This window comes from Theropithecus gelada, chromosome 1, assembly GCF_003255815.1.
Source record: "Theropithecus gelada isolate Dixy chromosome 1, Tgel_1.0, whole genome shotgun sequence".
Classification (NCBI taxonomy): Eukaryota; Metazoa; Chordata; class Mammalia; order Primates; family Cercopithecidae; genus Theropithecus; species Theropithecus gelada.
Genome location: NC_037668.1, coordinates 195,052,781 through 195,124,869, shown reverse-complemented (window position 1 = coordinate 195,124,869; position 72,089 = coordinate 195,052,781). Strand labels below are relative to the sequence as shown.

General features: G+C 36.9%; 1 long non-coding RNA gene across 1 annotated transcript; it reads right to left on the bottom strand.

Annotated features, from left to right (window-relative positions):
* Nucleotides 1–17,802: 17,802 nt before the first annotated feature.
* LOC112614104 lies at nt 17,803–46,998 on the bottom strand. The gene is made up of 2 exons (XR_003117042.1): nt 46,741–46,998; nt 17,803–18,914 (listed from the first exon to the last, which is right to left on the bottom strand). It is a non-coding gene; the product is annotated as an uncharacterized LOC112614104 (long non-coding RNA).
* Nucleotides 46,999–72,089: the final 25,091 nt, after the last annotated feature.

Here is a 72,089-nt window from a genome sequence, read left to right as displayed (position 1 = left end):
TAAATATTTGCTTTCTGTCCCCTATTTCTCCCAGAAACTTACCTTTTGCTTAAAATTCTAAAAAAAAGAATGACTCCAGCTCACAAAGATCTCAGGGATGTTACCAGTGCCACTTAACTGTTGATTAAGAGTATTTCCAACTCTCAGTTTTATGTTTCACTAACTTTGCATATCAAGCTAAGCAAAGAACTATAAGTTGATTATTACAGAAATTATCATAGATATATATCTTCCTGGGGCATAAAAGCCACCAAATTACACTCATTTTTCGCGGAAGACAAAAACTTTCTGTATATTATTTCCATTCACCCATTATTCATTAATTCAAACAAGAGATAATTATTGAATGCCTACTACATGCTAGGCACTATGATATTGTTGAGTGCCTGCTACATACTAGATAGGTACTATGCTCAGTATTTAGTCCTTAAAACTCTGGTGTGTAGGTATTTATTATTACCAATTTATAGATTAGCAAAGTGAGAATCATAAAGGTTAAACACATGCCAAATTTTATGCTACCTAGGACACAGGAAATCTTGGAATAGTGATTTTTTTAACAAAAAATATATAATTAAAAAATCTCTTCCTCCTAGTCATCCACAGGTCTTTCTCTGGTTCTCTGGTTTCATAGAGATGAGTATTTGTCAATTACATATTCACACACACACACACACACTCTCTCTCTCTCAGAGTTTTTTAAGGCATTTGAAGTATTTTTAGTTTTGTTACTTTATTCCCATTCACCAGGACTATTTTCATTCATTTGAGACTCTGTAGTTTTAAGGTTGTGTCTAGCTTCCAACCTTCCCTGTGAAGTGAAGGTCCCAAAAACATAAAGGAGCTTGGTTAGCAAGTGTGAATAATGTACTTAAAAGGAATTGGGATATAAAAGGAAATTGAAAGCTGTTATTCTTCCTGTAATAGAAGAATTGATTGAAATATTGAATTTTCATTAGAACCTTTCTTGGTAAAATGGGTTACTGCCAAAGGGTCTAAACAACTAGTGGTTTAGTGTATGGTAAATAACACTAAACACTAACATAACACCTGAACAGCACGAGGTGGAGGTATTTTTCAAAGTGAAATAAGATTGGAAGCAAAGGGGTCAAGCACCTTGTAGTAAGGTGAGACATCAGTTTTGCCTCATGGGCTGTTCAAAGGGACACAGCAGCTGTGAAGAAGGGGAAGCTGGACTGAAGCCACATAATATATGCCCTAATTTCATTCATGGAACAGACTGAGCACAGAGCAGATGGCCCTTTACTTTGATGAATGATCAGAAAGGAAGTCCATGGATGCCATAGAAAACAGGAATATACAAAATGTTTTTAGGGGACCATGTGTCAACAAGAATTCTAGATAAGACGAGATGGTTAATTCCTTCTTCTCACCCTTAAATCAAAATTCATCAAGACATTGCAATTGGAATGAGTGGTCAGTAAAGAGACAAATAAACAATGTTAATGGTATGGAGTGAATGTCCTCTTCTTCATCAGCTTTCCTTCCTTGGCACCTAAACCTACATTCTCTCTTTTTAGAGCGTTTGTCCCTACAATTTCTACTCTCTGAAAGCCTGTTCCTGCTTCTTCTACACAATCTGAGCTTACCTGTCCTTCAGGACTCTGCTCAAATTCCATATTTCTTTGGTTTTCTTAGCCTGTAACGATTGTCCCTTCTTTATTCCCAATTTACTCATAGTTTCTATCAACCATTGTTTTTTAACTAATAATAAATGCAGTAAGTGATGTTATTTTTGTGTATTGCTAGCAATCAGTAACTTGAAGTCTGAGCTATCATTACTAAACACAATAAAGTTATCCTGCCTCACACAGTAGTTAGAATACAGCAGATGTGTGACTGTCTTCTTTGTGCCAATTAAGGACATAATGTAGATATCTTGTCATATTTGAGACTTTTTTAAAAAAAAAAAAACAGGAAATCCTTAACCCCAGAGAACACACTGAAGTTTGAGAAGCACAGCTCTCAGAGAAAAGCTTTATGGTATGCCCCAGCTATTTGGAAATTACCACAAAATTGATGCCAGGTATTGAATATCCAGTTACCAAAGGCATACAGAAGGAGGCCGTTTGGATTCAATGGTGGAAATGAATACAGCAGTACCCCCTTATCCACTGTGGCCCTTTTCACAGTTTCAGTACCCATGGTCAACTGAGGTCTGAACATAGTGAAGGGAAAATTCCAGAAATAAACAATTCATAAGGTTTAAATCACATGTCATTCTGTGTAACATGATGAAATCTCAAATTGTTCCACTTTGTCCCACTCAGGATGTGAATCATCCTTTTGCTCAGCATATCCACACCTACCCACCCGTTAGTCACTTAGTAACCATCTCGGTCAGCAGATGGAAAAAACAGTATCTACAATTAGCCCTGCATATCCACAGGTTCTGCATCCGTGGATTTAACCAACAGCAGATTGAAAATACATTTTTAAATAAAGCAATAAAAAGTACAGTATGACAACTATTTATATAGCATTTACATTGTATCAGGTATTACAAGTAATCTAGAGAGGATTTAAAGTACATGGGAGGATGAGCATAGGCTATATGCAAACACTACACCATTTTACATAAGAAACTTGAGCATCTGTGGATTTTGTTATCCACAGGGGTCCTGAAACCAATACCCTGCAGATACTGAGGGATGACCGTACAGGGTTTGGTACCATCCCTGGCTTCAGACACCCATTGGAGTTCTTGGAATATCCTCCACAGAGTAGAAGGCACTACTGTATCTCCAAACTAGAAGCAACTGACTTTTTGGCTTTCCTATTATTCTTGATAATGTTCTTTTATTCATTAGGACTTTCTTCAGTTGCTAGCAACAGAAATAAACTCTAACTGGCTTGTGGAAAATGAAAATTCTTTCATTCACAAAGCTCTGGAGCATACATGAGCAATTCACACAACTGAAATGAGAGATACAAGCATCAGAGCCTCAGGACCTTTAGCCAGAGACTCAAAGCCACAAGATTTCTTCTGTCTCTGTCTGACAATTGTCTCCAGTTGGCTTCACTCTGCAAGCAAATTCTCTCCACACTTCTGCTAGCAGCCCCATGTTCCTATCCTCCTGTCTTGGAAATCTTAAAGAATACATTTAGTTCCAGGGAAGGATTACGAGTGATTTTTCTTGGGTCACGTACCCATCCTACATCCATTCACTGTAACTAATGAAATGGAATACTATAGGTAGACCTGAGCTACCCACCTTTCCACCCTTTAGCCAGGGAACAATATTTGTAACAGGAAAGGAGGAAAATAAAGTTTATTATTCCAAGAAAAATAATAATTTTCATGGTTCACTGTGAGTGTGGCATGCATTGTTGGATGATAGGTAAGAGAGTTCAAATTGAGAGGGATTTGTGAAATTGTTGAAATGAAGGAAGCACTTTTACTTATACAAGCCTTTATCAAAATGTTCTCCTTTGAGCCAGGCTGGGGACATTGCACTGCTGTCTTCCTGGATGTCACCTCCATGTGGAGGACAATAAAATTTCCCAAGATTCTGTGAGCGATGTGAGTATCTAAGTTATCCTGAAACCCCTAGAATCCAAACCTGTTAAGGAACAAGGTGAAGTAATTTTGTTAGTGATGCCTGACGACAGCTTATCAGGATGATCCCAGAAAGAAATGTGTGTCACTACCTTGAAGGTGCTGTAAGTCCTACAGAACTGACACACAGGTCACATGAAGAGCACTAAGGAAACAAGTATCATGGGGCACCATTCCCTTTGATTTGACACACTGATTTCATATCTACTGAAGAAAGTATAAAGGTAAATCCAGGGAACAGTCTTATTTTTCTTTGTTCTCATTTCCTGTAAAACTTGTTGCCACCATCGCATTAAAAGATGGCAGAAATTCTAGAGAAAGTATAAATTTCTTCACAAAATACTAAGATACTTCTGTTTTTCAAATTTCTTTTTGCAAAGATAAAAATCATTCCAACTGATTGAATATCATTGCTGAGAACATTAACACATCTGTAGGTACATCACCGTAATTTGTATCTGAAAAATGGGCATTTGATTATGTTTGTTTATAAGTATATACAAGAAAAAACAACTAGGAAATTCTGTCTTGCATTTCATTGGGGACCAACTCTCTGCTTTGAAGAAGCACCTTAACTATACTATAGAGCCCCTGTATTGTCTGTTACTCTGCTTCTTGGTTTCCTGGATAGAATCTGTAGCTCACGCTAAACTATTACATTTTTAACTGTGCTATAAGCATCAGTTTGTCAGTTGAGATAGTTTTCCAGCCTCTAGACACATGTTCAAAGTAAACACAGGCTGGGGGGAATTATCTGTTATGGGTTTACTCTTACCTGAATGGGTCTCCCAGGAATGGATTACTTTGCTGTTTAGCATTCCTCTTTGGGGTCTATTTTCAGAGGGTTCTCAATCTGGCTCCCTTTATTCTCTCAGTAACCCAGAGTTTTCCAAGGTTTCTATACAGAGATTTCAACTTTGTTAGTTTCTAAGAAAGTTTAATCCCTACCCACCACCTGCATCTTTTCCCGCTGGGTCTTTGCACCAGGAGACAGATGCAGTGTTAAATAACTACTCCATATATCAAACAATGACCCATCCTTGGGACTCTCCACTGCTCTAAATCACAGACTACACTGAGCAACAGGTAAATGGCCACATTTTTCTTCATTAGCCAATATGAATAACAGGAATGTCTCATTTAGGGAAAGTATTCAAGCCTAAAAGCCTGAAGAATCAGAAGTCATGATTGGAAACTAATTCTAGAAAGATTGAAAAGGGAAATAACCCTTAGACATTGGTTTTTAAAAATCTCCAATTTCCATGGAGTAGCCTCCAAATTATTAAAAATTCCTTTAAAGGGAGTCAAGCTCAAATGAACTATTTCCAAGCTCAAATGAACTATTTCCAAACTCCTTTCTCATCTCTTCACAGGAAAAAAAGTAATTTTTCCATAATGTCAACAGAAGCCCCTTCAGAGTATTTTCCCCCTTCCTTTACTGAAGTATACATGTGCTTTCATAGATCTTCTCATAAAAAGGAAAGAAGTATACATGAATCATGATTGTACAACTGAAATGTTCTCAAAGTAAATGCATCCATGTCAATGGGGAAACTATAACAATGAGAACTCATCACAACTTCCAGAAGCTCCCTTGCAAGTCTTTCTAGTTATTATGCTATACCCCACCTCCCAACAAAGGGTAACGACAGTTCTGACCAAAGATAATTTAGGCTTGTTTTTGAAATGTGTACTTCTGTTCAATATATACCCTTTTGTGACTTGTGTCTTTCGCTCAACATTTCGTTGAGTGAGATGCATCTATGTTGATGCATGCAACTGTCGTTTGATTGTCATTGCTATTTAGTACTTCATTTTAGTACATCATTGGCACAGCCTATTTAGAAAACTGATACTATGTATAAAAGATGAACATATGTATTCCCTATGACCTAGCAATTCTGTTCTTATACATCAACAAGTGAATAACTAATTATGTATCTGTTGATATATATCTGTTTTTAAAAAGTATATCCCTATTCAATATGTACCATTTTGTGTCTTGCTTCTTTTACTCAACATTACATTGAGTGATTTTTATCCATGGTGATTCATCTAACTGCAGTTTGATTATTGTCATTGTCATTTAGTACTCCATTATATATGTGAAGGACTATTTATTTATTCATTCTGTTATTATGAACATTTGGCTTATTTTTTGTTAGACTGTTAAGTGTTGTCACAACAAAGGATTCATCTGAACTCAGTGGCGGCTCTGAAACCAAATGTTCCTTCAGAGTTTTACAAGTTGGAGCTAAGAGCAGGGCTTTTATAACCTCCATTCATTAGACAAAGGCTTCCTTGGAAAGGTGGTGTGACATCAGTGGAGGAATTCCAAGAGAAGGCAGACAAATAAATGCTTTTATCTAGCAGCACTCCTAGCAGCTAGAGAAATAATTATCCTTTCCACCTCAAAGCAGGGTGTGAAAGTGAAGGCTGGCCACGTAGCACGGTATGCACTAAAAATCCTTTCCACACGCACAAAGATTTCCAAGAAAATTCTTAAGTCAACATTTGCCAAAATTATGAGGTCACATGTCTCCATCATATTATGGTGAAAAAAAACTTATCAAAGGGACGACTAGAAACCTTTACAGAACAAGTTTCTAATTGTAACCCAAATGATAGTAGGCATAAATGAAGTCACGGACATTTAAAAACTCAATTTTTGACTGGGCGAGCTGGCTCATGCCTGTAATCCCAGCACTTTGGGAGGCCGAGGTGGGCAGATCACCTGAAGTCAGCAGTTTGAGACCAGCCTGGCCAACATAGCGAGACCTCATCTCTACTAAAAATACAAAAATTAGCCGGACATGGAGGTGAGTGCCCATAATCCCAGCTACTCGGGAGGCTGAGATAGGAGAATCACTTGAACCCGGAAGGTGGAGGTTTCAGTGAGCCGAGATCACGCCATTGCACTCCAGCCTGGGCAACAAGAGTGAAACTCCATCTCAAAAAATAAACACACACACACACTCAATTTTTAAAGAACTTTTCTTTTTCTGCTCCTGGATACTTTAAACCTCACAATTTCTCTCAGTGATTTCTGCAAGATCCCAAGAGAGGTTTTTCTGTGTGTGAGAAATCAGTAGGCTCATCCATCTCTTTGACAGTCTCCTTGTCAAGGCACTCCACATTTGCGTGTTCTGACAGTGCTCTGCCCTGCCGGGAAAAGCAGTCGGTGCTGATGGACATTTTGCCCCTCAGACTGCTAGACCTGCATTGTAGTATGAAGCACAGAGGGCTTCTTTCCTATTCTACGCTGCATTTTGTCACTGGGCCTCACAGCAGCTCTGCTTGTGTGCAGATTCCTCTAAAGCCTTTCTTGGAAATAGATCCTAAAGTTTCGTCTATAGTATCTCTCTACAAAAAGGCTAAAAACAGTTAATTAGACCAGATGGGAAAAAAATAATAATGCCATTGTCCTGGCCATTGTTGTTTACCCTGATTTTTGCTCTCACTCCTAACTCTTCTCTCTGCCTCCTACACAAAAGCCTATACATATGGGCCCTCCATATTCATGGGTTCTGCATACCTGGATTCAAATAACTGCAGATAAAATATATTGAGGAAAAACAATAAAAAATAACTACAATAATAAAAATAATACAAATTTTAAAATATAGTATGACAACTTTTATATAGCACTTACCTTTTATTGGGTATAAGTAATCTAGAAATGATTTAAAGTATAGAAGAGGATGTGCATAGGCTATATGTAAATACTATTCCATTTTATATAAGGGACTTGAGCATCTATGATTTTGGTATCTATAAGGGGTCCTGGAACCAATTCCCCACAAATACTGAGGGACGACTATACTCATATCAGTTCATGCAAACAGTTACTTGCAGAGATCACAGGTCTATCACCTCCACAGACCACCAGACTATGAGTCTTAGCTTGCACTCACCAGAGAGCCCTGCCACACTATTAGCAGAATCTTTCAAAATGCTTATTGTTGAAACATTTGAGACATATATTTTTTAATTCCTCTATTTTAAAAATTTTATTTGTATAAATATGTAGTGGACAAGAATAATTCTTTTACATGGATATATATTGTGTAGTGGTGAAGTCAGAGCTCTTGTGTGTCTATCACCCGGTTAATGCACATTGTATCCATTAAGTAATTTCTCATCATCCAACCTGCTTCTATTCCCTACCCTTCCAGGTCTGCAGTGTCTGTCATTCTACTCGACACCCATGTGTACACATAATTTAGATCCCACTTATAAAATTGGTAAATGCATAGAATCATAAAAATCACACTTTTACATGGTTATAGGCAGAATTGTGCCCTGCCTCCTCCCACCCCCAAATTCACATGTTGAAGTCCTGATCCCCAGTACCTCAGAATATGATTATTTAGAGACACAAGTCTTTAAGAAATAATTATGTTAAAAGGAGGCCATGAGGGTGGGTCCTAATTCAATATAACTAGTGTTCTTAGAATATAGACACACATAGAAGGAAGAGGACATGGAGACACAAGAAGGAGCAGATAGCCACTACAAATTAAGACAGAAGCTTAAAAAAAAAAAAAAAAAAAAAAAGACAAACCTTGCTGAAACTTTGATCTGGAACTTCTAGTCTCCAGAATTCTGAGAAAATAAATTTCTGTTGTTCAAGCTTCCAGGTCTGTGATACTTTGGTATAACAGTACTAGCAAACTAATACATACTTTTTTATTTTTTGTTGTTGTTATTTTTCTTTTTTTAATGGAAGTACGTGTATTTTAGAGAGCTCTATATTGCTTGATAAATAACTTGTATTTAAATATGGGGTTTGATCATATTTCTTTAAAAGGCAGGCATTAGTGGGAGGCTGAGGCAGGACAATCACTTGAACCCGGGAGGTGGAGGTTGCAGTGAGCCGAGATCGTGCCACTGCACTCCAACATGGGCAAAAAGAGTGAAACTCCATCTCAAAAAAAAACATCAACAACAAAAATGGGCATTATGACCTTGATCAATATTGTAACCCATCTTTTTCTTTTTCTTTTCTTTTTTTTTTTGCTTTTTACACTTTAAATTCTGAGATACATGTGCAGAATGTGCAGCTTTGTTACATAGGTATACACGTGCCATGGTGGTTTGCTACACCCATCAACCTGTCATATACATTAAGTATTTCTTCTAATGCTATCCTTCCCCTAGCCCCCCCACCCCCAACAGGCCCCAGTGTGTGATGCTCCCTTCCCTGTGTCCATATGTTCTCATTGTTCACCTCCCACTTATGAGTGAGAACATATGGTGTTTGGTTCTCTCTTCCTGTGTTAGTTTGCTGAGAATTATGGTTTCCAGCTTCATCCATGTCCCTGCAAAGGACATGAACTCATACTTTTATATGGCTGCATAGTATTCCATGGTGTATATGTGTCACATTTTCTTTATCCAGTCTATCATTGATGGGTATTTGGTTGGTTCTAAGTCTTTGCTATTGTGAACAGTGCTGCAATAAATATATGTGTGCTTGTGTCTTCATAGTAGAATGATTTATAATCCTTTGGGTATATACCCAGAAAAGGGATTACTGGGTCAAATGAAATTTCTAGTTCTAGATCCTTGAGGAATCACCACACTGTCTTCCACAATGGCTGAAAAAATTTACACTCCCAGCAACAGTGTAAAACTGTTCCTATTTCACCACATCCTCTCCAGCATCTGTTATTTCCTGACTTTTTAATGATCGCCATTCTAACTGGTGTAAGATGGTATCTTGCTGTGATTTTGATTTGCATTTCTCTAATGACAAGTGATGATGAGCTTTTGTTCATATGTTTGTTGGCTGCATGAATGTCTTCTTTTGAGAAGTGTCTGTTCATATCCTTTGCACACTTTTTCATGGGGTTGCTTTTTTCTTGTAAATTTGTTGAAGTTCCTTGTAGATTCTGGATGTTAGCCCTTTGTCAGGTGGATAGATTGCAAACATTTTCTCCTATTCTGTAGGTTGCCTATTCACTCTGATGATAGTTTCTTTTGCTGTGCAGAAGGCCTTTAATTTAATTAGATCCCATTTGTCAATTTTGGCTTTTGTTGCCATTGCTTTAGCTGTTTCAGTCATGAAGTCCTTGCCTATGCCTATGTCCTGAATGGTGTTGCCAAGGTTTTCTTCTAGGGTTTTTATGGTTTTAGGTCTTACGTTTAAGTATTTAATCCATCTTGAGTTAATTTTTGTATAAGGTGTAAGGAAGGGGTCCAGATTCAGTTTTCTGCACATGACTAGCCAGTTTTCCCAACACCATTTATTAAATAGGGAATCCTTTCCCTATGGCTTGTTTTGTTCAGGTTTTTCAAAGATCAGATGGTTGTAGATGTTTAGTGTTATTTCTGAGGCCTCTGTTCTGTTCCGTTGGTCTATATATCTGTTTTGGTACCAGTACCATGCTGTTTTGGTTACTGTAGCCATGTAGTATAGTTTGAAGTTAAGTAGTGTGATGCCTCCATCTTTGTTCTTTTTGTTTAGGATTATCTTGGCTATATGAGCTCTTTTTTGATTCCATATGAAATTTAAGGTAGTTTTCTTCTAATTCTGTGAAGAAAGTCAATAGTAGCTTGATGTGAATAGCATTGAATCTATAAATTACATTGGGCTGCAGTATGGCCATCTTCACGACATTGATTCTTCCTATCCATGAGCATGGAATGCTTTTCCATTTGTTTATGTCCTCTCTTATTTCCTTGAGCAGTGGTTTGTAGTTCTCCTTGAAGAGGACTTTCACATCCTTTGTAAGTCGTATTCCTAGATATTTTCTTTTTGTAGCAATTGTGAATGGGAGTTCATACATGATTTGGCTCTCTATTATTGGTGTATGCCTGTGGTTTTTGCACATCAATTTTGTATCTTGAGACTTTGCTGAAGTTGCTTATCAACTTAAGGAGATTTTGGGCTGAAACGATGGAGTTTTCTAAATACACAGTCATGTCATCTGCAAACAGAGACAATTTGATTTTCTCTCTTCCTATAGGAATACCCTTTATTTATTTCTCTTTCCTGATTGTCCAGGCCAGAACTTCCAATACTATGTTGAATAGGAGTGGTGAGAGAGAGCATCCTTGTCTTGTGCCAATTTTCAAAGGGAATGCTTCCAGCTTTTGCCCATTCAGTATGATGTTGGCTGTGGGTTTGTCATAAATAGCGCTTATTATTTTGAGATACATTTTATCAATACCTAGTTTATCGAGATTTTTTAGCATGAAGGGATGTTGAATTTTGTCAAAGGCCTTTTCTGCATTTATTGAGATAATTATGTGGTTTTTGTCATTGGTTCTGCTTATGTGATGAATTACATTTATTGATTTACATATGTTGAACCAGCCTTGCATCCCAGGGATGAAGCCAACTTGATCGTGGTGGATAAGCTTTTTGATGTGCTTCTGGGTTTGGTTTGCCAGTATTATATTGAGGATTTTTGCATCGATGTTCATCAGGTGTATTGGCCTGAAATTTTCTTTTCTTGTTGTATCTCTGCCAGGTTGTGGTATCAGGATGATGCTGGCCTCATAAGATGAGTTAGGGAGGAGTCCCCTCTTTTTCTATTGTTTTGAATAGTTTTAGAAGGAATGGTACCAGCTCCTCTTTGTACCTCTGGTAGAATTCGGCTGTGAATCTCTCTGGTCTTGGGCTTTCTTTGGTTGGTAGGCTATTAATTATTGCCTCAAATTCAGAACTTATTATTAGTCTATTCATGCATTCAGCTTCTTCTTGGTTTAGTCTTCAGAGGGTGTATGTGTCCAGGAATTTATCCATTTCTTCTAGATTTTCTAGTTTATTTGCTTAGAGGTGTTTATAGTATTCTCTGATGGTAGTTTGTATTTCTGTGGGATCAGTGGCTATATCCCCTTTATCATTTTTTATTGTGTCTATTTGATTCTTCTCTCTTTTCTTCTTTATTATTTTAGCTAGCAGTCTATTTTGTTAATCTTTTCAAAAATATAGCTCCTGGATTCAATGATTTTTGAAGAGTTTTTCATGTCTCTATCTCCTTCAGTTCTGCTCTGATCTTAGTTATTTCTTGAGCAGTGGTTTGTAGTTTTTTAGTTTGTTTGCTCTTGCTTCTCTAGTTCTTTTAATGGTGATGTTAGGGTGTTGATTTTAGATTTCCCACTTTCTCCTGTGAATATTTAGTGCTATAAATTTACCTCTAAACACTGCTTTAGCTGGGTCCCAGAGATTCTGGTATGATGTGTCTTTGTTTTCATTGGTCAAAGAACTTATTTTTTTTCTGTCTTAATTTCGTTATTTACCCAGTAGTCATTCAGGAGCAAGTTGTTCAGTTTCCATGTTGTTGTGTGATTTTGAGTGAGTTTCTTAATCCTGAGTTCTAATTTGATTGCACTGTTGTCTGAGAGACTGTTTGTTATGATTTCCATTCTTTTGTATTTGCTGAGGAGTGTTTTACTTCCAGTTATGTGGTCAATTTTGGAATAAGGGCTATGTGGTGCTGAGAAGAATGTATATTCTGTTGATTTGGGGTAGAGAGTTCTGCAGATGTCTATTAGGTTTGCTTGGTCGAGAGCTATGTTCAACTCCTGAATATCCATGTTAATTTTCTCTCATTGATCTAATATTGACAGTGGGGTGTTAAAGTCTCCCATTATTATTGAGTGGGAGTCTAAGTCTCTTTGTAGGTCTCTAAGAACTTGCTTTATGAATCTGGGTGCTCCTGTATTGGGTGCATATATATTTAGGGTAGTTAACTCTTCTTGTTTCATTGGTCCCTTTACCATTATGTAATGCCCTTCTTTGTCTTTTTTGATCTTTACTGGTTTAATGTCTGTTTTATCAGAGACTAGGATTGCAACCCTGCTTTTTTTTTTTTTTTCTTTCCATTTGCTTGGTAAATATTCCTCCATCGCTTTATTTTGAGCCTATGTGTGTCTTTGCACATGAGATGGGTCTCCTGAATACAGCACACTGATGGGTCTTGACTCTTTATCCAATTTTCCAGTCTGGGTCTTTTAATTGAAGGGCATTTATCCCATTTACATTTAAGGTTAATATTGTTATGTGTGAATTTTATCCTGTCATTATCATGCTGGCTGGTTATTTTGCCCATTAGTTGATGCAGTTTCTTCATAGTGTCAATGGTCTTTCTAATTTGGTATGTTTTTGCAGTGGCTGGTACCAGATTTTCCTCTCCATAGTTTGTGCTTCCTGCAGGAGCTCTTGTAAGTCAGGCATGACTGTTACAAAATCTCTCAGCATTTGCTTGTTTGTAAAGGATTTTATTTCTCCTTTGCTTATGAAGCTTAGTTTGGATGGATATGAAATTCTGGGTTGAAAATTCTTTTCTTTAAGAATGTTGAATATTGGCCCCCACTCTCTTCTGGCTTGTAGGGTTTCTGCTGAGAGATCTGCTGTTAGTCAGACCACAGTGCAATCAAATTAAAACTCGGGATTAAGAAACTCACTCATTTTTTTCCTTCATTTGAACCTTGGTGAATCTGATGATTATGTGTCCTGTGGTTGCTCTTCTCAAGGAGTATCTTAGTGGTGTTCTTTGTATTTCCTAAATTTGGATGTTGGTCTGTCTTGCTAGGTTGAAGAAGTTCTCCTGAATAATATCCTGAAGGGTGTTTTCCAACTTGGTTCCATTCTCCTGATCACTTTCAGGTACAACAATCATATGTAGGTTTGGTCTTTTTACATAACCCCATATTTCCTGGAGGCTTTGTTCATTCCTTTTCATTCTTTTTTCTCTGATCTTGTCTTCGTGCTTTATTTCATTAAGTTGATCTTCAATCTCTGATATTCTTTCTTCTGTTTGATCAATTCAGCTGTTGATACTTGTGTATGCTTCACGAAGTTCTCATGCTGAGTTTTTCAGCTCCATCAGGTCATTTATGTTCTTCTCTAAACTGGTTATTCTAGTTAACAATTCCTCTAACCTTTTTTCAAAGTCCTTAGCTTCCTTGCATTTAGTTAGAACATGCTTCTTTAGCTTGGAGGAGTTTGTTATTACCCACCTTCTGAAGCCCACTTCTGTCAGTTCGTCAAACTCATTCTCCATCCAGCTTTGTTCTCTTGCTGGCGAGGAGTTGTGATCCTTTGGAGGAGAAGAGGCATTCTGGTTTTTGGAATTTTCAACCTTTTTACACTGGTTTTTCTTCATCTTTGTGGATTTATCTAGCTTTGGTCTTTGATGTTGGTGACCTTCGGATGGGGTTTTTGTGTGGATGTCCTTTTTGTTGATGTTCATGCTATTCCTTTCTGTTTGTTGGTTTTCCTTCTAACAGTCAGGCCCCTCTGCTGCAGGTCTGCTGGAGTTTGCTGGAGGTCCACTCCATACCCTGTTTGCATGGGTATCGCCAGCAGAGGCTGCAGAACAGCAAAGACTGCTGCCTGTTCCTTCCTCTGGAAACTTCATCCCAGAAGGGCACCTGCCAGATGCCAGCCAGAGCTCTCCTGTATGAGATGTCCATTGACCCCTGCTGGGAGGTGTCTCCCAGTTAGGAGGCATGGGGATCAGGGTCCCACTTAAGGAGGCAGTCTGTCTTTTAGCAGAGCTTGAGCACTGTGCTATGAAATCCGCTGCTCTCTCCAGAGCTTGCAGGCAGGAATGTTTAAGTCTGCTGAAGCTGTGCCCACAGCTGCCCCTTCCCCTAGGTGCTCTGTCCCAGGGAGATGGGAGTTTAACTGTAAGCCCCTGAGTGGGGCTGCTGCCTTTCTTTCAGAGATGCTCTGTCCAGAGAGGAGGAATCTAGAGAGGCAGTCTGGCTATAGCAGCTTTGACGAGCTGCTGAAATTTATTCAGCATTTCAAGTTGTTTGCAGTTATAACTTCCAGGCAGCTTTGTTTACACTGTGAGGGGTAAACCGCCTACTCAAGCCTCAGTAATGTCAGCCACCCCTTCCCCCACCAAGCTTGAGCATCCCAGGTCTACTTCGGACTGCTGTGCTGGCAGTAAGAATTTCAAGCCAGTGGATCTTAGCTTGTTGGGCTCCATTGGGGTGGGATCCACTGAGCTAGACCACCCATCTCCCTGGCTTCATCCTCCTTTCCAGGGGAGTGTACAGTTCTGTCTTGCTGCTGTTCCAGGCACCAGTGGGGCATGAAAAAACAAAAAACAAAACAAACAAACAAAAAACTCTTGCAGCTAGCTCGGTGTCTGCCCAAACAGCTGCACAGTTTTGTGCTTGAAACCCAGAGCCCTGGTAGCATAAGCACCCGAGGGAATCTCCTGGTCTGCTGGTAACAAAGACCATGGGAAAGCATAGTATCTGGGCCATAGTGCACCGTTCCTCATGGCACAGTCCCTCAGGGCTCCCTTGGCTAGGGGAGGGAGTTCCCCACTGTCTAACCAGTACTAATGAGATAAGCTGGGTGCCTCAGTTGGAAATGCAGAAATCACCTACCTTCTGCGTTTATCTCGCTGGGGGCTGCAGACTGGAGCTGTTCCTATTCGGCCATCTTGCCAGCCACACTCTCTCTTTGTTTTTTAGGAGCTTTATTATGATGTTCCTTTATTATGGTGTGGTTTACTTCATAGTTTTCTATGTGGAATTCACAACTCTTCTTGAATCTATGTCTTGATGTTTTTCAGCAGTTTTGGAAAATTATCAGCCATGTCTCTTCCAATATTGCTTCTTCCCCATTGTCTCTTTTTTTCTTCTTCTAAGATTGTGATTACACATTTGATTGATAGATATTTTCATCATTTCTTACATGTCTGTTATCCTCTGTGCTTTCCTTTGCTTTGTTTCTCTATACTTTTTTCTGAATATTTTCACTGACTCATCTTATAATTTACTAATTCTATTTTTGGCTATGTCTAATTGGCTCTTAAACCCACACATTGATTTTTAAATTGACTTTTAAATTCATTTATTGCATTTCTACCCTAGAATTCCAATTTCATTATTTTTCTAGATTCCAGTTCTATACCAATTCTCTTTACATTGTCCTTTTAGTTAGAATATTTATCATAGTTACTTAAAGGTCCATGTCTGATAATTCTAATAAATGTCTCTCCTATAGGTCTGTTTTATCTTATTTTTTCCTTTTTTTTTTTTTTTTTTTTTTCTTCTCTTCAGTTTTTATCATTTGCCATTGCCTCTTGGAAGGTGTGGTAATATTTTATTAAATGCTAACATTGTATATGAAATATTTAAGCAATACCTTTATGCTTTTGATGATGTTATCTCCCTCCATATAGTATTTATTTTGCTTTCAGTGTACTATTAGCCTAGGAAAACTGCTTTAATATAACAAGGGATCCAACTGACATGACAGTTTGTTTCAGTAACTGGAAGGACCTATTGTGTTCATTATTGATTTCAATTTGTATCCCTTTAGGGATTCCAACTGAAAGCCTGGTTGTTTACCAGGTCCCTGACAAATTCACAGATTCTAATAAATAATTTTTGTCCCCCCGGTCCCATGGAACTGCCAAAAGCAGCCCTCAGTTTCTCAATTTTGTTGACCTGGATAGGAAAGGCAGCACCAAATTTCAGGCTCCTCTCCTGGTTCTTTTATCATCTTGACAATCTTGAACTCTCAATTTTTGACTGGCTTATAGCTCTCCAATGTCATCAAAATGATTTTTAAAATTTATTCAGCATTTCAAGTTGTATTTCCTGAGTAGACTTCTAAAAGCATAATTTCTTGGTCAAAGTTACAAACATTTTAAAACTCTAAAACATTTTTGCCCTATTGCCTCCAGAAATATTTGGCTATCTATAGTCTAATAATTAGGCTTGGTTTTAAGTGACTATCAATAACTTTACTTCTTTAATTTGAGAAAAACATGAAAATATTTTTATCCTGGAAAATATTTTTCTCCATCCATCCAGCCATAAAATTTTATTAATGAAATTTTTACTTTATTCTTCACACACAGCAAAAGATCTCTTTGGGCCTAATTCAAAATATATTAAACTTCACTCATAAAGATATTTTATTCCTAGGAACATGTTTCCATTTATATCAAACAGGGAGTTCCCATGAAATTCATGTTGTAAACTTAAATGCAATGGCTTCAATAATTGCTGAAATAAAGGTCTGGTGGGCAAAGCCTAGGAAGCAGAAAAGTAACTTAAAGTTTTGCACATGGTCCGACATTTCAAACATATATGGGTGGCATGACACTTTCCATGCATCTTCTGTTGCCACCCATTAGGAATACACCTAATTGAACATGTTAATAAGAGTCCGTACGTGGCTTGATTCAGCTCAGGAGAGGTAGAAAAACTCAAGTTCTGAGCTTTGTAATGACAGAAACAAATGCTGTATGGCCTCTTAAGAAAGCTACAAGAATATGAGGTGGTTTAGGGTACCTCAACCAGAGAGGCTAACTTCAAATTACCAGACACATCTATTATGAAGTGTTGAAAGGAAAAAGAAAAACAAATAATAAAGTTACAAAATAAAGTTTATTTTATCAAAATTAAAACGGCTTCCTTCCCTCCACTTCAGAGTAACCTTGAGATGGAACAGTCTGAGGATTACATTGCTATAATCCCTTAGCAGTTAGTTCCACAGCAGGAGGTGCCTGCTACAGACAAAATTATAGGGTTAGGAATGTTCACAATTCAGTGACCCGATTGGCTGACTATTCCTTAGAGCTTTAGAATCAAATATTTATACATCTAAATGGGAGCAAAGAAAGGAAAATGGTTCATAAAGAGAGTCCCAGAGCATGTATTATTGAAATAACAGATGGAAATATTATATTTTTGAAACATTCTTTCTATAAAGAAGTCTTTTGAAGTGTGTTTTGGTAGGATAAGCTGAGCCAAAAGTGGAGCAGAGTGAGAGAAAAAAATAAGGTTTTATATTCAAATGTTTGGTGTCAGCAGAGTATAAAGTTAGCACTTCCCAAAAAAGGCACGTCCCAAAAAGCACTGCAGCACAATGTGTTTGCTCTACTTCACATAACAGTCCCAGAGGAGAAATATTTCAAAATACATTTTACCATCACTGCTCAGTTTGTGTGTGGACTCTCCCAAAACTTGACCTCTGACATCTTTGCAGAGGGTGTATGATCTCCCACCACTGAATTTTTTATGTTTCCTAAAATGACTGAAACCTAAGCTAAGACTCAGTCATTATCTTGAAAAAGCTGTTGGCTACCTCATACTTGCTGAGAGTTGGGTAAGAAGTATATTTAAATTGTAGGTTTTATGCCACATGGACAATAGTGATTGGTCATCTAGGCAGGGCTTACAGACTAAAAATGGAGACATGCAGAAAGCAAGAAAGTAGGCAGAAGGCCAGATGAAAAATTCATCACACTTTCTTTATTTTCCTGTACATGGGAGCTGTACCCATGACAGAACCAACAATTCAGAATTATTCTGTTGTCTTTCCAGGAAAAATATCCCATTACTAAGCAATCAATTTGAAGTGCTCCATGGCCAGTCCAATTTCTCCATCATTTAGCTCTGAGGACATGGTTCACTTATCCTGCTAGTCTCAGCTATTAGCTGGATCTGCCATATGATGATGTGATTTATTTCATGGCAACTGGTAGTCACTCTGGTTGAAAAAAGAAAAAGAATCCACAGGAACACAATGATTTTGATCTTGTATCCAGACAAGATTTATATCTGTGACAGAGATCTGAATGCAATTCCTACTTGAGTCATTCTTAGGGGAAACAAAAGGAAGACTAGCCTGGGAGAAGGGCTACTGGCTGGGATGTAAGAAATGAAGGAATTGCTGGTTCTCTTTCCTTCAGTACCCTGTTAAGTCCAGGGTATTGATAGATTCACGTCAGGTGATCTAGGTATTGATAAGAGTTTGGGGATGTGGTGTTTGTATACAGGCCCTCAGCACCAAACAATAGTCAGTTGGCAAAGGGCATAAATCCAGTAACCTATGGCCTCTGAAAATTCAGAATTGAGTAACCATATGGCAACTTCTAACTTCTGCCAAAAGAAAGAAACAAGAAAGAGAAAAAGAGACAGTAACTCACTTGCACCCACCAGTGAGGCCACCTCAGAGCAAAGCAAAAAAATGCTTTAGTGATGGCTTCTTGGGTGACAGCATCTGTTCAGGGAGTTGACTCAGAGAGCCTCAGAAGCTCAGGGTTCCAGCCAGGAGCAGAAAGGACTCTTGGCAGAGCTATTTCCTGTACCTCTTTTGATCATAAAGCTCAGTTTTGGAAAGGTTCTCACCAGTCTTGTGGTTTCCTGGTCGTGCGTCAGTACATTCTGGCTGAAACACTTCCCTTCCTTCAGGCCAGCCCCTCCGCCAATGGCTCCCAGTTCTATGGTTCACTCTCTTCAGCTTTGAACTAGACTCCAAGGACACTGCTGGCTGCAACATAAACCTTGAATGAGAGTTTGCAGCTGGGATGGTAGCCCTCCCCTCCTTGTGTTGGGGATCCTAAAAAGAAAAAAATAAGGGTAAAACCAAAAGTCCATAGAAGCATAGAATTTTAGAATCAATGAGTAGTTAGCATATAATCTCTTTTCCAATATAGTATGCAATAGAGTCACCTGGGCAACTGGTTAAAATACAGAGATTCTTACTCCAACCTCAGACCTTCTAAATGAGAATCTTTAAGTAGAAAGTGGGAATCTGTGTTTTCAAGAATCTCCTTGGCAATTCTTACGTAGTCACTGTATAGTATAATTTACCAAGTTTTGTAAATTAGGAAACCTAGGTACAGAAACATTAATTAACTTTGTCATGGTAAAACAGGTGGCCTAAATCTCACGTTGTGCTCTTTCTATTGTACCACATTGTTCTCTACTCTTCTTTCTTGTGATTCTGTAATCGGGCTTGGGTCTCGTGGTTCTTAATCATGCACTCTTCCTGTGATGTATTTCTCTAAAAAATAACTCAGTCTGTTTATATAAGGTCACTTTCAAATCCCACTACCCTCAAACACAGGCTGTATTAGACAAATGTGTAAGCTCAGAACAGCTATTAGAAATGGTAATGTTCTTATTCATCTGTTCCTAGTGAGAAGGTATATATGATGTGACCAGGGACACTGGCAGTTTGGATAACTCACATATGCCCTCCCCCACAAACCAAAATAAAAAGGAATTCTTCAGACACTTTAGTAAGTGATAATTATATACAGTCATTCAAAGTTTTCAGGGTTATTTATAGAACAAAGTTTCTGCTGGATGGCTTGGGTATGCTACAAAGTAGAAATGGTTAAGCGGAAGACCAAAAGATTCTCCAGTGAAAATGGGTTATTTTTCTCTAGAAACTTAATGGTATTAGAAACTGTAAATTTTGCAATGGATCAGAACCATCATAAGCTGAAAGGAGCCCTAAGGATGATATATGTTTCATCATTCCCATGCTTATAGACCAGAGTGTGAACTGTGCCAGGACTCACAGACTAGCTCAGAGAAGTCATAATACCATGTGATTAAGTACTTCATGGTATATGCATAGAGGAAACTTTTAAAATAATGCAAGAATAAAATTGTGGTTGACACTGCAACTTTTGGAGTCAGATAGATCTGAATCAAAATCCCAGATCTACTACTCACCAGCTGTGTAGACTTGAGGAAGTTTTTAAATTTCTTTAAGTCTTAATTTCGTCCTCTATAAAATGAAACCTGAGAGGGCTCTCAAGAACATTAAAGCATGAGAGTGGGAAGAATGTATTGGGGAGGGGGTGATGGGTTTTGGAAGAAAACAACAGACAAAGCGAGAAATATAGGTAAACCAAAGTTATCCAAGGAGAAATACAAAGTTATCCAAGGAATAACAAACTAAAAATATTTGTATGATAATTAACCTAAAATATCAATGTGAGTTTTGACACCAAATCCCATGAGTCCTGTGCCCACATTAGGATATGTAAAGATTGTCAAATATGGATAACATACACGTATTGTATAAGCCCCATGAAATTAGGGAGTTTTAGATGTTTGTTCACTCCCATGCTTTCTGCTCAGTTATGGAATGAATGAATAGGTTGGTAGGATCTAAAAAGAGCCAAAGTCTTGATACCTCAACAAGAGAGGAGGTCAATTAATATGTAATGAATATATAAATACCTCTGAGCCTTCTGGGTGACTGCCTATCCTGTGTGCAGTTATGTGTGCCAAGTCTCTGCCATACAGCCAAGAAATGAACGTTAGGTTCTGTTGTAAGAACAAAGTAGATTCCCTGTTGTGATGCTAAAATGTCTTAAACTCTGCTTCAATACCAATGAACTTCAGGAACACCTGCTTAGATAAAAGTTCTAATATTAGTAACAAATTGCTTATAACTTGATATTATCTCAAATCAGATGCCACATCAAGAAAGCCATAAGTTTTCCTGAACATTTCCAAAACATTGCTACAAAATAATGGAGACTTGGTGAAAAGCTGTTGGAAGTAAACCATAATTTAATAAATCCTTCTTGTATTACAGATGAAGTCCAAAGCCATTAAACTGGCAGAAAAAAAGTGAGGAGAGAAGAAGGGGGAGGTTAGTAGAAAGAAGGAAGGAATGAAAGAAGGAAAAAGGAAGGTAGACCAGCAAAGAGAGTATAGGATCATATACTTAAACAAAAATATAAGTAAACTAAAACTTGCAGTTATTTTTTAATGTATATTCTCTTAACATATCATTACCTTAAGTTAAATTAGTCACTATAAAATGAGTCAAAGTGTTGCGAAGAACAAGAGTAGTTCCCTCTTCACAGCTCATTGATATGTACCTAGTGCCTTGGTAGTGGAAGTGGTGCAGCATGCTGGTTATGAGCTCAAACTTGGGGTCATGGAGATGAAGATTGGCTCTGCTTCTCACTAGTTCTGTGACTTCAAAGAAGCCACTTATGCTGACTGAGCCTCAGTTGTTTTTGTTTTTTTGTATAAGGCATATAAGAATATATACCTCACAGATTTGTATAAAGACAGTTTTGATAATAAATCCCAAAACATGGTACACAAGGCTCAACAAATGGTAACTACCATTTTCATCATCATCACTAATATTCTTGACATCTTGAAACATCTCAATATCTGAGATCCTGAAATCTCTGTTTTATTATTTAAAAATGTATTATGTGTGTTGGTATGGAAAATGGGGCTGCGAAATGTATTTATTGCTGGAGCTCTTGGGAGAAGGATCTAAAACGCTGTACCCCTGTGGCAGTTGAGATGACTATACTTAGCTTTTATATGTATCCTGTGCTCACTAACTGCATGCAAGTTTTTCTATCCTTTGTATTCGACCTTCTGGTTACACACAATAGATTTTACCTTTTGCTGATGAAGCAACTAAAGCAAAGAAAAATGAAATACTTGGCCTGGGATCATAAGATGAGCCATAATTATCTTAATTCCCCAAATCCCAGTCCTGCATTTAGCCAAACAAACTGGAGTTACCATGGGGTAAAACAATGAGTCAACCACAGAGATATTTGGGACAATTTTAAGACAATCCAAATACACTTTGCATTTCTTAGTTTGTATTATACAAAAAAAAAAAGTAAACTGAAACAGAGGAATGGAGAATACAAGGCTGTGTAGTAAAAATAGTAAGGAGTCTTTTAGGTTCTACTGTAAAAACAAAGTAGATTTGATTCATGAGCTACAGGAAGATTATTCTGCCAAAAGAGAACCAAAAGAATGAGGTAAGTTTTAGAGAAAAAATGATTAACATAGTCTGTGTGGTTACTAAGGTTGTTGCATGGAGACTTAAAATATTTAAATGAAATAAGAAATTCTGAGAGGCCAGAGAGTAGAATAGAAGAACACAGAAATAAGAGTAAGGAGGCCTGGCTCTGTTCATCATGAATTGAACTGCTTTTTGGAGATCACATATTTGCTAAAATGGGGATATCTATCCTAACCCTAAAGAATGGTTATGAAGATATAAAAACAAAATACTAGTTTTTTAAAAACTAAAAATAATATGCACACTAGGTATTATTGAAACTTACTTATTAGGAAACATTGCTTATTTCATATGACCACCCCTGTCTCCACCAGAAGAAACCCTGGAAAAAAATGTAGCCTTGAATCCCATTCTCCTTTACCCATAAGTAGACATGTATTAAATACTAATTCTGGATATTGTAAAGGATTCAAAGACCTACAAAACATGAATTCTGCCCTTCAAAAATTTAGTTGGAGTATAAAACATAAAAGGTATATAATTACAGAAAGATAAATTATTTGATAAAGATAAATCATAGTTTGATAAATTGCTAAAGTATTTCCACAAAAGACTACCATAAAAATTTTTTCATGTTGATGAAAACTAAAATGGTTAAAGGGAGAAAAATAAAAGGAAGTTGAGTTTGTGATAAGACACGGAGGAATTAAATTGTTAAAATGAAAGTGTGTTTTTTTAATATCATAATGAAAAGTTAAACATTCATCCGATAGAAATTGAGGAAAGTCTAAAAAATATTTTAGTAAGAATGAATCTTTTGGAAGACTCATCTAGCACTGGTGGTTTGGATAAGGAATAAAAGCAAGGAGGCTCATTAGGAGACATTTGTGATCATTCGAATACAGGAACAAGTGCCTGAAATACAGTTATGGCTGTAGGAATTAAAATGAAACAAATATATGAGAAATTTTTAGAGAGATTTCTTACAGAAACAGTCTACAAAATCTGACATTTGATTCAGTGAATAAAGTAAAAATCAGGATACAAATCAGACAAAAGAGACTATGGTTTTAAGCCTCAGTTCAGAAAAACATGGTCCTACCTATAGATATAGAATGTCACAAGGAGAATGTTTTGCTATTATAACATTTAAGAATCAAATTTTCAGCACAATACTTGGGGAGTAGTAATAGCTCTAAAAATTACTACTGTCAGATATACTTAGAGATGTCTCAGTAAATCAAGGGTAGGTTAGAGAAAATCAGAGACCTGGAAACACAAATTCCAATAGTCTGCAAATATGCTATCTACCTTGTGGACTGGGCATTATCCACTGTGACATAAGCAGACATATCAAGTTTACATGGCCTTAGAAAAGTAAATAGTTAAATTTGCTTAGGTGTTATCAAAGCCTAAGTGTTGTAGTGTCTTTCAGAGCATGTGGGATGTGTATCAATAGATTATCTCTTCTTACAGTACATTCTAAGAATGATGATGTATTCTCCCAATAATTCACGACAAAAACTTGAATAATTGTGGTCAGCAGAGTAATAGTTCCCCAAAGATGTCTATTTCCTAACCCCTGGGACCTTGAATATGCTACTTTACATCGTAAAAGGGTCTGCAAAGATGATAAATGTAAGGATCTTGTGATGGAAGATGACACTGGATTATCCAGTTGAGCTTACTATAATCACAGGTCCTTTTAAGTGAAAGAAGACAAGAAAGTCAGAGTTAGAGAGAGATTTGAAAATGCTATGCCTCTTAATTTGATGATTAAAAAAGTGGCTATGAGCCAAGGAACGCAGGCAACCTGTAAAAGCAAATAAACAGATTCTCTCTCCCTAGAACCCCTAAAAGATAGGCAGCCCTTTCAACACCTTAATATGAGTCCAGTAGGACTTTGCAGGACTTCTGACCTACAGAATTCTAAGGTAATAAATTTGTATTCTTCAAAGCCTCACTTGCTACAGAAAAAATAGGAAATTCACACAATAATATTACGTATATTTGTTGAATAATACATGTTAATTGTTGAAAATTAAAAGTCTATAAAAATAATATTTTTAACAATACGATGACCAAATTTACTTATCTGGCACTGACAGAATAACATGTACCTGATTTGTCTTCTTATAAACAACTAGAAACTCGACAAAATGTGAGAAACAACTCTTTTCAGATATATGACTATATTCTCTACAAGAGAGTAGGAAAATGAAGTGAGCTCTACAATCCCCCAGCTGTCTCCCTGAAAACACTTTTGAGACCACATTTGAAATTCCAGCCATCCAGAGGGAAGAGACTTTTTAGAACATCTGTACCATACAACAGAGACTCAAGAAATATTGTACCTTAGTTGCAGGACTAAACTAGCTCCAGAAGACAGGCAACTCTAGACCTGCACTGAGAAAGTTTAAAAATAAGCCTGAAAAAATTAAATGAAATCTCAATTTATCTAGCTGGCACTCAAAACAAGAGTTAACACTCTTCAAATGGAAGGAAACAAAATACACAGACTCTTCAATGTCATATTCACAGTGTTTCAGCAACCAATCAAAAAATACTAAATATGCAATAGGCCAGGAATTATGACCATAACCAAAATAAAAATGAATGATAGAAACAGATGCAGAAATGATAGAGATGGTAGAATCAGTATACAAGGATATTCAAACATCTATAATAAATAGGGTCATGAAGTTAGTAAAGCACGAACATAAGAACAAGAGAAATCAAAACTAAAGAGTGAAATTGAACTTCTAAAACTGAAGTTCATGTCAACTTCACTAGACGGGAATAGCAGCCAATTAGACATTACAGAAGAAAAGATCAATGAATTTGAAGACATAGCAAGAGAAACTATCCAAACTATAGCACACAGAGGAAAAAAAAGGTAAAGAAAAAGATAAGACTCAGTGACTGTGGAGCAATATCACATAGTTTAACATACATGTAAATGGATGCCCAGGAGAAAAACTATTTGAAGACGTAAAATCAGAAGTTTCCCAATTTGATAAAAACTATAACCCATGTATCCAAAATGCGCATGCATTCAAGAAGCAAAATAAAAGCAAAAAGAACCATAGGAAGTCCTATCATTATTAAATTACTGAAAATCTGTAATAAAAAGAAAATACTGAAAGCAGCCAGAAATAAAAAGACACATTAAATTCAGGGAAACAAATATAAGAATGATTAGGCTGGGCGCGGTGGCTCAAGCCTGTAATCCCAGCACTTTGGGAGGCCGAGACGGGCGGATCACGAGGTCAGGAGATCGAGACCATCCTGGCTAACACGGTGAAACCCTGTCTCTACTAAAAAATACAAAAAACTAGCCGGGGGAGGTGGCGGGCGCCTGTAGTCCCAGCTACCAGGGAGGCTGAGGCAGGAGAATGGCGTAAACCCGGGAGGCGGAGCTTGCAGTGAGCTGAGATCCGGCCACTGCACTCCAGCCTGGGCGACAGAGCGAGATTCCGTCTCAAAACAAAAAACAAACAAACAAACAAAAAGAATGATTAATGACTTCTCAGAAATAAAAAAGCAAGAATACAATGAAATAGCGCCTTTAAAGTGCTGGATACAAAAAGTGTCAACCTAGAAGCTAATATACAGAAAAAATAACCTTCAAACATGGAGATGACCTAAAAGTATTTAAATACAAACAAGAACTGAGATAATCTGTCACTAGAAAACATGCATTAAGAGAAATGTCATGGAAGTTCTTCAGGGCCAAAGGAATATCAGATGGAAACTTGGATTTATAACAAAAATGAAAAGCCCTGAAAATGGCATATGTGGATAAATAGGATAAATTTTTATTTAACTGTAATTTACTTTACTTTTAAAAATCTACTGTTTAGAACAGTAACAACAATGTATTGAAGGCTAATTTGTGTAAAATATAATCTATGACAATATTAGCACAATTATGACATAATTTTATGCAAATAAAATTATATGGTAGTAAGAGTCTTACATTTTACATGAAGTAGTATATTATTTGAAGGCAGACTTAAGGTAAAGGTGCTTATTATAAAACTTGAGTAGTCACTACAAAAAAAGACCACATTGACAATAAACAAAAAAAGGAAATAGAATATTTAAATATACTCTATTAAGACCAAAAAAGCCATGAAAATGGTAAACATATATAAGCAGGAAAAATGAAGAAATATTTAGGATAGTAAACAAACATGATGAAAGGATTAAACTTAACTGTACTGATAATTACACTCAATGTAGATGACCTAAACATCTCAATTAAAAAGCAGAGATTGTCACATTGGATAAAAAAGCAAAACATAACTCTATGTTGTCTAAAAGAAATACACTTTAAACCTAAGAACATACAGAGGTTAAAAGTGAAAGAATAGAAAAAGATACCACAGAAACACTAAAGAGAAATCTTATATGGCTATATTAACATTGGGCAAAATATAGTTCAGAACAAGGAATACTATCAGGAATAACAAGGCCATTTCATAATGATAAAAGAGCCAATTCATCAAAAAGATGTAACAATCCTAAATGTGTATGCACTTTATAATACAGCTTCAAAAATACATAAAATAAAAACTAATAAAAATGAAAGGAGAAACAGAAAAGCCCACAATTATAGTTGGATGTAAAAACACATCTCTCCTAGTAATAAAACAGGTTGACAGAAAATCAGTCTAGAAAACTTGAACACTATCAACCAATGTGACACCTAACTGACATATACCAACAATGGCAGGATAGACTTTTTCACATGCAAATTGGACATTTACCAGGATAGATCATATGCTGAGACATAAAACAAGTCTAAATAAGTTGAATGGATTGAAATAATATGTCGTATGCCCTCTGACCTCAACAAATTTAAATAAGAAACTAATAACACAAAGATGTATGAAAAATCTCCATATTCTTAGAAATTAAACATACTTCTCAATAACCCATGAATGAAAGAAAAACATTTAAAGGCAAATAAGATAATTCAAGTTGTTTGAAAATGAAAACACAACATATCAAAATTTATGGGATACAGCTAAGTGATTGCCTGAAGATATGTACAGTTTTAATGCTTATGTTAGAAAATAATATGTAATGTCAGTGATCTAAGTTTTCCTTCAATGAAGCTAGAAATCAATTAGACTATTAAGCATAAAATAGAAAAAAGAAAATAATAAAGGCAAGAGCAAAACTCAATGGAATAGAGAAGAAAAAAAGGAGAGAAAAACCAAGTATCTAAAAGATACTTATTTTTAAAAGATCAATAAAATATAGACATCTGGCTAGATTGACCAAGAAGACAAACTTTTTAAACCATAACAGAGAAAAAACAATACATCTGACTTTATCAAAAAAAATTTTTTAAACTCGCCAAAAGAGAAAATTAGGATATTAAAATGCAATCCATAGACAGGGATGTGGAGGGATATCTGTAATATATACATTTGATAAAAGGCTTGTATCCAAAATATATACATATAAAATTTTTGCAACTCTTTAATGAGAAAAGAAGCAACCCAATTTTTTGAAAATGGGCAAAAGATTTGACCAATTTCTTGCAAAAGAAAATGTATAAATGGTAAATTAATGGGCGGAAAGATGATCCACATAATCTGCAATCAAGGAAATACAAAAAGCAAGTCCACAGTGAGATATTACTAGACAGGCATTTAGAATGGCTAAAAATACTTAAACTGTCAATATTCATTGTTGTTATGAATAAAAAGTAAGGGAAATTTTTATATATTGATAATGAAAGTGTAAAAGGTATACACCATTTTGGAAAAGAGTTTAGCAATTTGTGTCACAATACGCTTACTGTTTGGCTCAGTGATTTCATTTATTGGTATTTACCCATGAAAACTGAAAACATATATTCACAAAAAAAATCTGTATACAAATGCTCATAACGGCTTTGTTCATGATGGTCCCAAACTGGAAACAACCTAAAGTTCCATTAACAGATAAATGGCTAAACAAATTACAAATGCTGCTTAGCCAAATGAAACAAACAAACAAACAAAACAAAACAAAACAAAAGAGAAAGAAAGAAAGCAATGAACTGCTGACATATGCAACAGCAAAGATAAGTTTCAACAATATTAGGTTGACTGAAGAAAGTTAAAAACAAAACAGTACATACTGTTTTATTGTATGTGCATTCCATTATACTGTTACACATTGCATTATATGACATCTAGAATAGGCAAGACTGATACAGTGACAGAAAGAAGGTCAGTAGGTACTTTGCTGAGTAAAGGGAGGGATGCTGACAGCAAATGGGCATAAGGGAAATTTTGGGGGTGATGAAAATATTCTATATCAATTCAAGTGATTGTTATATGAGTTTATATGTTTGCCAATACTTATTAATTGTTCACCTAATATATATGCATTTTATTGTAGGTAATTTATATTTCAATAATGTTGATTTTAAAGAAAAATCTATTTAAAAATCTATAAATCTGTCATCCAATTTTGTTATAATTATTTCTAATTTTTTCAAACTTCATATTCAAGATTCTATTCTATGTACCATTTGATACCTGTTTCTCTACCTGTACCATTTATAAGCACTTCATGCATATCATCCATAATTATTTACAGACATTTGCTAACTTAATGATCCCTATGATCCTTTATTATTTTAATAAAAATTTGTCTTATAGTTTGGTATTTAGATATTCAGTTTCTCCTTTTTAGAAATAATACTCCAGTCATCACCTCTACACATAAAGCTTTGTCCACATTTCTATCAGTTCCTTGTGAAAGATTTCTAGAAAAGCAATACTGGCTTAGGTTGAAGGATCCAGGAAGAAGATATTTATATGTGGCCCCTACTTTTCTGGAATTTTACTTATAAAAATTCTGCTTACAAGGTGAACCACAATGACAAACCAAGACTATGATTCTTATTTCAAGATGATTTGCTTGGAAGATACATTTTAATTAATTAGCCCATTAAAAATTGGGGCAAGATGGCTGGGCACAGTGGCTCACACCTGTAATCCAAGCACTTTGCATCACTGTCAGATGCAAAGTTTGCAAACATTTTCTACTATTCTGTAGGCTGTCTGTTTAGTCTGTTGATAGTATCTTTTGCTATACAGAAACTCTTTAGCTTAGTTAGGTCCCACTGTCAATTTTTGTTTTTGTTATAATTGTTTTTGTAGTTTTCATCATGAAATCTCTGCCAGGGCCTGTGTCCAGAATAGTATTTCCTACATTTTCTTCCAGGGATTATGGGTTTTAGGTTTTACTTTTAAGTCTTTAATTTATCTTGAGTGAGTTCTGTACTTAGTAAAAGAAGGGTGTCCAGTTTCAATCTCCTGCATATGGCTAGCCAGTTATCCCAACACCCATAATTGAATGAGGAGTCCTTTCCCATTTCTTGTTATTGTCACCTTTGTCAAAGATCAGATGACTGTATTATAGATGTGCAGCTTTATTTCTGGGTTCTCTAAGCTGTTCCACTTGTCTATGTGTCTGTTTTTGTACCAGTACCATGCTGTTTTGGTTACCATAGTCTTGCAGTTTAGTTTGAAGTCAGGCAATGTGATGCCTCCAGCTTTATTCTTTTCACTTAGGGTTGCTTTGGCTATTCAGGCTTCATTTTGATTCCATATGAATTTTTGAATAGTTTTTTCTAATTCTGTGGCAAATGTTTTTGGTAGCTGGATAAGAATAGCATTAAATGTGTAGATTGCTTTGGGCAGTATGCCCATTTTAACATTATTGACTCTTCCTATCCATGAGCATGGAATGTTTTTCCATTTGTTTGCGTCATCTCTGATTTCTTTCAGCAGGTTTTTTGTTTGTTTGTTTTTTGTTTTTTTTTTGAGACGGAGTCACACTCTATCACCCAGGCTGGAGTGCAGTGATGCCATTTCGGCTCACTGCAAGCTCTGCCTCCCAGGGTCACGCCATTCTCCTGCCTCAGCCTCCTGAGTAACTGGGACTACAGGCACCCACCACCACGCCTGGCTCATTTTTTTTGTATTTTTCGTAGAGATGGGGTTTCACTGTGTGAGCCAGGATGATCTCAATCTCCTAACCTCATGATCCGCCCGCCTTGGCTTCCCAAAGTGCTGGGATTACAGGCGTGAGCCACCGTGCCCAGCCTCAGCAGTTTTTAAATTCTCATTATGGAGATCTTTCACTTCCCTTGTTAACTGTATTCCAAGGTATTTTATTACTTTTGTGGCCACTGGAATGGGATTGCATTCTTGATTTGGTTCTCAGCTTGGACACTGTTGATGTATAGAAATGCTAATGATTTTTGTACATTGATTTTGTATTCTGAAACTTTGCTAAAGTTGTTTATCAGATCTAGAAGGTTTTGGGCAGAAATTATCAAGTTTCCTAGGTATAAAATCATATCATCTGCAAAGACAGTTTGACTTCTCTTCCTGTTTGGTTGCCTTTTATTTGTATCTCTTGCCTGATTGCTCTGGTTAGGATTTCCAGAACTATGTCAAGTAAGAGTGGGCATCTTTGTCTTCTTCAGATTCTCAAAGGGAATGCTTCTAGCTTTTGCCCTATCAGTATGATGTTGGTTGTAGGCTTGTCATAGATGGCTGTTACTATTTTGACATATGTATCTTCAATGCTTAGTTTGTTGAGGGTTTTGAACATAAAGGGATGTTGAATTTTATTTAAATTCAACATTCTATTGAGATGATCATGTGGTTTTTCTTTTTAGCTGTTTATGTGATGAATCACATTTATTAATTTACATATGTTGACCCAACCTTGCATCCCAGGAATGAAGTCTACTTGATCATGGTGGATTAGCTTTTTGATATGCTGCTGGATGTGGTTTGCTAGTATTTTGTTGAGAATTTTTGCATCTATATTCATCAGGGATATGGGCCTGAAGTTTTTTTGTGTGTGTGTTGTGTCTCTGCCAGGTTGTGGTGTCAGCAGGGAGGAGTCTATCCTACTCCAATTTTTGAAATAGTTTCAGTGGGATTGGTATCAGCTCTTCTTTATACATCTAATAGAATTCATCTATGAATCTATCTGGTCAGGGACTCTTTCTGGTTGGTAGGTTTTTTATCATGATTTAATTTCTGAACTCTATTGATCTGTCCAGGGTTTCAATTTCTTCCTGGTTCAATCTTGGGAGGTTGTATGTGTCCAGGAATTTATCCGTTTCTTCTAGGTTTTCTAGTTTGTGTGCACAGAGATGTTCACAGTAGTCTCTGAGGGTTTTTTTTGTATTTCTGTAGGATCAGTGGGATTGTCCCCTTTGTCGTTTCTGATTGTGTTTCTCTGTATCTTCTTTTCTTCTCTATTTGTCTACTTAGAGATCTGTCAATCTTATTTATTCTTTCAAATAATCAGTTTTTTGTTTCATTATCTTTTGTACGTCTTCTTACATCTCAATTTTATTCAGCTCTGATTTTGGTTATTTCTTGTCTTCTGCTAGTTTGGGAGTTGGTTTGCTCTTGTTTCTCTAGTTCTCTTAGGTGTGGTGTTAGGTTGTTAACTTGAGATCTTTCCAACTTTTTGATATGGGTATTTAGTGGTATAAACTTTCCTCTTAACACTGCATTAGCTGTGTCCCAGAGATTCTAACTAATGTTGAATCTTTGTTTTTTTTTTTTTTTTTTTTTTTTTTTTTTTTTTTTTTTTTTTTTTTTGACGGAGTCTCGCTCTGTCACCCAGGCTGGAGTGCAGTGGCCGGATCTCAGCTCACTGCAAGCTCCGCCTCCCGGGTTCATGCCATTCTCCGGCCTCAGCCTTCCGAGTAGCTGGGACTACAGGCGCCCGCCACCTCGCGCGGCTAGTTTTTTGTATTTCTTAATAGAGACGGGGTTTCACCGTGTTAGCCAGGATGGTCTCGATCTCCCAACCTCGTGATCCGCCCGTCTCGGCCTCCCAAAGTGCTGGGATTACAGGCTTGAGCCACCGCGCCCGGCCGAATCTTTGTTTTTATTAGTTTCATATAATTTATTGATTTCTGCCTGTCTCCTTATTTATTCAAAAGTCATTCAGGAGCAGATGTTTAACTTCCATATGATTTTGAGAGATCTTCTTGGTATTGATTTTAATTGTTATTATGATTTAATAATAATCATAATAAAATGTGATTTTATTATGTGGTTTTACACATATTATTTTATATTATTTTACACTGTGGTCTGAGAGTATGGCTGGTATGATCTGGGTTTTTAAAAAGTTTTTTGAGAATGGCTTTATGGCTGACCATGTGGTCAATTTTAGAGTATGTGTCATATACAGATGAGAAGAATGTATGTTCTGTTGTTTTGGTCTGGAGAGTTCCGTAGATGTCTATTAGGTCCATGTGGTTAAGTGTCAAGTACAGATCTCAAATATTTTTGTTCATTTTCTGCATCAGTGATCTGTCTAATACTGTCAGTGGAGTGTTGAAGTTCCCCCACCATTATTGGGTGGTTATGTAAGTCTCTTCGTGGGTCTCTAAAAGTTTTTTTTTTATGAATCTGGCTGCTCCAGTATTGGGTTCATATATATTTAGGAAACTTAAGTCTTCTTGTTGAATTTAATCCGTTAGGTAATCCCCTTCTTTGTCCTTTTTGATCATTATTCATTTACTGTGTGTTTTGACTAAAATAATAATAGCAACCTTTGCATTTTTTTGTTTTCTGTATGCTTGGTAGATCTTTCTCCATCCCTTTACTTTGAGCCTATGGGGGTCATAGCTTGTGAGATGGGTCTCTCGAAGACAGCATACAGTTTATCTTGCTTCTTTATCCAATTTGCCACTCTGTGCCTTTTAAGTGGTGTTTAACCTGTTAATGTTCAAGATTAATATGGATATGTGTACATTTGATTCTGTCATCACATTGTTAGCTGGTTGTTATATAGACTTGATTGTGTAATTGCTTTATAGTGTCAATGGTCAATGTGCTTATGCGTGTTTTTGTGGTGGTCACTAACAGTCTTTTGTTTCCATGTTTAGCAGTCCCTTAAGGACATCTTGTAAGGCTGGTCTGGTGGTAATAAATTCCCTTTGCATTTGCTTGTCTGAACAGGATTTTATTTATCCTTTGATTATGAAGCTTAGTTTGGCTGGATATTAAATTCTCAGTTGGAATTTGTTTTATTTAATGAGGCTGAATATAGGCCTCCAATGTCTTCTGACTTCCACAGTTTCTGCTAAAAGGTCCACTGTTAGCCTAATGGTGTTCTCTTTGTAGGTGACCTGTCCATTCTCTCTAGCTGTGTTTAATATTTTTTCTTTCATGTTGATCTTGGAGAATCTGATGACTATGTGTCTTGAGGATGGTCATCTTCTACAGTATCTCACAGGAATTCTCTACATTTCTTGAATTTGAATATCATTCTCTCTAGCGAGGCTGGGAAAGTTTTCATGGAAAATATCCTCAAACATGCTTTCTAAGTTGCTTCCTCTGTATCCCTCTCTTTCAGGGATACCAATGACTCATAGGTGTAGTCTCTTTATATAATTCCATATTTCTCTGAGGTTTTGTTCATTTTTTAAATTATTTTTTCTTTCTTTATTTTATTTATTTATTTTCGAGACGGCATCTCGCTGTCTCCCAGGCTGGAGTGCAGTGGCTGGATTTCAGCTCACTGCAAGCTCTGCCTCCCAGGTTCACACCATTCTCCTGCCTCAGCCTCCTGAGTAGCTGGGACTACAGGCACCCACCACCATGCCCGGCTAATTTTTTGTATTTTTAGTAGAGACAGGGTTTCACCGTGTTAGCCAGGATGGTCTCGATCACCTGACCGCATGATCTGCCCTGCTTGGACTCCCAAAGTGCTGGGATTATAGGCTTGAGCCACCACGCCCGGCCTTTTTTCATTTTTATATGACTGAGTTGATTGGAGGACCCAGTCTTCAAGCTCTGAGATTCTTTCCTTAGCTTGTTGTATTCTACTATTAATATTTCAGAATGTATTATAAAATACTTGTGTGAGTTTTTCAGCTCTATTCAATTAGTTTGGTTCTTTCTTAAAATTGCTATTTTGTCTTTCAGTTCTTGAATAGTTTTACTGGATTCCTTAGATTCCTTGGATTGGGTTTCAACTTTCTCCTGAATCTCAACAAGCTTCAATGCCATCCAGACTTTGAATTCTATATAAGCCTATTCAGCTATTTAAATCAGGTTAAGAACCATTGCTGGGGAGCTAGTGCAGTCATGTGGAAGTTAGAAGACATTCTGACTTTTAGAGTTACCAGAGTTTTTATGTTGATTCTTTCTTATCTCCATGGGCTGACATTCCTTTAATCTTTGTGTTGCTTTCTTTTCAATAGGGCTTTTTGCTTTTGTATTCTCTGATGCCCTTGAGGGTTTGACTATGGTTTTAAGCTGGGTTTAGTCAACTGGCTTCATTTCTGAATGATTTCAAGGGGCCAAGGCTCAACTCAGCACTTCTGGGCTGCATGTTCTATACCTGGGGGCCTGGGATCAGGCCCACAGCTTTTTTTCTCAGACTCCTCAAAGTTAAACACCTGCTGTGCTGGAGGGGCTGAGGTGTTCCCTGTCCACTGGCAATAGCACTCCAATGGGGAGTGTCAGACAAAGCACTTAAGGCAGTGGCACCGGGGTCCATGCCAGCAAAGCATCATGGGAGGCTACAGGCAAGCGTGTTATGGCAAATCAGTGGAGTACAGCTGCAAGCAGGTGCATGCTGGCAGGGGCCCATCTTCAAGAGCTCTGAAGATTAGGCAGGGTCGTTTCACTATGGCAGTGGCCACCAGGAAACACCCTGTTTGGGAATCTGAAGCTTCATTGCAAACAAGTTCAGCCAGGCAGGAAGTCTGGGAAAGGCTGGTGGCAGACAGGAGAATCCTCAGATCAGATTGGCCTTGTCCCACAGGCAAAATATCCCTGTTCTATACAGGTCCAACAGTCAACAAAGACCAAAGCCTCCTAGAGGAACATGGCAAGCCTTGAGGAGTAGGCATCTCTGGCCATGCTCCATTGCAGCCATTCCCATGCCAAACCCTGTGGGTTCCATGCAGGCTGTAATCCCGTCCCTGCTAACTCTCCAAGCCATTCTCTCTGCCAGCTTAAATGTCCATGGGGGTTGCCAGCAGGTCTCCTGCAGCCAGGATTCTGGAAGTCCATGGAAAGAGTGGTCCACTGCATACCTATTTAACTCACCCTCCCTCAGGAGCCATTTGGGGGCAGGAACAAATACTGGAGCTCACTATTTTTTATTTACATATGTTATAGGTATATTTATTATACTCTCCAAAGTCACCCCAAGAGACATAAGGAAATAATGAAGAGTATCATGGCGAACAATAGAACAGAACAAATAACCAAAGAAATTGAAGGAGAGTGAAAACTTAAGGTCTTACAATTCATAAACCATTTAGATATTAAGTTCACAAATTCTTGAAAGGCATATTGTAAATAGTAGGCTAAATTCATGATTAATAAAAACTATTTAACGTGATTATATTTTCTATGCTAAAGTTTTATATTAAAATCATCTTAGTGCCTCCTTCATCCTGAATAGGTAAGGCTGAGAACACCATAACATGAGTATCTCCAAAGCAGGGCATTTTCTGATCAGGATAACACTTTTCACAGATTCCCTGATTATGATAGTAGTAAAAATTCTAGATGATTCTTTATTATTTTTTGTTTAATGAAATCAAAAGTTAACATACTTTCTTATTCTAAGATGCCATTGACTGTCATGTGCACTATTAATAACAACTTTGGGTACAATAAATAAACAAACATTAAACATTCACATTGAATTTAAGACTCATTCCAGTTATGGAAAAATAAACTATGGGCAAAGTACATTTTATCGTTGAGGACACTGTACTTTTAAAATAGCTAATCTGATTTCAATGAGTTTGCTATTTAGTAGTTTTGAGGCAGTAAATATCAAAGTATTGGATCTTTTTTGCTCTCATTTGCTTGACTTCAAAATGAGACTATTCTCTGCCTCTCTGAAAGCAGAGAAAGAAAAGGGCTAAAAGAGGACAGGGCAGAACAGATAATATTTGAGGAACAATTCTAGCTCTAAAGCTCTTAGGTTACAGTTCCATGTTTCTCAATAACAATAAAATTATTGAAAGGGAACAGATGCTCATTTGATTAATTCATACAAACACTTGTTTTAACTTTCATTCTCATCTGAATCTATTTGCAGTTATCAGAGAATTTCTACCTCTGTAACCCATGATTTTGAAAGGGACTTTAAAAGTTGATGATTTTAGGAGTTGATGAGTCATTCTTTCTTCATAAAATCTTTGACGACAAGCTCCAATAGCTAAAGTAGACACAGCTTCCAATGAGCAGGACAGCAGCTCTACTTCTAATAAGTTAATCCAATGGTTTTTGTCATGAGCAAAACAAGAAATCATGTTTTTAATAATACTAAAAGGTCGCTGCATCTTGTTAACATCTGGAGTTCAATCACTTCTGTGCTAAAAACCGGGGAATGCTTCAGCAGGGCATAAATCTTGCCCCTTATTGTACATACGATCCAGATGCCGGAGGAGAATTAACGTTTGTTTGTAACACATCTGGTGTCGGCAGCTTTGAGTAAGCTCTAATAGAAAGAGTGTGGAACTAACGCAGCATTACACCTTCACTCAGGCCAGGGGTTCTAGACTGAAGGTAAAAGCCTTCAGGTGTCCCTTGGGGTTTAGCAATAAACTGCACTAATCAGCACTGGCATTGTGTTAAGTGCAGGGTGTTTTGAATTTTCCACATCAGTTTTGCAGCCCTGTAATTCTACATTCCAACTGTCTGCTTTTGACAACTTTGTAGATTTGCCACCATCTTAAGCTCCAAATGAAAGAAAGGCCCAGATTCACTGTCAGAGTTCAGACTATCCCATAAAATGGGGGAGGACACATGATCACTACCAGAGCAGTAGTGAGCAAATAATAACAAGACTGGCCTTATCTGTAGATATAAAAAGTGACTTGGTATCCTGTCCATGAAAAGCAATAGAATGAAGTAGAAAGAGTGCAGAATTTCAACTGGGACATCTAAGCTCAAGTCCTATCTCTGGTACGTGTGCAGAAGTCCAAAATTAACTGGGTCATGTTTTCTCACAAGGGATGTGTAAGAACCAAATCAGATGATGACTTTTGTAACAGAAGGATCAGGTCCAAATTTCCTGGAATAGTATTTTAATTAACTTTGTAATATAACCCTCCTTCCCAATCTTTGTTATCGTCAGCATATTCTGGGTTTTAAACTATAACAAATACCTTGCACCTTAAAAACCTGCCACATAATTTGATGTTTTACAGTCTTTGTCCATGTTGTTCCTATTGGTTATAATGTTTTCTTCAATCCATTATTAATTTCTGGACACTTTGCACTAAGATCCCTTCTTTATAAAGCACTTGTGTATGTCTCTAGCATAGTAGTACTTTTTATGGAGTATTATATATCGCCCATTGTTTTCTATGCCTTTCTCCTTGGCTGGACTGTGATTCTACTTCATGATATCTGTGAAAGAAAAGGTGGTAACCATTAGAGGCACTTAATAATAAAGTCTTTTTTTTTTTTTTTGAGCTAGTGTCTCGCTCTGTCACCCAGGCTGGAGTGCAGTGGCATCATCTCAGCTCGCTGCAATCTCCCCTTCTCACGTTCAAGTGATTCTCCTGTCTGAGCCTCCTGAATAACTGGGATTACAGGTGTGTGCCACAATGCCTGGCTAATTTATTTATTTATTTATTAGTAGAGATGAGGGTTTACCATGTTGGCCAAGCTGGTCTCGAACTCCTGACCTCAAGTGAGCCACCCGCCCCAGCCTCCAAAAGTGCTGGGATTACAAGCATGAGCCACCACGCCCAGCCCATTTAATAATAAAGTCTTAAGGATACATTTCATGTTGTTGCAGATAGCCTCCAATTAAATCACACTTCTATGAGAAACTTATTTGTGATGGTCAAATGATATGGCAGCAAATGCTACTGGGTAATTGGGGGATTTTATAGTAGCATTTAAAAGAGCACCTAGCTAACTGTAAATGTGTTTTTATGATGGTGTTATGCTCTGTCAGGGGTCAGGCTCTGAAATCAGAGAAGTAAGATACTCCCACCAGCAGAGGCATATAGGAACCAAGATCATCTGAACCAAGGACAGATTCATGTGTCCTAATTCACACTGTCTGGCTCATGTGTTCATTGAGGAAAACGGTGGGTAAAATCTTCCGCCCTGTTCAAAGTGTTCTTCATTTTAAGTTCGCACAGCATGTATGGTTGGCTGAGTTAAATATGCATATGACGTGGTTCCACTAATCACATGTTTTAAATTTGTTTTTTGTAACTGTAACTGGAAACCCAGAAGAGGCTACTTTCCAATTTAGACTTGAAAACTGCCACAGCACCAAATGAATCATATAGAATAAAATTATAAGACATGAACATTGGAAGAAAAAATGCAAAGTACAAAAGTAAGATTTAAAAAGGTATTAATGTCTCAAAGAGACTGATTTCTAATACTAACATGATTCTAATAACTTCACTTTGTTTTTGGAGAACGCGTGTATATTTCTCAGTACTTTCATATGTTTTTCATTCATTTGTCTTCCCTGCCTACCTGTGGAATAATGGGCAAGACCACACTTAGGGTGGAAGGAAAAGCAAAGAATGGATACATCGATCTAAAAATAGCCACATAAGTTATATCAGTTTTCCAGTAGAAAGTTTTCTAGCTTATAAAGACATTATGGAAAAGAGCTTGGATTGAAGAAGACATGTTTAATTCAGGTATGAAGAATAAATAACTAGTAGAAGATAAAACTAATGAAGTGGTGAAACACACACACACCCAAGGCTGACAGAATTCACAACCAACAGATCTTCACTGTAAGAAATATAAAAGAACATGTTCTAGACTGAAAGAAAATAATAAAAGTTGAAAGTGCAAGAAGCAATGGACATCTTTGTGAAAGGTAAATATGTAGATAAATATAAAGTACTGACTGTTTAAAGCAAGAACAATTGCAGTATTTTATGGGGATTATCACATGCAGAAGCATACGACAATAGCAAAAATGGCAAAGGTGGAGTAGAGGGTAATAGATGTGTACTGTTCTAGATGTTTTACATTGTTGGAAAAGCCAAAAAGGTATTAAGATAGACCATCATAAGTTAGCATGTGTCTTATAATTTTTAGTGTATCCACTAAAACAATTATATTAAAAAGCATAACAAAAGCCTACCAGAGGAGAAAAAATGAAATATAAAAAGCAAGTAGAATTATTACAAAGCAAGTATAATAAAGAAACAAAAACAAGGAAAAATAGAAAACAAATAGCAATATGGGAGACTAAACCCAACTACATCAGTAATTGCATTTTACGTAAATGGATGAAACACTTCAGTTAACAAGATTTTCAGCTCACATTTTTAAAAAAATACAATTATGGCTGCTTATAAAAAGCACACCATAAATATAAAAATACATAGTATTTTAAAGAATGTAAAAACGACATACTAAGTGAACATTAGCCAAAGGAGAACTGGTATGACTAAAGTGATATCAAAGTAGACTTTAAGATGAGAAAAATAGGCCGGGCGTGGTGACTCATGCCTGTAATCCCAGCACTTTGGGAGGCCGAGGCAGGTGGATCACAAGATCAGGAGTTCAAGACCAGCCTGGCCAAGATGGTGAAACCCCATCTCTACCAAAAATACAAAAAATTAGCTGGGCATGGTGGCACGCGCCTGTAATCCCAGCTACACAGGAGGCTGAGGCAGAGAATTGCTTAAACCTGGAGGGGCGGAGGTTGCAGTGAGCCGAGATTACGCTACTGCACTCCAGCCTGGGCGAAAGAGTGAGACTCTGTCTCACCAAAAAAAAAAAAAAAAAAAAAAAAAAAAAATTATAACTTCTCCAACTTCTCCTACAGATAACATCATTATTGTCAAAACTAAAAAACTGGTCTTTGAGATATTTTTCAGATTTAGCATTTTGACAGACCAAGAGACAAAACTTGGTCCTGAGGCCAGTTTTTGGAAGTGACTCAGCCACACAAAGACAGTTTAGACACCCCTGTGATTTCATCCCTAGCCAATCATTGTTTCAATTCCCCAGCCCCCTGCTTGCTAAAATATCCTTAAAAACCCTAGCCTCTGAAGTTTTAGGGAGATGGATTTAAGAAATACCTCTCCTCCTCTGGCTTGGCTGGCCCTGTGATTATTAAACTCTTTCCTTGCTGCAATATTGCTGTTCTCAGTGAATTGGCTTTTCCGGGCAGTAGGCAAGAACCCATCAGGCTGCTACACAACCAGATGATTGAGGCTAATATACCATCTTAGGCTAACCAAAACAAAAGGTGTTTGGGGCTCTGTGCGGGGAAAGTAAGAGGAGGATATTATGGTAAATAAGACTTGTCTTATTATGCAGATAAGATCTCTCTGGTGATAATAGTTGTCTCCAGGATTAGCTTTCTTCCCAGTAGGGAGACATCTTTACAAATGGAAACTTATTTTATAAACATAAACATCCTTTACAAAAGGGGAGATTTATATTCTATTGTTAGGCATTTAGGGGAAGGTAAGAGCTCTTCCTGCACCTGCAGGTTCTCAACTGTCTTTATCTCAGAATATTCTATGTAACAGAGTCATATACTTTGAGGTGGGCATATTCTGGTATCTTTCAACAACATCTTTAAACAGGTTCTCACTCAACTCACCTAATAAAATGGCTTTGTAGGGGTTCTAGCCAAGATGGCCAACAAGATGCAGCCAGTAAGAGCATCTACCACAGAAAGACCAGACCATCAAGAAGACTGGCACACTCCAAGCAGATCTTTGGAAGGAAGGCTTTTGGAGTTGACAGAAGGAGGACACAGACTCTGGGTTGAAATGGGAAGAAGCTGGGAACCCTGCACGGGGCTGCTGAGCACCATGACTCCTTCCTGGCCCCCAGTAGCTTCTGGGGCAGGAGTGAGTTGAAAAGGTGAGGAGTGACCTAATCTTGCCACAGACCTCTGGAATCCTAGCTGCAGGAGACCCTGTGACCCCTATGGACATTTGAGCTGACAGGGAGAGCTGTTTGGAGAGATGGCAGGGACAGGAACTCCAGCCTACATGGAACTCAGAGGGTTTGGTGTGGGAATAGCTGCAGTGGGACGTAGTCAGGGAGGCCCATCCCCTAAAGCTCATCACACTCCTCTAGGTGGCTTTGGTCTTTGTTGACTGTCGGACTTGGAGAGAAAAAGGCTTTCTTGCCTGTGGGATGGAACCAGTCTGATCTGAGCACCCTCCTGTCTGTCAGCCTCTCCCAGAGTCCCTGCCTGGCCATGCCTACTTTTGGCACAGTCTCAAATGCCCAACCAGGGTGCTTCCTGGTGGCTGCCACCATAGTTCCTTTGTGTGGTGGCTCATGCCTGTAATCCCAGCACTTTGGGAGGCCTAGGCAGGCAGATCACTTGAGGTCAGGAGTTCAAGACCAGCCTGGCCAACATGGTGAAACCCCATCTCTACAAAAAAAAAAAAAAAAAATTCGCTGGGTGTGGTGGTGTGTGCCTTTAATTCCAGCTACTCAGGAGGGTGAGGGAAGAGAATTGCTTGAACCTGGGAGGTGGAGGTTGCAGTAAGCCAAGATCACGCCACTGCACTCCAGCCTGGGTGACAGAGGGAGACTGTCTCAAAAAAGGAAAAAGAAAAAAATAAAAGGCAGGGAGAATAAAGGAGTGAAGGACATGAACAGATGCTTCTAAACTTCTAAAAAGAAGACATACAACTGAGCACGGTGGCTCACGCCTGTAATCCCAGCACTTTGGGAGGCCAAGACAGGTGGATCACCTGAGGTCAGGAGCTCAAGACCAGCCTGGTCAACATGGTGAAACCCTATCACTACTAAAAACACAAAAAAGTAGCTGGGCATGGTGGTAGGCACCTGTAATCCCAGCTACTCAGGAGGCTAGGCAGGAGAATCGCTTGAACCCAGGAGGCAGAGGATGCAGTGAGCTGAGATTGCGCCATTGCACTCCAGCCTGGGTGACAACAGTGAAACTCTGTCTCAAAGAAACAAACAAACAAAAAAAGAAGACATACACATGTCCAACAAGTATATGAAAAAATGTTCAACATCACTAATCATTAGAGAAATAAATATCAAAACCAAATGAGATACCATCTCATACCAGTCAGAATAATGCCTATTACTAAACAGACAACAAAAAATAGATGCTGGCGAGGTTGCAGAGAAAAGGGAAAATTTATACACCATTGGTGGGAATGTAAATTAGCTCAGCCACTGTGGAAAGCAGTCTGGAGATTTCTCAAAGAACTAAAAACAGAACAACCATTTGACCCAGCCATCTCATTACTGGGTATATGCCCAAAAGAATATAAATCATTCTACCATAAAGACACATGCACATATATGTTCAACACTACACTATTCACAATAGCAAAGACATGGAATCAACCTAGATGCCCATCAACAGAGAACTGGAAAAAGAAAATGTAGTACATATACACTATCAAATACTATATAACCATAAAAAAAGAAGGAGATCATGTCCTTTGCAGCAACATGGATGGAGCTAGAGGCCATTATAATAAGCAAATTAATGCAGGAACAGAAAACCAAATGCTGCATGTTATCACTTATAAGTGGAAGGTAAACCTTGAGTAGACATGGATGTAAAGACTGGAACCTACCTGATTGTGGAGGGTGAGGATCCAAAAACTACCTCTCAGGTACTATGCTTATTATCTGAGTGACAAAATAACCTGTATACCAAACCCCCACAACACTCAATTTACCCGTATAACAAACTAGTACATGTACCCCCTGAACCTAAGATAAAAGTTGAAAAAAATGCTTTGTAATTTTTATTTGTCATCAATAATAATGTATCCTTTGTATTAATTCAAAATATTAAAAGCAGCTCATCCTTTACCCCTACATACATGTATTTTTTAATGGAATTTTGTGTTAATATTCCCAGGTACCTAAAGCTACTCTTAATCCACTATCTGCATTCTCTACCTTTCCTAAAAAGCCTTCTTCCAGGATTTCCTAAATGTAAATATAAACAGCTTACATAAATGTAAGCATACTTTTATGCAGCACCCAGTCATTCTTGTATTTACTCAGCAAAGAGAAAGTAATAGTAAAAGCCCAATATTCCCATTTTGCTACAGGTTACATTTTAGAAAATAAAGTTAAAAAGCAGCAACACCAGCACAGACCATTCTCATTTCAATTTTCTTTACAGTTTTTTCCTACTGCTGTTTATTTGACAGAAAGTCAATTGCTTACTGCAGAGTGACTGCATGAGAAGAAAATTTTAAAACATTAATAAAAATAATAGCTTAAAGTATGTGGCCCTTAATGCAACAGTAGCTTTCTTTTTATTAAACAAGTGTAAGACAGGGAAGGAGGACTTGAGACTTGATTTAAGCCTCTAAGCATTAGGCCATTTAAACTCAAAGAGTTGTAGGGAAGAAAAATAATTTTTTTCTTCACCCCTCTAAGGTTCTCAGTTGAAACAGACCCCTTAACAAAAGACAGATTTACAAGAGAAAAATAAACAGAAGTTTATTAACATGTATACCTCATGTATAAATGGGAGCCACCCAGGGAATGAATAATTTTCCTAAGAAGTAGCTTTAAGTTCACGCATCATCTTCAACTGAAACAAAGAAAGAAGGGTATGGGGGAAGGCCTATTATGGGGAGATGCACAGAAAAAAAACATGGTAAAACAAGGGTAAGGTTACTGTTTTAAATTAGTGCCTTCTCCACTGATGAGGGTTTCTAGTGATTTCATCCATCTCTTCCTGGTACAGAGAGGAGATGCTTTTACCAACGGGTATTTCCTTTATAGATGTCAATTTCCCTAACAAAAGGGTAAAGGTAAACTTCTACTCTGTTTACACAGCTCCTCCTGTGTGTACGATTTCTTTAAAAAGCTAGGTGTGGTGGTTTACGCCTATAGTTCCTGCTACTTGGGAGGCTGAGGTGGAAGGATCCCTTGAGCCCAGGAGTTCAAGGCTGCAGTGAACTGCCATGCCACTGCAGTTTAGCCTGGGGAACAGAGTGAGACACCATCTAATTCTTAAACATTTTTTTAGGTGGCATATTCTGGTCTCCTGCAGTAGCTATGACCACATTGCCCGCCAATAAAGTTTAACAACGTACCCACCTACTAATTATGTATAAGAATGCCCGTCACTTATCCTCATCGGCACAGTATGCTATTAAACTTAATGATCTTTGCCAATCTAGTGGGTGACCAGGGGTATTTTAGTATTACCCCTTTCCATGAGGATTGAATGTAATTTTTGTGTTTCTCTTGTATGGGTCTGGTTAAGTATCTTTCTACCTGTTTAAACTAGATTTGTTTCCTTCCTTTATTATAAACTATTCATTTCAACTCTTCCAAGACACCTGTTTTATATATAATTCCTAGGCATGAAGCTGTGTTCTTATTAGATCAAATCTGAAAACAACAAAAACTTAGGAATACATTTAACCAGAAATAAATAAGGAGTGAGGAAAATTTTTAAATGCTCCTAAGAGTCACAAAATATACAAATATATTCACATACACACATAGCATAAACACACATGAACACATACACACTTAAACAACTGGGAAGGAATACCATGTATTTGAAAAAAAATACCCGCAAAATATGAAAGTATCAATTTTACTTAATTTATAAATTTGATATATTTGTTTTAGAGGGTTGATAAGACTAAGCTAATCTCTAAAGATCATCAGAAAAATAAGCAAGTAAAAATTGCCAAAAATTTCTGAAAAACTAAATCAAGAAAGGAAGCTATTTCTATCATATTTTAATATAGATTATAAATATATTAAAAATTTAACAGAATTTTTTAAAAAATTGATACTTGTACATGAATACACAGATAAGCTTATGAGAGAGAAAAGAAAATCCAGAAATAGATTCAAATACATATAGTTACATAGTAAAAACACAGGAACATTTCAAAGTAGCATTGAAAATATGGATTATATATTAACCTTACGGGAAATCTGGGTAGCTACCTGAAAAAAATAAATAAATTTAGATTTATATCGTTTACCAGAATATATCTGAAATTGATCAAATATTTAAGTATAAGAAATACAATTGTAAAAGTAGTAGAAAAAAAGCCATGAAAACATTTTAGTCTTTCAAGTGAGAAAATTTAAGTAGAAACAAAATCCAGAAGTCATTAAAAAATTGATAAACTTGATACAAAAAATTTAAAGAAAACATTCTACATGGCAACAATCACAATAAAGTTAAAATCAGGCAAAAATGGTGAGAAAATATTTGCATAAGAAATAAAGAGATAATTTCTCTAATACATAAAGAACTCCTATTTATCAACAAGAAAAAACCCAACCATTCAGTAAATTAATGAGCAGAGAATGTGAGCAAACTGATCATAGAAAAGAAAATATAAACAGCTCTGAAATATATTAAAATAAGTTCAGAGTTGAAGGAAACACTCTCATACATAGATTGTGAACATTTCAACCAATAAAATCTGTTTGCAGGGCATTCTGAGCATGCCTATCAAAATTATAAGTGCACATACCCTTTAACCTAGCAATTCCACATTTAGAATATACTCTACAGATTTACTCATACATATAAAAAATGAAATGTATACAAGATTATTTATTGCAACTTTGTTTATAAAAGCAAAATATAGTAGTCTTCTAAATATCCATCAATAGAATATTGTTTATAGAAATTATAAGGTATACATATAATTGTATATTATGAATAGTAAATAAGGAATAAAAAAGATTTTCATATATAGATATGAGATGATCACCAAAATGTTTTTAAAAGAGAAAATTATGTAGAACATTGTGTATAATATATAAACATTTGAGTAAAAATTAATTGATAGATAGATAAAATACATATTTTAACCCCAGCCACTACATTTCAATATCAACAGACCATGTACTATTCCCCATATACACCTTTTTGTTACCACTATTATACTTTTGATTACATTATTCCCTACATAGATAGACTTTCATCTTGATTTTTGCTTGCTAAAATTCAACCCATCTTTGGATCCTGTAAATTAACCTTTCTCTTCTGTTCTTTCAATACAACTTTCTGAATATAGGTTCTTTTTTCTAATAAAAACTAGTAAAATCTATTAATTCCAATAACACTAAAGGAAGAGAAGGGAGGGAAAAGGAACAACTACTAAATACATGTCTGCCAGACACTTTAATGTCCTATGACATTTAATTCTAGACAACTTTTTAATTCAGGTTTTATTCCAGTAACAAATGTTGTTACCAGTTTGAGAAGATTAGAGAATGTTTGCAATGACACAAATCTGATAATAGGAGGTACAGAGGTTTAAACTCAAGTATCTAGGATTACAAATCCTTTTCTGACTATACAACCTTGTACTTGATGGAATTTCTGCCACGTTTCTTTAGAATCCGAACCTTTGAGATCATCTAGTTTGACGCTCTCAATTGACAAATGAGGGAAAGAAAGCAGGAGAGGTTAAGAGCTTTGCAAACTAGTTTGTTAGTGTCAGTGGGGTTGGATAGGGGTCTATAAAAACATATGTATGTAATTAGGACTAGGATGTAAGGTCAACTTGGTACTTTACACTTTTATAATAGAATTTAGGATTAACAGGATAATTGATAGTCTTTAAAATTAAAAAATTGGCACATACCACAGACGGGAGTTGTTTCAGGAATGGAAAGCATAAACATCTGAGAATGAATGTCTATCTGTGAAAATTAACACCCATCCATAACGTTCATAAGAATTCTTTAGTGTCATTAACTGTTTGCCAAGCATCTTCCTGTGCTAAAGACAAAATGAGTTTTTGACATTCTCATACGAAGTCCATGTGCCCTACAATAAAATCCTGAGGTCTCCAGCACTTACTTGCCTCCTCCCTCCAATATCTGGCTCCCATCCCATAGCCTCTACCACACTGGCTCAGGAAGTAGGCAATTTCCTGCCTTGGCTGAGCCGGATATTAAGACTTCTTTGTTCCCTTATCTCTGAGAAATAACACCCCTCTGAAATACTCCAATAGCTGACTGATTCATGCTCAGACTTACCTAAAGGACCCTCTGCTGTTCTTTAATGTTAGTGTTGGCTGAGGCAGAGCAATTCACCCACATTCTAATCGTAAAATGTCATGGGGTGATATGGAGCACTCTGGATAATTATAGTTCGTAGACTGTCTAATATTAGAATAAAGAAGATATTTTTAAAGAACTATTGAGCTAGGGGATCTTCCTCTCTGCTCCCACCTCCCCTCACTGACCCATCCACAAACAAACCCATTTTATGTCCGTTTGCATTTATAAAAGCATCCTTTCTCATACAAGACATCTTAAATAGATTCATTCATATTGGTACAGACTAAACTGAAATTTCTAGGCTATGTAACACAGGCAATTTGGCTATTCTCCTTGGAGGCAATACATACAGAAATAACAACTGCTGACATCTTCTTGGTACCTCCCAATGTATACAGACACTTGACATATCGATCTATACACATAGCCTGTGTTCTCTATTTGACTGATGGTTAGTAATACCATCTGCACATCCACAGCTTGTCCAGTTTCCAGGTTTCTTCCATTTAGTGGAATGTTCTTAATACAATATTCCTATTCAACACTTCAAAGCCCTTTCAAAACATTTCACTTTTCATGTAATGCATGCCCTACATTCCAGCTTCTTTTGTTTGGAGTTCTGAAAAGCTAAAAACAATACATCATGATGACCAAGCCCAGAAAATGCAATTTAGAAGTAAAAATGATGAGAACACAATCTTCCCTCTTCCTTCACTGGCAAGGTTAAGTGAACCAAAATATTCTAGAACTAAGAAATTTTAAAGACCATTTAGTCTCACCAGCTCATTTTACAAGTGGGGGAACTAGGCTCTGGGTGATGAACAACATTTTAGGTTGTGTAATGGAGTAAGTTCCAGGTAAAAGAAACAACATCTGCATAGACACAGGGATGCTGATTGTGCCACCAGAGGAAGACTTTGACTCAATGGGCTATCAGGAAGAACAGAACAGAAGATTAAATAAGTAGAGTTGAACAAATTTACAAGGGACCTTGGAATTTCCATTTGCAATTTGTGGGTCAATTTTCTACTTTCATGAAAATGTAGACGTTGTATCATATAGGTTAGATTTGGAAAAGAACTTAGGATCTCAGCTCTTATTTTTTCCTTCATAATACTTTAATATAGTTATAATTTTATATTTAACTTTAAAATCTTTGTCATTCACTAGTTTGTAATCTTCATAGCATCTGGCACAGTTGACAGGCATACAGTAAGTACTCCAAAACTATCTGTTGAATGAATGAGATCATCTGAATTAACTTTCTACATAGAGATGGCGTCTTTTCTTAGAGTTTCCTGAACAGTTGACTCTCTGTGGTCTCTCTGAAAATACTCAGTGATGAAGTCTGGCTATCACCAAGGCCCCTGTCAAGGCCATCCTTACTGAGAAGGTGGTAACTTCTTTTGGAAGAAGGAGGACAGACTTTAGGTTACCAGGATAGTCTAGGTCCAAGAACATTAGAATATTGAATATTTCTATGTTTCTAGTAGGCACTAGTGTTTAGTTAAGATGCAAGGAAACGAAGTATGTGAGGACGTCTTTGTACTTTTTCAAAAAGCTCTATAGAATTAGGCATTACTGGCTGGGCTCAGTGGCTCACACCTGTAATCCCAGCACTTTTAGAGGCCAAGGCAGGCAGATAACCTGAAGGTCAGGAGTTTGAGACCAGACTGCCCGACATGGTGAAACCCCGTCTCTACTAAAAATACAAAAATAGCCAGGTATGGTGGCACACACTTGTAATCCAAGCTACTTGGGAGGCTAAGGCAGGAGAATCGCTTGAACCCAGGAGGCAGAGGTTACAGTGAACTGAGATTGATTACGCCACTACATTCCAGCCTGAGTGACAGAGCAACACTCCATTTAAAAAAAAAAAATAGGCATTACTAGACACATTTCACATATGAGGTAATTGAGGCTAAGCTTTGAGTACTTTATTCAAGGCAACACAACACACAGTAGTGAAATTAATTTGAAATTAGGTCTGGGCTTTGAAGATCAGGTTCTTCCTAACCTGCTACACTGCCTCTATTAAAAAATATAAAACAGAATTGCTACCCTCAATGATACACAATCTAGCTGGAGAGACAGATTTGGAAACATCCATTATCATACTTATCGCCAGTATGTAAAACGCACTAAGCACAGAGATGCAAGCTGTTCATTCTTCCTGGAGTTTGAAAATGTCATGAAAGGTTTTACCAAAGAGGTGCCTCCTGACCTGAGTTGTGAAGGTGATTGTCAAGTGGAATCAAGCAGACTCAACCAAAAAAGTTTCTCAGAGGAAGAAGTCCAAGAACTCAATGCTGCCAGATTTTCTCATTGGGGCATAATATGTCCCAGCCAGGCGGGAGGCACACCTAAGTCAAAATGCAATAATTTCAGTGGGATTTTTATCAGATTTTGCTTGCTTGCTATGTAAGTACCCCTTCAACTTCACCCTGTCACCCTACATGCACACGCACACATACACACACACACACACTCACATGGAAAGAGAGAGAGAGCAACTACCAGCAGCATATATGTCCTATTGCCATGACTAGATAAATTGCCTCAATGCCTTTTCTACTGCACTCGCTGTCTCTGACCATTAATAAATAAGGTACTCAGTTTATGTAAATATAAGAGCGTAGCTAATTTTAAATGCCAGACATGGTCAATTTAGCTGTTTTAAATGCTGCAGTGACTAGCCTGCACCAAACTTTTAGAATAGGGAGTAAATACAGACTAGGCAACAGTAGGGAAATTTCCTGGACTTCTCAAGTTCGTGATGGAAATTGGTGAATGTCTTCGACAATTTGCTCTTAATGCAGATGGAATCAGTTTCTCATGGAAACAGATACCTTCCTTTACATTTATTGCATGTGAAAAAACTGTGTCTGGCTTTAAGCAGTCATGGACCACCTTACTCTCTTCCTTAGTAGAAACTCAACAGAGAATTTAAAATTAAAACTCCAGCTTGTTCATCACACAGATAACCATACAATACTAACAAGCTAAAAATAAATCAAATTTGCTGTATTATAGTATTCAAATTTGAATATAATATTTGAATATAGTATTCAAATACTACATGTCCTTGGAAGAAAACATTACATTTTAGGTTTCTTCCATGCAACACAAAATGATACAGCAGCTGATAAAGCGAAAAGTAAATGCGTACCCAGGATGCACTGGATGTAACACCCACTTTTATAGCTCATCAAGGATACTGAGGCTGAGGGTGGAATGTGTTAGGGATCTTGGTACAATCCCCTGCCACCAGGTTAAGAAAAATATTGAAAAATGATGGTGGGAAGTGATATAAACGGTGTGTCAAAGAAGTCTAATGTGAGAAAGGACATGATTTCCTTAGTCTTGAACTCGATAGGCCTCAAATTCCCAACACTCCATGGTTTGTACAACTGGATAGTCTTAATGAGGTCATGGAAGATGATGTGGAAGTGGCATTAAATCTTTACAGTGAGTCCTTACAGAGCAAGTGTTGCTGCTACTGAGGAAAGTCCAAAGAGTTTGCTAATACATGGAACTCTAACATGTTCAAAGGGACCAAATATAGTTTTGAAAAAGAGACCCTAAAAATGGGAACCCTAAAAAATGGGAACCATAGCAGTGAAGTGTTAAAGAAGATGCCAAAAGCACTGACCTACATAATTAAGTGATATCAAGAAAGAGGATAAAGCAGATGCTTTCAGAAAAAAAAATTAAAAAAAATTTAAAAAAAATCATTATTTCTGGATTCAACGAAAGAAGCAGAAGGGGATTAGCCCAGGATGAGAAAGTTGAGAAGACTGCCTTAACAGCATGGTGTCTCTTTCAGGTTGTCACACTTCCTCTCTCAGGGAAAACAGTCTTGGAACATTAGAACCATATTGAATATTAGAGATAATCTGTCCCAATCCCATTATAATATAGCTGGGAAACTGAGGCACTGCACGTAGTGATTAACTCAAGGTTACACAGCTAGTAACAGGTCACCCAGAACTGGAGCCCACCTTTCAGACTTCCTGTGTTCTCTGGTTTAGAAATTAGAAGACTGGATCTAGCTCTTGTTCCTAAACCAACGAGCTATCATACATTTAAAAGACTATAATCTCTCTATGCCCAGTTTTCTCATCTGCTCTGTTTCATGGTTAGAATAACATGAAGATGTGGCATGTAGCATTCATTATAAAAGACAAATAGTACTATTCAAAAATAAAATATTTTTATCAGATGGTATCTTCTTGAAGTTTAAGGATGGGTATTAACTTTGTATCTTTCCCAGGTTCTAGCACAGACATTACATACATTTCAGTGAAATGAACTGAACTATCTTCAATTTTTATGAACTCAAAATAACCCAATTGTGTACAACAGGGAAACCGTCCAGCAGAACTATTTCCAAGAAGGCTATATTAAATTCTCAAAACAATAAATGTACTCTTTGGGGAAAAGCAATACCCATCTGCAACATAGTCTTAGATCTGGTGATCGCATCTAGTAGGAATTCAGTGATATAGAGCTGGGTGGGAAAAAAAATTTATTACATTTCCAGACGTTGGAACCCAACAAATAATTTCTAATTATTATGCAACTTATTTTCCTTATTTCTCTATTTCAGTAGCAGAAACTTCTACTGAAACTAATCTTTCCTATATGAGCAAACCAAATAAAGTTAAAAATACAGGACCACTAAATCAGGTAATGATTCAGTATAATTGACATCTACTTAAAAATACTATCAGTCTTTATGAACCAACTCATTCATTAAATATCTCAAATAATAATTCAGTTTAAGCTAAGCATTTGAACTTTCTAAAAACAGAATCTACTCTGTTGATACGAACTGACATTATTTCATTTGCTACCTTGTTTTAAGTGGAAGAACATACAAATTATTTTAAATTCATAAAATGTTGGTCTTTTGTTTGTTTGTCTCTGTATCTTTTAAAATGTCTTTCCTGTAAATCAGGACATCAAATGTCTTATGCTAATGTCTCTTCTGTTGCATCTTCTCAGAGAACATTTATCATTCAGCACATAAGAATGACACTTTCCTTCATTTTGAAATTGGCTGAATCTCGATATATTAATATTTTGTGAAATCCAACCAACTTGCCACTAGTACTATCAGGAAATAAATTGGTCCAAATTAACAAACTTGATTTTACCACTCAGCTCTGGAGCATAGCAACATTAGTTAATTTCATCAATGGAAAGTTCCAGAACCAAATTCTACCAGATAAAATGGTACTAGTGCAAAGGAAATAAGATACCTGAGAGAAACCAGATGATCTTCAAATTTGGTTTCCCTCACTGAAGAAATTCCTGATAGCGCATTTTAATATACACAGCATCCCCTACCATGATCAAGACTTTCTTAGGGTCTTATATTTCTGTCAACTGACATTTTTCAATTCTCAAAGGTGGAAAAATGCTCCCAGAGACATGGTCATCATTCCCATATCTTGTGACAGCAATGCTCTCTCTAGGTTGTTCTCACCCAAGAATTTTGATGTGTTAATTATGGTCATGGGTAAACTTTGTTTAGTCAAAACAGATAACAATATTTTAATGTCTATTAGTAGCTCCCTGAATATTTAAGTTTAGGGAAATCTTATTTTACTCACAGAAGTTCCAGAGGAGAGAAACTGCTTCTACAGGATCAAAGAACACATCCCACATAGTTTGGCCTGAGAAAACTATAACAGGGATTTGCCTAGCATAGTCTCTACATCAGGGTGATAAGAGGAAACGAGACGAATGAGAGCATCAACATGTGACCTGTGTATTGTTCAAGGGGGTGTGAACTATTTATTTATCAAAAGTAGGACAAGATAGGTGAAGTAAATTGATTGACTCTAGAAGTAGTTCAGTGAGGATCCTCAGGATCCTGTAAGAGAAAGGGTCCAATATTACTGCTGAAGGCTATATAGAGTCACATTGCAGACCAGAGGCTTCGGAGTCAGACAGATCTCAGTTTGAATTCTGGCTGCATCACTCATGAATTGAGTCACCTTGGACAAGTCCCTCAACCTTTCTGAACCTGTTTCTGCACCTGGAAAGTGGGGATAACATGATTACCTCAGTGGGCTGCTATGGGAATTAAGTGGCAGGCGAATGTGAATGCTTAACCCAGTGCCTGGCACACAGCAAGAGTTGAGAAAACATCTCATTGAGGGAATTGGAGATGTGACCAAAAGGTTTTACAAAAGGTTACATGTACTAATCAGAGAGGAGTCGTGTGCTATCATTATAAGTGAGAGGGCATGACAAGTCCAGAAACTCCATTTAAATCTTCTGTTTTTCTAAGTAAAATGATTATTAGTAACCATGTAAATGAAGTTAAGACTAGAATTTAAAAAACAGATTTAAGTAATAACTGGGGATGATTTTAAGAACAATATGGGTAGAGGATATCAAACTATATTATCTTCTGACAATGAATAAGTTTATCAGCTAAAGAAGACAAAAAGAACACTGCACGACATAAACACTCAAGTGATTCCATTGATGTAAGCTCAAGTGTCAGCTGATCATTTTTAATATATGAATTGTTACTTGCAATCATGGTCTTCCATCAATAAACTTTCCTGAAGCATTCAGAAATTTGGTAGCAAATGAGATACCAGGACTTTCCATTTATATAGCTGCTGTGCAAATCATCTCAAACCAGTTGTTTTTGCCCAAAGTCTGTCTTTTGGCAATAAAGGTGAAAGTACAATAGCCTTCAGAATATTTCTAACTAGTAGTTTCAATATACCCCTTAGGAATTCCTTCATGTGTACTTGGCTGGATAAGTAGAGAATGATACGATAGTCTTTTCATTGTCTTCTGAAGTCAGTTGTTGCCCATCTATCTGAAAACTATTTGTTCAATAGATAAGAAACTAGGTTATAATTTTCACATATACATAAGCCAAATCCATATTTTTATCCCTGAAAGGGCTAAAAAACATATCCTGGCCTCCCAAAATTTAGTTTATTCTAAACATTTGAGAAACTGCTCTTCCCATTTTTCAGGACAAGCTGCATGTTTAGAGGGAGGCAATAGAACCTAAGAAGGGAATGTATATAGTTTGAATAAAACATGTTCAACATTCTATTTTTTTAATATTTAGAAACGAAAAAATGATAAAGGATTTTCCAAAAGCTACAGAAAGAAAAAGGCTCAGTTAACTTTCTCGACTGGTAAAGGAACCCAGAAAACAAATAGAGCAATGATCACTCCCTATCTCTTCACCTATTTGGTTTTCTCTTTTTGCAGGCAGAGCATAAAATAATTTCCAGAGAAATAGGAGATTTTTCTTTTTCCAAAAAGGGCAGAGGAAAAACACCTATAGAAACATATCAGCTGGATAACTATGTAAACATCACTAGGGACAACATATTCCCCCCATGAGGCATGTTGCAGGAAGGAGATGAATTGTAGTCTTTAATCTCCTCTGTGTTTAGTGGAGCCCCCCACAATCAGATTGTAAACATTGGAATACTTGCTTGAGTGGTTCCACCAAAGACTTTATTGCGGTAACTGTATTAGACCTTTGTTGCTATCGGTTCTCTTAGGAGCAATCACTTTAGTTTGGATGAACGAGATCCCTGAAAGTAGATTCACTGCTTTACAGAACTGCTAATCCTCCATTCATTTTAAAAGGAAAAATAAATATTGCCCTGATGATTGTCAATTTTATGTAAACTTAATACATATTACTATTTTAAAAATGACCTTTCATTTAAATGAGACTTGTATTGATATGCTCAGTTTTATTACAAAAGCAATTTTTTTATTATATTAAAAGTATGGTTTACTTGTGTTATGAAGTATATGACTTCAGCACCTTCTATTAGATATTTTTTTCTTTGCATCATTGTGACATCTGCTCAGGGTGTTTTCAATCTCATTTCTTGGATGTGTTTCTTCATCAATGTTAGATTTTTAAATTAAAATAATACTTTATACAAAAGAAAAAGTCATCTTTCTTTGCACAAAATGACTGGTCCAAGATCATTTGCACAGATCTGAACAATGATATAATGGCAAGTCTTGATATTTCATCTGCTATGAAATTTCTGAATGACTCTGGAAAGTTTTTAGGTAGATCATGGTTATAAGTGAAAATTCAAATTGTCAAAATTATCAGCTGATACTCGAGCTTACATCAATAGAACCACTGTGGTGTTTACATTATTATTATTATTATTTTATGTATTTACTTATTTTTGAGACGGAGTCTCACTCTATCACCAGGCTGGAGTGCAGTGGCACGATCTTGGCTCACTGCAACCTCTGCCTCCTGTGTTCAAGTGATTTTCCTGCCTCAGTCTCCTGAGTATCTGGGACTACAAGCACACGCCACCATGCCCAGCTTATTTTTGTATTTTTAGTAGAGATGGGGTTTCACCATGTTGGCCAGGATGGTCTCGATCTCCTGACCTTGTGATCCGCCCACCTCAGCCTCACAAAGTGCTGAGATTACAGGCATGAGCCACCATGCACGGCCTATATTATTAATATAATGGTAATGTAGAATGATTCAAATGAAACAACTGAATTGCATCGATGTTAGGCTCTGGATTATTGTTGAGTGGGTTGTTACAAAAATTTTAGGTTTTGCTATTCCTGGGTCTTGGTTGATAAAATAGTTCAAATCAGGATGACCTCGAGGTCAAGTGGGTGGTAAATAAACAGTTCAAAATCTCAAACAGCAGTGGAGGTTGTTTATAGAGTTGTGCAGCAGAAATGCTTATGCAGCCCAGCTCAGTAAACATTTTACATCACTTTGCATGAGGGATATATAAAGACAGTGTTTACTGCCGTTGATAAAGCCTCAATGTATATGTGCCAAAGCTAGGACTGACTGGCTGAAACTGCAAAGCAGGGCTGCTCTGCAGATAAAGTATTGAACAAGACAGCTGAGCTCATCCAGAGATAGGCTAAAACAAGACTATAAAATCAGTCATGGAAAACAGAGAGCTTTTGGATCATGTGTAGCAGCTGGGACAGTCTTCTCCTCATGTCCAGCTGGGCAACTCTAAACTCCTTTTCTGTATGCAGATGTTTTATCCTGTGAACAGCTCATGACTAGACAACAACTGCATGAGGTGTACTTAACTCTTGAGATGCTTCATTGGCACCAGGTCCCTACATCAAACTCAGAAGACCTCTTTAAAAATCAGCTGCATAACTTGGCTATTTAAATAAGTCATTGCATTTGTAAGACTGACCACTGGATGTTTTTGTCATTTCAATTGCCTTGCAAGCCAGGACAGGTTCTCATGTGCTTTTCTAGTAAATGAAGGAAGGAAAAAGACATTGAATAAGAGATGTCATTAGAGATTGGATACAGATTAAGGAAGAAATTATAATATGGATCCATACCACTAGAACTACTCTTGAATGGAGAAATAATTTGAAAGGACTCATGGTTAGCTTGGTGAAGAAAATGTAATAAGAGTAGAATCTTCTAAGACTTTAGTCCAGACTTAATTATTTGCTTCAGGAGAGTGAATTCAGGGACTCACTCTTGAATTTAATGATAATTTCTAGATTTTCTTTTGAATCTAATGAATTGTATCTGGCATTTAAGTCTTCACATAACAAAAAAGGGACCCAGTGCTTTTTGAGATAGGGAGAAACAAACAATCTAGATATTAGTTTGCTCTCAATCAATACAGGCTAGAAAATTGTGAGACTATTTTCAGGATTTGACGTCAATTTCTATACCTATCAGCATAAAAGACTAATATCCCATTTTCTCATTTTGTGTAATGTTTTGATTTCAGGAATGCAAGTTCTATTTAACATTTAAGTATCTACAATACTCAAAATACTGATATTTAGATATATTAGGAATGGTCTTTGTCCAAAAGACAGGCATCTCAAAAAAATGTAACTTAACCTCAAAAAGAAATTGAGCTTGTCTCCCGGGGTACAGTTTCTTTTTTTTTTTTTTAAGATTTTTTTTAATACTTTAATTTCTGGGATACATGTGCAGAAACGTGCAGATTTGTTACATAGGTATACACATGCCATGGTGGTTTGCTACACCCATCAACCTGCCATATACATTAGGTGTTTTTCCTAATGCTATCCCTCCCCTAGCCCACCACCCCCTGACAAACCCCAGTGTGATGTTCCCCTCCTTGTATCCATGTGTTCTCATTGTTCAGCTCCCACTTATGAGTGAGAACATGCAGTGTTTAGTTTTCCGTTCTTGTGTTAGCTTGCAGAGAATGATGGTTTCCAGCTTCATCCATGTCCCTGCAAAGGATATAAGCTCATCCTTTTTTATGGCTACATAGTATTCCATGGTATATATGTGTCACATTTTCTTTATCCAGTCTATCATTGATGTTCATTTGGGTTGGTTCCAAGTCTTTGCTATTGTGAACAGTGCCGCAATAAACATACATGTGCACATGTCTTTATAGTAGAATGATTTATAATCCTTTGGGTATATTCCCAGTAAAGGGATTGCTGGGTCAAATGGTATTTCTAGTTCTAGATCCTTGAGGAATCACCACACTGTCTTCCACAATGGTTGAAATAATTTACACTCCCACCAACAGTGTAAAAGCATTCCTATTTCTCCACATCCTCTCCAGCATTTGTTGTTTCTGACTTTTTAATGATTGCCATTCCAACTGGCATGAATGGTATCTCACTGTGGTTTTGATTTGCATTTCTCTAACGACCAGTGATGACAAGCTTTGATTCATATGTTTTTTGGCCGCATAAATGTTGTCTTTTGAGACATGTCTGTTAATATATTTGCACACTTTTTGATGGGGTTTTTTTTTCTTCTAAATTTGTTTAAGTTGTTCGTAAATTCTGGATATTAGCCCTTTGTCAGATGGGTAGATTGTAAAAATTTCTCTCATTCTATAGGTTGCCTGTTCACTCTGATCATAGTTTCTTCTGCTGTGTAGAAGCTCTTTAGTTTAATTAGATCCCATTTGTCAATTTCAGCTTTTGTTGTCATTGCTTTTGGTGTTTTAGTCATGAAGTCTTTGCCCATGCCTATGTCCTGAATGGTATTGCCTAGATTTTCTTCTAGGGTTTTTACGGTTTTAGGTCTTACATTTAAGTCTTTAGTCCATCTTGAGCTCATTTTTGCATACAGTGTGAAGAAGGGATCCAGTTTCACCTTTCTGCATATGGCTAGTCAGTTTTCCCAACAACATTTATTAAATAGGGAATCCTTTCCCTATTGCTTGTTTTTGTCAGGTTTGTCAAAGATCAGATGACTGAAGATGTGTGGCATTATTTCTGAGGCGTCTGTTCTGTTCCATTGGTCTATATATCTGTTTTGGTATCAGTACCATGCTGTTTTTGTTACTGTAGTGTTGCAGTATAGTTTGAAGTCAGGTAGTGTGATGCCTCCAGCTTTGTTCTTTTTGCTTAGGATTTTCTTGGCTATGCAGGCTCGTTTTTGATTCCACACGAAATTTAAAGTATTTTTTTCCAATTCTGTGAAGAAAGTCAACGGTAGCTTGATGGGTACAGCATTGAATCAATACATTACTTTAGGCAGTATGGCCATTTTCATGATACTGATTCTTCCTATCCATGAGCATGGAATGTTTTTCCATTTGTTTATGTCCTCTCTTATTTCCTTGAGCAGTGGTTTGTAGTTCTCCTTCAAGAAGTCCTTAACATCCCTTGTAAGTTGTATTCCTAGATATTTTATTCTGTTTGTAGCAATTGTGAATGGGAGTTCATTCATGATTTGGCTGTTAGTCTGTTATTGGTGTATTGGAATGTTTGTGAATTTTGCATATTGATTTTGTATCCTGAGACTGCTGAAGTTGCTTATCAGCTTAAGGAGATTTTGGGCTGAGACAATGGGGTTTTCTAAATATACAATCATGTCATTTGCAAACAGAGACAATTTGACTTCCTCTTTTCCTATCTGAATACCCTTTATTTCTTTCTCTTGCCTGATTGCCCTGGACAGAACTTCCAATACTATGTTGAATAGGAGTGGTGAGAGAGGGCATGCTTGTCTTGTGCCAGTTTTCAAAGGGAATGCTTCCAGTTTCTGCCCATTCAGTATGATATTGGCTGTGGGTTTATCATAAATAGCTCTTATTATTTTGAGATACATTCCATCAATACCTAGTTTATTGAGAGTTTTTAGCATGAAGGCTGTTGAATTCTGTCAAAGGCCTTTTCTGCATCTATTGAGATAATTATGTGGTTTTTGTCTTTGGTTCTGTTTATGTGATGAATTATGTTTATTAATTTGTGTATGTTGAACCAGCCCTGCATCCCAGGGATGATGCCAACTTGATCATGGTGGATAAGCTGTTTGATGTGCTGCCAGATTCAGTTTGCCAGTATTTTATTGGGGATTTTCACATCAATGTTCATCAGGGAGGTTGGCCTGAAATTTTCTTTTTTTGTTGTGTCTCTGCCAGGTTTTGGTATCAGGATGATGCTGGCCTCATAAAATGAGTTAGGGAGGAGTCCCTCTTTTTCTATTGTTTTGAATAGTTTCAGAAGGAATGGTACCAGCTCCTCTTTGTACCTCTCGTAGAATTTGACATGAATCCATCTGGTCCTGGGTGTTTTTTTGTTGGTAGGTTATTAATTACTGCCTCAATTTCAGACCTTGATATTGGTCTATCCGGGGATGAGACTTCTTCCTGGTTTAGTCTTGGGAGGGTGTATGTTTCCAGGAATTTATCCATTTCTTCTAGATTTTCTAGTTTATTTGCTTAGAGGTGTTTATAGTATTCTCTGATGGTAGTTTGTATATCTGGGGGATTGGTGGTGATATCCCCTTTATCATTTTTTATTGTGTCTATTTTATTCTTCTCTCTTTTCTCCTTTATTAGTCTGGCTAGCAGTCTATCTATTTTGTTGATCTTTTCAAAATACCAGCTCCTGGATTCATTTTTGAAGGGTGTTTCATGTCTCTATGCCTTTCAGTTCTGCTCTGATCTTAGTTATTTCTTGCCTTCTGCTAGCTTTTGAATTTGTTTGCTTTTGCTTCTCTAGTCCTTTTCATTTTGATGTTAGGTGTCAGTTTTAGATCTTTCCTGATTTTTCTGTGGGCATTTAGTGCTATAAATTTCCCTCTACACACTGCTTTAAATATGTCCCAGAGATTCTGGTACATTGTGCCTTTGTTCTCATTGGTTTCAAAGAACATCTTTATTTCTGCCTTCATTTCGTTATTTGCCCAGTAGTCATTCAGGAGTAGGTTGTTCAGTTTCCATGCAGTTGTGTGGTTTTGAGTGAGTTTCTCAATCCTGAGTTTTCATTTGATTGCACTGTGTTCTGAGAGACTAACACATACATAGTTGTTTGAGGATGGAGGTAAAAGTTGGCTTTAATGTGTATTTTTTTCCTGCAAAAAAGGAATCATCGCTTTTATCAGCCTAAAAATTGGTCAAGATCATTATTTTGGTGTTTGAGTTGTAGACTCTATTTCTATATAGTATCAGATGTCTATTACTTCTGAAATAAGGAGGCTGATAGTTTGTTATAATTACAGACTGTATACAGAGAATACTTGATAAGATCTTAAGAAATATTCAACTATTTTAGTTTGAAAAACTGCTTTTCTTGGAGTAACTGACCATAACTTTGTCATTCAGATAGATCTGGTTTACTGCTTGGGGAAAGAGGGAAAGGAAAAGGGAAAGTCTTTGAACAATTTAAAAGTAAAAAAAGGTCTTAATATATTAAAAAATAATAATTGGGAATGTGAAAGTACTAGTGGGAAAATGTAATTTTTTTCTTTTAAAAAATTATTATTATTTTAATTGACGGATAATTGTATACATTTATGGGGTACAGTGTGATACTTCAACATATGTATACAATGTATAATGACCAAATTGAGGTAATTAGCTTATCCATCATCTCAAACATGTATCATTTGTGTTGGGAACATCCAAAATCTTCTCTCCTACTACTTGAAAATACAGAATAAATTGTTGTTATGTCACCCTATATTGCTGTGAACTATATTTCTCCTATCTAGTATTTGTATGTTAACCAACCTTTATCTCCCCACCCCCTTACCCTTCTCCACCTCTAAGTAATGACTATTCTACTCCATACTTCTTGAGATCAACTTTTTTAGCCTCTACATATAAGTGAGAATGTACAGTATTTATCTTTCCATGCCTGGCTTACTTCACTTAACATTATGTCCTCCAAGCTCATTCATGTTGCTGCAAATGGCACAATTTTGTTCATTTTTATGGCTAAATAGGATTCCATTGTGCATATGCCACATTTTCTTTATCCATTTATCTACTGATGGACACATAAGTTCATTTCATATTTTGGCTATTGTGAATAGTGCTGCAATAAATATGGGATAGCGGATCTTTATTAAACATTCAGATTTATTTTCCTTTGGATATATACCCGGTAGTGGGATTACTGGATCAGAAGACATACAAATGGCCAACAGGTATATGAAAAAATGTTCAGCGTCACTAATCATCAGGGAAATGCATATCAAAACCATTGGGAAATATCAACTCACCCCAGTTAGAATGGCTATTATCAAAAAGACAAAAAGAACAAACACTGGTGAGGATGCAGAGAAAGGAGAACTGTTACACACAGTTGGCAGGAATGTAACTTAGTATAGCCATTATGAAAAAGTAAAATTAAAAAGTAAAAATAAAACTATCATATGATCTAGCAAAATGTAATTCTTAACATAAACAGTTGAAATAAATTCTGAACTTAGGACCAATATTAATTGTAAAATTGATTTTGGACCACATATACACACGCACACATATATATACACACCCACACAATCAGGAGTTGCTTAACAATGGGGATACATTCTGAGAAATATGTCATTAGATGGCTTTGTTGTTTTGTGAACATCATAGAGTAGACTTAAACATAGTGGTATAGCCTACTACACACCTAGGCTATATGGTATAGCCTATTGCTTTTAGGCTATAAACCTGTACAACATGTGACTTATTGAATACTGTAGGCAACTGTAATGCAATGGTAATTATTTGTATATCTAAATATATCTAAACATAGAAAAAGGACCACAAAAATATGGTATTATAATCTCATGAGAGCACTATCATACATGTGGTCTGTATTTGACTGAAATGTCATTGCGTGACGCATGACTATATATGTATCATGGATACCAAAGCACCTAAAATTCAAAGCCATAAGGTAACCTTATCATTTTACTAACAGTTTTGAACAGCAGAATCAACAATCTTAATAACATAAGTTTTAAAATATTATGAACAATCTGAAGTAGTCAGAGTCACTATAAAATAAAATGCATCAGAGCAATAAAGGAAATTTAATGACAAAAAGGCTGCCTACTGATTTTCAAACAACCCAGAATCCACTATTTGAAATGTTAAGTATAATATCTGGGGCTCCTGGTACTGAAAAGCAAAGACTATCTTGCAGAATTTCATGTCCCTGAAGTTCATGACACAGTAGGCGCTTAAGTATTTGTTGAATGAATTAAGTGAGTCTAAAGATTCCACAGGCTAGGAATACTTGGGTCAGTTGGTACTGACTCCACTGCCATCACAATCCTGTATCAGTTTCAAGTGTTAATATCTGTTGTCTTAGATGAATCCACAGAGAAGGGAGCTCTCGGCAGCATTAAAAATGTGGAGCTAGTTTTTCAGAGCTCAGTCAGAAGGTAAGCAATGAGCTGGGAGGAAAGGGAAGAAGTAAGGAAAGATACTATAAATGAAATATGTACATCATGTTTATGAGAACACATAGGCTAGCTTATAGCCACAATCATTATCTGAGTAAAGGGAGTACTAGTTAATTCATTCTTATAAAGAACTACAGTGGTTCCTATCATGTATCAGCATTGGTATGATTTGAAAAATGTCTAAAGATGGATTTTTCTTACATATACATGGATACTGAGTAAGGTAAGGCATACATAAATCAGAATCTGATACAAAATCCTACTCATAAATGACAAATTTCCAACAGTCTGACCTTAAGCTTCAGTTAATAAGAGCACTTTTGTGTTTGAAGTATACCTATTCAAAACATGCCATCTTGTTTATATGAATGGAATTGGCAATAAGGGAAACAATGTCAAATCTATGTCGACTGAAAATAGAATCCTCTGTCCTCCCCAATCCGTCTTCTGTTCCCTTGGCTTCCAACAAACAGGCTCTAGGAGAAGCAGCAGCATTAGGATGCCACTGGTGGTGGTGACTGCTGTTGCCTGCATCTTCACCCTGAGATGCATGTCTGTCTAGTGGTGGAAATAAGGGTCTCTGCAACCCAACCAGCCAGTTCTATGCTGCCACTCAGTCTCCAGTGTTCATTATCGAGGCCACGTGAGGGCAAAACCTTCCATTCCTCTCCTTATTCCCCTCCCACAGCTGAGCATGGAATAGACATTAAGTAAGGCCTCCTTCACGGAGAGCATTTCCCCCACTCGAACATTCTCTCACAGGCCCCCTTTGTTCCCTGCCCTCCGCCCCATCTACATGCTGCAGCAGCAGTTGCCCAGATGTTCTCTATCAAAGCCTGAGACATGCCAGCAAACTTTGGCACGCATGAAAGTGCACTGAGTACTGGCCCTCCAGAAATACCTTTTCCCCCCTCTGATTTCTGCAAATATTTTTAAATGTTAATGGGTTCCACTCACCCACAACCTAGGGGGAGGTTGCAGAACAGGACTCTGTGTGTCCAGCAAATTAGCAGCCTGAGGATACTGCTTGGCGCCTGGGTTCTGTCCCACCCTCGGGGCATTGGCTGGGGTTCTCCAACCTTGAACTGTAGAGGCCAGTTTGCCAGCACATAGCTTTCTAGTGACAGAGGTTAGATAGGTCATTGACAGGAAAGTTTCTTCAGGCTACCAAATAAATAAATAAATAAATAAATAAATAAATAAATAAATAAGACTTAAGCTCCCTCAAAAGTTTCTGAGAGTAAGAGAGATCCTTTAAGTACCTCTGAAATAAGATTCTGAAATGTTTATTTTCTCCTCTTAACTCATCCTCTCTCCTCCTCCTCTTCTTTTTTCTTCTTTTTAAAAATATACAGTTTTCCTGATTTGGTACATAGGCAGAAAATAATTTGACCCATGCTTTGGTACTTTGTATATCACATCCCTTTTATAGCCCCTTAATAATAGAAAATGGTTCATTAACAAAAGCCTTGGTACAAATTTCAATAAAATGTAAATTAGAGTATTTTAGATGGAGGTGGGGAAATGGTATGTATTTGGAGAGAAAAGGAAAAGGGTGGATGACATGTTTTTCCAGGAGAGAGTTATTCATCTTACTTGCATTGTGACAGTTGTTTTAGGGCCTGGCTAGAAGCTACAAAGATAATGTAAGGCCAACCTGCTATGGGCTGAATGTTTGTGCCCCCCACCCACTCCCCTGCCACCAAAACTCGTATGTTGTAACCCTAGTCCTTGGTGTGATAGGATTTGGAGAGGGGGCCTTTGGGAGTAATAGGTCATGAAATTAGTGCCCTTATAAGAAAAGACAGGAGACAGGAGATTCTCTCTCTTTCTCTCTGACATGTGAGTACACTAGGAGAAGAAAGCCATCTGTAAACCAGGAAGAGTGCCCTTATTAAGATCCCAACCATACAGGCACCCTGATCTCAGTCTTCCAACCTTCAGAACTATAAGAATAAAAGTTAGTTATTTAAGCCACCCAGGCTATAGTATTTTGTTTCAGTAGCCCGAAGAGAATAAGATACTACCCTTACAGAATTCTTTGTTTTTAAGTCTGTCCTAATAGCCTCACTCTGGAAACAAACTGCTTAGGTGTTATTGATCTCTCAGATATCTGAGGGTTTCTCCATAGCTAAAGCTCCATCTGTGCTTACAAAGTTATAATGCTTGAGGTAGGTAACCCATATGCCTTGCCCCTGCCCATGCTTTGAACTTTGTTCAAAGAAGGATGGTCAGTAACTTTTTTGTGAAGGAAAACTGAGCCCTCAAAACTCAATAATAAGAAAATACACAGTCCAGCATAAAAATGGACAAAAAGATTTGAATAGACAGGTCACCAAAGAAATCATACAGATGGCAAATAAGCACATGAAAAGATGCTCAACATTAGATGCCAGGGAAGTGCAAATTAAAATCCCAGTGAGATACCACTATACACCTATTAAATGCCTACGTTTCTTTTTAATGATAATACCAAGTGCTGAGAAAGATGTAGAGCAACTAGAACTCTCATATATTCCTGGTGAGAGTTCAAAATTACAGCAACAATACTCAAATTAGTGGTTGTCAGAGACTAGGATTGGGGGAAAATGTTAATAGTTGTTTATATTCTGTGTACTACAATACAGGTTTATGTTTTATTTCCTGTACTTCTGGTTATTTTTTTAAATTTTGTCCAAATAAATTTTTTTAAGAAAAATGAAGAAATATATACATTGTGCTAGGTAATCTCCATTTGCCTTTCCAGATAAATTCTCTTTCTTTTTTCTGTTTTGTGCCCTGAGAGACTGACTTCTATGAGCTACGTCAGCCAGGCGCTTTGCCCTCTGACTTCCTGTTGGATTAGGCTAGTGGGAGGCACCAGCAGGAGTAAGTGGGTAGGAAGAGAAAAAGGATGGGGTATTTATTCCTCTGGCTCCCTCCCTGGCAGGCCACAGGATGGCAGTGGCTGACTTTCTCTACAGAGGGCCACAGCTCCTGTCAAGGTACCTTCTACAACTACAACTTTAGCAAGCAACAGCCATCAAGTTCTTGAATTCTGGTTACTACTTCCTTTCCTCGTTCCTGTGGCCTTGGTGGTCATGGTTCCTAGCAGTTGCTATCATTCCTTGTTAATTTCCTTTAACATAGCTCACACTTTTGTAAATGTTCCCTTCATTAAATTTTTCTCAAATTATCCAATTTGAGTTTGTTTCTTTTTCTATTACATGCTAATACCTTGCTAACTCTAGGTGTTCCACAATTTTAATCAAAAAGATCTTTCTTTTGGAATCTTTAACAAAAGCCCATCAGATTAAAAAGTAGAAATTAATTCCCAGACTAAAAGTATATGCCATCAACTGTAGCACATAATTATCTGTCTATCCATCCATTTTAGCATTAGATAGCCAGACAAAGCCATTGCTACGTACATACCTGGACTACAGTATTTGACCATACTGTTTGGCCATAGAATTATGCTAATCAATCAGTGCTATGTATATTTTTTTAAAGGCAAAACATGCATTGTACTCTAAATATGTTGAGGACATTGCTTACTAAATTTCATAATATGACCTTTATTATAACTTATGGGAGAAACTTCTCCTATGCTTCAAGTACTTAAAAAAAAAATATATATATATATATATATATATATATATATGAATGACACTGCATATCAATTCCCCCCTCTGTTTTGGTTCTGAAAAGATTCAGAGCAAAAATTATGATCCAGCTCTAGAAAGTATATAATACCTAGAAACATAGTGTTTGTGTACTACCCTCATTCTCTGCTATATTTTCTTTTTCCGAGTCTTACTTTCCCTTAAATTACATTTCTTTGTTTTCATATATATAATATAGTTGCACACATACACATATATATTTATATGTGTGTATGTGTACAAATACGTATGTGCCTGTGTATTTTTAAGGCACCTTAAATTCTTTCTGGCCTAAGCAGCAATACAAAGAGTACAAATTTACAGTCTCTTGACAGATGATTTCTATTAACTAAAGGCAAGAGTGTAGTTTAGCCACATTACTATTTAATCTCCATTTTATTAATGTAATCTAAAGATCATCTGGCCCAGAACTATTCTAACCTTAAAATGTGTGCCCTTTACAAACTGTCTACCCCTCTGAATATGTCTCTTATCCACGTATGTTGAAAGAATCTTACATAATTTCAGTTACGGTAAAGAACATTAAAATATATATATGAAATGATTGGCTAACTATAGTAATGACTAGGCTTCTTTAAAAAAATATATTTGAGGCATAAGAGTGTATTGACTAACAGCACAAAACCTTGAGTCAGACTGTCTGGGTTAACCCAATTACTAGATGTAGTAATTTGGACAAGTTACTTAAATTCTTTGTTCCTCAGTTTCCTCATCTGAAAAATGGGAAAATAGTAAGAAAGTTTTTGTGAGGATTCAATGAGATAATACAGAAGAACAGAAACTGTCAAAATAAATATTAGCTACAATTATTTTAATAAAATGGTTTTCCTGGAAAACATCTTTCCCAGAACTATCATACAAATAATGATGATTTTCAAAGATCCAACTCAAACCAGAGCAAGGCAATGGTAAAAATTCTTTATGAATAACAAGCAACATAAATAAAAAGTCACCACTTTAATTTTTTCTATTTCTATTCATTTTGTCAAGCCACTGATTCTACAGCTACATAAGTTTATGACTAGGCATTTGTTCAAAATGCTCCATTTGATAAGGTGACTAAATCTTGTCAAAATTGTCCCAGGAGGTCTATGCCCAAAGTAATGGTATTAGTCCATCTTACCCAGTTAAACATTTTTTCCTGTTAAACTTGGGCCTTTATAACTGATTGCTTCCATATTGCATGTTTAACAAATATCAAGTCATTCCTCTTCAGTAGTCTCCTGGAACTGGTTGATGCCATTGGCATCAGCTGGTAAAGGGTGATTGTACATATCTCTTCTTAACTCCACATTCATGTTTACACTATGGAAAGCAACAATCAGGTTTTTTGTTTTCTTTCTGGAGAGGCTTTTATTAAACATTACCAGCACATCACTGCCCCTAGTCTAAAAGAACCAGCCTTCGCAAAGTCTCAGAGTTGGAATGCCCACTATATCTTTTATAATTGTAGCCTATATCAACAGCTAGTATTAGAGGCTATCCTGATTTGCATATGTCAAATAAATGTGGTGTTTAAAAAAACAACAAAACAATTGGGTTTCTATCTGGGATATTCATATTTGTAAATCCAGCTTTTTGTTCTGGTTTAAAATGTGAGCATAAGTCTTTTCAGTTGCAACAGTAACTACTGTAATGATGCTGTTTGATGATTCCTTACATCAAATTAATTTGAAAATATTGATACATGATGTAAGTACCCTTAGAAATTCAGTCTGATTTATTCAAAGAAGTTTGACTACAGAACATTTTATTTTGTTCTGGAAATTTTATAAAGGCATTTTGCCAAAAGCATTAAATATTTGATTTTACTTGTTAAGATTTGTAGGAACTCCTTTAAATTTATTATAAAAAATAACAGCTACAGCAACACATTTTCCCCTTTCATTAAGGTAGTGAAAAAAAGAACTTTAAGAGCTTTTCCATAAAAATACTCTAAAATATTCCATTAAAATTAAAAGGCAACTGCCATATCACACGTGGTCATATTTAACTATTTGAAGTTATTTTAGGTATATCAGCCCCCAAAGACCAAACTACCTGAGAGTCCAGCTGTGTTCAAAGTAGATAGGGATCTACAGAACTCAACCTCTACAGTGGGGTAGGGCTGGCACAAAGAGTTGTTAGACCAGAGAAGAAAAGAAGAATTCTGAGTTCAATATTAGCATTTGACTCCCTGAAAAGCCTCGCTTGATTACAGGATTATGTTAAGGAAACAGTCATCCCGTGATGATCAGGGAGAAATCTGTGATAGAGCAAGGAGCTTAGAACAAAAGCCCAATTCCAATAGTACTAGCCATGAGATCCCATGCCAGCAATGGTGAATTGAGAATCTTACTATCAAGTAGTTTTCTAGGTTGTGGGAAATAATTGCATTTCAGTTGAAATCTTAAACTCTCATAATTACAAAAAGTATCTTTAAAACACTACAACCATATGCATATTTGTTGTTAACTATTATACTCCTTCTGGTATGGTTCTTCTTGCCCAGTTTTGTTTTATAACAATATTTATGCATTTTAAATATGGTTTAAACATCAGTGGCCACAAAGATATGTAGCTGCATGCATAAGTAACTTATTAATGTATCTCTTAGGGTGGTCCATTATACATATATTTAATTAGCTTTGGAATCAGATTGTTAAATATTTGTTTTAATGTTCCAAATATCAACGAATAAAAGTCCCCTATATTTTTCAAGAATTTATTATTGATTTTGAACTTAAATCTTAATCTTTTACCAGTATCCTTGTTAGGGTCACCCAGCACCCCAACAAACTGACATAACGTACTTTCACCTGAGTATCAGATGCTGATGTCTTTGGAATCTTATTTTTTTTTGGTATAAAAGAGAGTTATCAAAAAAAAAAAAAAAAAGGTAAGCTAATGACCACAATTTTTAAAAAAAATATGGACACAATAAGACAGTAACTAAGTTAACCAAAAAAACAAAATAAAAGATTTGCAATAGTAACACTGGATTAGGCCATTGCCTTTCCTTGGAATATCCCTGTTAAGAACCTCTCAACCTTTGCTTTACAATGATTTCTTACTGTTAAGTACATCTATAATGTTAATCCTAAAAGTGAAGAATTTCTTCAAATTTACACACACCTTGTTTGCAGGCCAGTGGTCATTGGCTTTTCTTCCACCTAAACGAAGCAAGGAGCCATTTGCCATTTCCAGTCTACTCGCCTACACATTTACTGTGAGCTCAACTCTGTTATTTGGAAAACTGCCATACATTTATGAGAGCCTAAGGGATATTAGATGATTGTCATCTTTCTCTTGTTCCCTCCCACCCCACCAAATGCCCTGGAAGGTTGCCGCACCTGGACACTGAATTCCCTGCAGAGTCCCTTGTTACCAGAATTGTGGAAAACTTGGACCGAGTTTAGAGAAAAGCTACTAAAATGGTTAAATGACTGAGGGGGCCAATTTATAAGGAACTCAGAAATGTTTGGTTAAGTGGTAATTATCCTAAAAAAGGTGTGGTGACTGGCCTTAAGTTTAAATTCCAAGCCTTACTTGGCAAGAGGCCTCCTTTCAGGCAGCCTCCACGTTCAGAAATACTCTGAAGAAGGAGTAGAATCTTACTTTTGCTTGAGCCTCCAACTCCTGCAAAGACCGCTTGGGTGGTATTCACACTCAAGTGTAGTAACCTCTATAAACAAGCACAGAAGGCAACACCACTAACGCAGAAAGCTCATGTAAGACCACTGAAGAATGCTTAAAGGAAAGTCTTCCCAGGAATCAGGAAGAACAAGCCTGGGCTGTGAAAAGCCAGTCCCCACATCCCAGTTAAGCACCTATCACACCCCACATAGTCAATATCTGTCTGATGGGTGGTGTCATTTAATAAGAACTGCCGGCTGAGTCCAAAGTATACAGGTCTGTCTGAAATACACTGCTGGGAATATTGATTCCATTACCTGACAAGAGTTTCTACTTGACCAAAGAGGAAAACCTAAGAACAACAACTATAATAGTGAAGAAAGCAGAATGAGAAAATTTCTTATAACAGCATTTTCCCAAATGTCTTCTAGGTGATGTCAGTATGTGTTATACAGATTCAAAAAGAAAAGAACCTAACAACTGGAATAAATGAAGTTAAACCTTGTGTGTTTATGATGTGTTTGTTATTATTGACAGTAAAACCCCTCAGAGCCATTAATATGCTGAAGCCTATTGTGTCTCACTAAGGAGGGTAGAGTGTACACTATTTCCTAAATTCAGTGTGGGTATGGAGTGCTTTATTCCATAAGCATGGACCTTTGTATTCACAGCCACTTCCATAATACCTTTTACAATGCTGCATTCAGTAAATGAGCAATGAAAATGAATGAGTCAACCTAGGCTAGAACACAGGTCTGAAATCCCAATCTACTCCTCTTTCCACCACATTCATATTCGAGTTACTCTTTACTTACAATGAATCTTTTCACTCTATATAAATGAAATTAAATTTGTTAACCGGAAGCAGACTGACCTGAAGTTACTAAAGCTCAAGCTTACGGGCCTCTCATTGGGCTTCCTAGTCCCAATAACTAAGTGTGTATTTATAGTGTTGCATTTACTTTTTACTTAAGGAGGCCTCACAAAACTGTAGAGCCTTCATGTCCTGTACAACCTGCTGCTACCATATAAAATGAAAATGAGTTTTCACCAAATGTCTAAGTTGTCACTGAGATGACTGAACTGGAATTATTGATATCATGGATGAAAATATACTCTGGATTACTCAGGCTCATCTTTAAGAGATTTCATACTCCTGTGTAGCTGAAATGTAGATTCAAATAAGAAATAAATCTGAGTTCATTCTTTCTATACTCTTCATAATTATATTAGCTTCAACCTTCTCTTTTTTTTTTTTTTGAGACCAAGTCTCGCTCTGCCGCCCAGGCTAGAATGCAGTGACACGATCTGGGCTCACTGCAACCTCAACCTCCCACATTCAAGCGATTCTCCTGCCTCAGCCTCCCAATTAGCTGGTACTACAGGCATGCGCTACCATGCCCAGCTAATTTTAGTAGAGATGGGGTTTTGCCATGTTGGCCAGGCTGGTATCGAACTCCTGACCTCAGGTGATTGCCTGCCTCAACTGCCCAAAGTGCTGGGATTACAGTCATGAGCCACCATGCCTGGCCCATCTCAGTTCTTACATGCCTCTTAAGGTGTTTATCACTTCCACTATTCTGTTGTTTTCTTAAATGAGCACCTTACCCAAAATAGTCTTTCTTCCAATCTCCCCCTTCAATATTTTAAGACTATAAATCGTCACTATGAAACATCACATTGTAAATATTACTACAGTTGGAATTCCTTCTGAAGACCACCAGAAGCTTCTGAATCATTTTTTTCTATGTAGTAGGGACTGACACTTATAAACCTGAATCTATAGTGCTGCAATTTGGTGTTCTACTTCAATTCTTTAAAAACTTCACTTATTTTTTCCTGTGAAATTTCCTGTGGGCTGCCTGAGATAAAATAATTTCCAGCCTAATCTTCATCTTACCTCCTATCCATTTGACATTATGCCTTCAAAATGATATTTTATTATTTAATCTAAATGAAGAACACTTGATTCCAG